General features: G+C 51.6%; 1 protein-coding gene across 1 annotated transcript; it reads right to left on the bottom strand.

Annotated features, from left to right (window-relative positions):
* Positions 1-9,963: 9,963 nt before the first annotated feature.
* LHX2 (LIM homeobox 2) lies at positions 9,964-28,890 on the bottom strand. Its single transcript, XM_045563070.1, has 5 exons — positions 28,049-28,890; positions 26,360-26,562; positions 25,031-25,434; positions 19,526-19,731; positions 9,964-10,849 (listed from the first exon to the last, which is right to left on the bottom strand). The coding sequence occupies exons 1-5, from the start codon at positions 28,166-28,168 to the stop codon at positions 10,562-10,564; spliced, it is 1,221 nt and encodes a 406-aa protein (XP_045419026.1). The 5' UTR covers positions 28,169-28,890; the 3' UTR covers positions 9,964-10,561.
* Positions 28,891-71,404: the final 42,514 nt, after the last annotated feature.

The raw sequence follows: 71,404 nt of genomic DNA on the forward strand, positions 1-71,404 counted from the left end.
CGTTTCCTGGCCTGCTCCGAGGGAGCCGCGGGGCCCCAGACGCTGGCTCACCCTGGAGAGGCTCCGTCCTGACAGCTCCCCAGGGGGCTCGGGCTGAACTCTGGGGGTCCCATGTGCCACCCAGAGGTCCCCCACCCCCAAGCCCAGGCCACCCTGCAGGCGGGCCCTGCACGCAGGAGGCAGATGGTGAATGCTTGCCCTTAACCCTTCTCCTGCCGGCCTCAGCATCAGTCCGGGGCCCCTGGCCCCACCCCCGCCCCGGGCCCAGAGCCCAGGAGGGCCCATCCAGGCATCCCTCAGCACCACTGCAGGAGAGGCTGCTGCGTGCCCGGCCCTGCTCAGGGGCGGCGGGGGCGATGGAGGTGTGGGAACAGGACAGATCCACGGACTCGGCATGTGCTAAAAGGAAATTGGGTCGCGTGGGGGGGCAGGGGGGACTCATCTATGCATGGGGCTTGCTCTCCTGATTTTAAAACGGAGGGGGAGTTAAGGCACACCTTCGCAGAGTTGCTGGAAGAATGAAATGAGACAACTGAGGGTGCGTCTTACCCCCTACTCCGTACCCATCTTTGCCTGGAGGGAGGCTGATGGCCCAGGTTCAAACCCCAGTTCTGCCAGCTGCATAACCTCATCGCCTTGTGCCCAAATCTCTTTATCTGTGAAAGGGGCCTGACACTTATGCCAACCTCAAGTTTTGAGAATTAAGTGAGACATTTTGAGGATTAAAACAGATAAAAATAAAGCCCTTAAATAATACCTAACGTAATGTCTCACACAACACAGCACACAGGAACATGTCACTGTGGATGTAAATACATTATTCCCACCTGCCCTTTCCATCACAGCACAGACATGCGCCTATCAGGGTGGCCTTGCTGACCCTCCCATCCTGTGCAACTGTGCAGCCACTGTGTGTTCCCCAGCACACTGTGCACCCACTGTGTGCCAGACCTGGTGCTGGTCCTGGGCGCCCAGAGGCAAATCCCATCTGGTCCTCCTCTAGGAGGTCCAAGTCTGGAGATACATGTGTACACAGAGCAAGGAGCAATGAAGAAACCCAGTGGAATCTGGAATCACTATGAGAATGTTAGAGGAATTACAGGAGATCGTGGAGGCCTGGATTAGCAAGCAGCCTGACACACAGTAGGTATACCCCCAAACCATAATTACATAAAATACTAATATGTAATAGTGGAGAGACCTGAAATCTAAAAGTGACTCTGCCACTTACTTGCTATGCAACCTTAGGCAAGGCATGGTCTCTTTCTGGGCCTTAACTTCCCCATTTATCCAAGGGAGATGCTAATATTAAACACCCATCTTAAGGCTCTGGTGAGATTCAAACAAGTCAGGGCACGTGGAAGCACTTTCTGAACTGTCAGAGGATTAATCCCATCAGCTATGAAATATCCTGTCAACGTCAGTAGCGGGGACACAGCCTGGGACAGGATTTGGTATTAGGTCTAGGGTCAGAACCCAGCCTGAACCTCTTCTCTTTGTGACCTATGGCAAATGGCTCTGCCTCAGTTTCCTCATCTGTAAAGTGGGGCTAACAATGCCCACCACCTAGGTCACCATGAAGAGCCAAGGAGACCACAGAAATAAGAGCTAATACTTGCTACACACTTATTCAATGTCAGGAAGGGTTTTTAAGTAATTTTAAATATTACTATCATTTTACAGTGGGGAAATTGAGGCAGAGGGAGTTTAAGCAACATGCCCAAGGTCATACAGCTGGGAAGCATCTCTGGGCAATAATCTGGGCAATCTGGCTGGCACTGCAGCCCAAGGTCCTCACCACGAACCTGGTGAGGAGCCCAGCAATCGCACACAGTCAGGCCTCAGCAAACAGTAGGGATTATTATGACTCTATTAACGTGTTGCGTGGATATCATCACGATCTTAATTACTCATCAATCCTGGCTCAGAGCAGGGCAAGCCGAAGCGCTTTGGGCCCAGGTGGCTGCCAGCTGATAGCTGGCGCCAGGATCCCAAAATGCGGGCAGAGCTTTGTTTCCTCATCACACCCAACAAGAGTCAGCCCAGGGGGTGGTGGGGGCACGTGGGTCCAGCGCTGGGGTTTGGCCCCAGGTGAGCATGAGTGTCACATGCCACTCTTTGCCCAGTCTGGCACTGGGCACCCACCCGGCTCCCGGAGCAGGGCAGGGCCGGGAGCGGGAGGCGGGACAGACACTGGGCCTTTTGTGTCCTGCTCCCCACGCGGCCCAGCCCAAACACCCGTCCCCGCCCCCGCCAGGCTGGGCAAAGGGTGTGCACTGCCCTCCTGGGAGAGGAAAGAATTCAGCCTGGAGTCGGGAGTCCAGCCAGGGCCCTGGCTCCGCTGCTTTCTGGCCGAGTGTCCTTGGGCCAGTCCCCGTGGATTAGGCCTGGCTTTCTTGTCTCTAAAATGAGGCGTAGAGTGTTGGTCTGAGGTATGAGCAGGCATCAGAGAGGGAGAAGAAAGGAAAATATTGACCCTGAGGGGGGTCAGGAAGGGAACAGGACAGGGGGCCCGGCAACAGCTCTGTTGGGCGGAAATGTGACCAGGGCTTTCACCTCTTCTTCAGGCTCAGATCACCCGGAAGTCCCGACACACTCACCCCACCTGCCTCACACGAGCAGATGCCACCTTGAACACCTGTGCACACCTGGATACTCATCCTCGTGTGGACATAGCCCTACACAAACCCCTGAACACAGACACCCAGCCCTGAACACAAACACTCAAACGCACATACCAACACACACAGACACTCCCACCGACATGACCACACTCACGGATTCGGACGCCAGATCGCACCCACAGACCTCGCCCGCCCACTCACACACTCCACGGCAGCCTCCACGCCCCGGCGGCTGCGGGGGCGGAGTGAGGCCCCGGGGCGCCCGGCGCGGGTGCCTGGAACCGCACGATCCTCCCGTACTTGGGGAGCCCAACACCGCTGCCCAGGGGCCTGAGGACTGAGCCTAAAGGAAAGGAGGGCCCTTGGGGGTCCCACTGTGTACCAGGCCTTGTGCCGTGAGCTCCCATCCTCTCACCGCCGGCCACTCCACGCCGCCTAATGCGGTACCGGGCACACGTTAGGGACTCAGAAATCATCACTCCCAATTTTGAAGCCGAGATCTCCGGCCCCGCGGTGAGTCCATCCGCACAGACCTAGGCGGCGAGCAGGGCGGGCCAGAAGGCCCGGGCGATGCCGCGGTGCACCACCAGGGGGCGCCCTCCGCCCCGCACCCGGCGTCCCCCGCTCCCCCCTCCAAGGCGCGGTGTCCGGGCGGCTCCCCCGGGAGCCTGCCCAGGTCCCGGTGGCGAGCGCCCCCGCAGGATGTCGTCGCTCCCCGCCCCGCCGGATCCGACCTCGGCTCCGGCTTCCGCCCCCTCGCCAGTCCCCAGGGGCCACCCCCTGTGCCCGGAACCGCCCAGAAGCACACCCCCGTCCCAGGCCCAGAGTGGGGCCCCCTGCCTCTGCCTCTTCCTGGAGCGGAGACCGAGAGGCGCGGAGGTGCCTGGGTTGAAAGACTGACCTGAGTCAATAGCAACGGCTCCCACGAACACGGCACTCCCGTGGGCCGGGCGTTCTGGTATCCGCACCGCTGGGCGACTTGGACCAGTCCGCGTTCGAAAAGCCCCATGAAGTGGGGGTGTCGCTACCCCCCGTTTGACAGATTACAAATCCTGGAAGCGCAGTGAGGCTAAGTCCTTTGGCCAGGATCCCACAGCAGTAAGTGGCAGGGCAGAGTCTAGCACCAAAGCTCTAAAGACTGGACTCGTCCATAGTGAACGTGGACGTTCAGTGGAGTTACTAGGACGTGGAGTTACTAGGAACTCTGTGCCCAGCGCTGTGCTGGCCACACTGAGCCAAGTGGGCACAGGCCAGCTTCCTGGCCCAGCTGGAGGGGGGGCGGCGAGGGTGGGGACAATTCAGCCCTGTGTGGGGAGAAGGGTGGAAGCTACAGCAGGGTCGGGAGGGGAGAAGGCTAAGCAGGGAAGGCTCCAGAGAGGAGGGGGCATTTGAGCAGGAGTTTTTGAGGAGGAGAAGAGGGGCAGGACTTCCGGGCAGAGAGCCCACCCAGCATGCAAAGCATTGATGAGTTTGGTGCACTTGGCTGGCTTTAGGCCCAGAGATGGGCAGGTCCCAAGTCCTGCAATGGAGAGGTAGGCAGGGGCCAAGTTGTGACAGAGCCTCAAATGCCAGCTTAAGAACGCACTTGCTCAGGACAGAAGCATTGGATAAGTGTCCCAGGTCCCTTTTGTGCCTCCCCTATGTGACTGGGAGCCCCTTGAGGGGAAGGACTGGGCCAGCATTTGGGTGTGTTACACCCCTCAAAAAACCCTCAACAAATCTAAACTCCAAACCCGGATCATCGGAAGATGATCTCTTCCCATGACTTTTCCCATCACAGTGAAGGAACCGCCGTCCTCCTGGTTATGGCCCAACTCCTCCTGGCCCTCCCTCCCTCCATGGCTCTGCCTCCACCGAGTCAGATGTCCCATTACCTGGCTGACTTTAAAAGGCCTTCACATCCACTCCTGTCCCCTCCTGGCCTGACTCATCCTTTCCAGCTTCTTGGAATTAAGACCCAGGCATGCTGCCTGGAGAACCATGTCTCCAGCCCCACCTCCCACCATCCTGGCGCTGGCTCTGACAGCTCCAACCACAATAGCCACCTTTTAGTGCCTTGGACCTTCTGCCTCAGGGCCTTTGCACATGCTGTTACTCCTTTCTCCCTCCTCCCTCCGCCTTGCAAGTTAATTCCCACTCATTTATCTGATCTCAGTGCTACCTTTCCCTGGGAAGCTGTTCTTTCCCTTGCCTGTGCATATACTCCAGTGGTCTCACAGAGGCCTCATAACAGATATCAAGTAGTTACTTTTGAGGCTCTTTGACATTTGTCTCCCCTACTAGACTCTGAGCTCCATGAGGGCAGGGACTGTCTTATTCACTTGTATCCTCAGTACCCAGCACAGGACCTGGCACTAAGTGTCCTTCAGCCACATGACCCCAACACGGCTGCTTCCTGGTGTGGTGCCCCTCCATCTCTTAGAGCTTACCCTCCTCATCCCTAAAATGAAGGGGCCAACTGGGCAGTTCCCAACTCAGGCCTCCTATCAGAAGCCCTGAGGGGCTTTTTAAAAATGCACAGGTAGTCCTCATCATCATCACCATCGGGTGGGGGGCGGGAGCGGGTGGAGGTGTAGATGTTAGGAGAGTGAGTGATTGTTAACATCTGCGGAAGCCAGGCAATGAGTACATGGGGACTCCTCGTACTCCTCTGTTTACTTCGTATATGTTTGAAATTTCCATAATCAAAAGTTTCTTATAAAACACATCGGCCTGGGCGCCTCCTAGGCAGCGGCGGCGAGCCAGCAAGGGCGGTGTGGAAACGCCGCCGGCTCTGATGGGCAGCTCTGGCTGGAGGCTTCCTGAGGCTGCTTCCAGCTCCAGAGAATTGGCAGCGAGTCTCTCGTGTCCACATGGGTGCTGTTCGCTGGTGGAAAACACCACACCCTGAGCACGTGCCTCTGCCCTCTCCTGCAGTCCCTGCCACCGCCTCAAACACGTCTGGGTCAATCGCCTGATCTTCTAACTCCAAAAGTTCCCCAAGTCCCAGTCTGTGTCCGCAGCCTCTTCTGGCCCCCCCGGCTTCCCGAACACCCGGCTGCACTCGCACCTGGTCTGCTTCTGCAAGACCCCAGCCCGGATCCGAACCGCCTAGGTGCCCCCAGACATGGTGCCTGGCGCCATGGTAGGGTTGATTCATGCTGGCTGACTTGAGCTGAATTTTCATGAAAATATCTTTGCGGCCCCCAAACTGTGTGATCTTGGGCAAGTGGCTCCTCCTCAGCGTCCTTCTCTGTGACAGCGAATGAAAATTCCTGCTTCACAGGGCAGCGGGAGGATTCGATGAGATAATGAATATAAAAAGGCATTGCAAGTTGCAGAGTGCTAGGTAGGACTTTCACCGCGTGCAGAGCCAGGCTCTCCGTCCTTGGGGCTCCTGTACCCCCCAGGCTCCCCTCCCGCTGGACAGCGCTGGCTATTGATACATCTGTCCCCCAGAAGACCTGGGAGCCAGAGAGAAGGGCCAGTAGCTGAATTATCTCCATGTCCCCAGTGCCCAGCACTGGGCCAAGGAGAGAGGGAGGGACAGAGAGGAAAGGGTAAAAAGGAAGGTATAAAGAGCCTCCTGGCCCTCCCAGAGCCCCCAGGGACTACAGAGCCCTGGGGCCTCAGCTGGCAGATGAAGACTGGAGGTGTCCATCCTTGCTAGCAGGTCCACAGTCCACAGCAGCAAACGCTTCTCTCCAGCATGAGTATGGGGGGACGGGGGGGAGGGACCTGCTGGACGGCACCCTGGGCCTGCAGCCCAGGGAAGGGCCAGAAGTCATGGTGGACCACTGTGTCCCTGGCCTTATCACCTCCCCTGGATGACTGCGCCAGCTGCTAAGTGGTCTCCCTGTCTCACTCTCTCCCCTGCCCACCTGTCAGAGGAAGCTCCCCATGGTCGCTAGGAAAAAGTTCCACTTGGCGTTCATGGCTCTCCATGAGCTGAACTTCACCCACTCCCCAGGGGCACCCACAGCCATCCGACTCCTCTCCACCATCCAGTCACCTCTTGTTCCTTCAAGAGCCCAACCAAACTATCATGTCCTCCTTCGAGCCTCTCCCAGCTTCTTGAGACACCTCCTCACACCTCCACTGTGGCTCCCTGAGGATTTAGACCACGAATAAAGCAGGTTCTCTCATCAAATCCTAATAATAACGCTGCGAGTGGAGTCCACTGGCTCCATTTTACAGATTAAGATGCTGAGGTTCAGAGTGGCTAAGTGCCTTGCCCAAACCCTTTCAGGGCAGAGATGACTGTGGAAGTTCTCCTCCATCTGCACCAGACCCCCCCCCAGGGAGGAGTAGAGCCGTGGAGACCCTACCCCACTTCACCCAGCACCTGAAGACTGCCTGATGCCAGGCCTGGGTGCGGGGCCCAAGAACAAGGAGACTCCCCATATACACAGAGGGTCGGATGGCACCTCGATCTCCACCGTAGTCAGCACGCAGGGAGGTTCGGATAGGTCCTCAGAGCTGCAGGTGACAGTAGTGACAGCACCTTCTCCTTCCCTCCCGTCACAGTGGACAGAGCTGCCCCGCCAAGCACCTGCCTTCCTTTGCCTGCCTCTCACCCATTCCGAGTCACTGCTGAGCCGTCTCCGGCTGCCATTTCGCCTCCTCCCTCTCCCAGTGTCTCTCTTTCCCAGCCTCAAGAAATCATCTCTGCTTCTCCTCCTGTCTCTCCATGCTGGTCCCTCTCAGCCTGAGTCTCCCCCAGGGTATCCCTTTCTCTCTAAGTCTTCCCTTCTCAATCTCCGTCTCATTGTCTCTGACACTGTCTCTTCATCTCTGTCTCCATCTCTGTGTCTCTGTGTCTCTCTGCCTCTTCCTTATGTCTCTGTCGCTGTTTTTCTCTCTTTCCATCCGACTCTCTGCCTACTGTCCTTCTCTCTCTCTGCCCTGTGTCTCTGTCTCTCTCTGTCCTTGCCTCTGTGTATCTTTGTAACTGTCCTTTTCTGTGTCTGTGTCCCTGTCCCTGTCTCTGTTCGTCTCTGTCTAAGCGTGTGTGTGTATATGTGTGTGTGTGTGTGTGTCTGTCTGTCTGTCTGTCTGTCTGTCTCAGTCTCCACACGGGTCTCCTCCACGGTGTCCCCACCCCTGGCCCAACAGCAGCCCTGGCTTCCAAACATGCTCCCATGTAGGGGGCGGGGGACCCCCGGGCGTCATTCCAGGGCCCTCTGCATCTGGATGGCAGTGCTGACAGACAAGATAGGGATCAGACTCGGCTCTGTCCGGGCCTGAGCAAGGGGCACAGCCGGGCTACGCGGGGGCGTCTAGGTGCCTGCAAACGTTTGCCTGTGTGCACATCTGGGTTTGTGTGCGGGTCTCCCTGTGTGGGGTGGTCTGGGTGTCTGTCTAGGTAGATTTGTGTGTGTCTGGGCCTGTTTACATCTGTCTGCAGACAAGCATCTGTGTGTGTGTGTGTCTTTGTGTGGTGCTGTCTGGGTGAGAGGACCTGAGCCCGTGGGTCTACCCACCCATGAGAGCCTCAAGAATGTGCATGCACACGTGAGTCGCTGGGGGGAACTGGTGTCATGGTGTGTCTGGGGGGCTGAAGGCAGGCCAGGCCCTCTGCTTGCATTCTCTCGTGTAGTCATCAATGAGATACACATCCCATTACCCCATTTGACAGGTAGAAAAGTTGAGGCTCTTGCCCCCTTTGCTTGAATGTGGGACTATAGATGTCTGTGTCTGCTTGAAGCTGAGCACCAGGGGTCTGGTGGCAGACAGACCTGGTTCAAATCCTGGCTTCGCCAACACTAGCTGCATAATGCCAGGCAAGCTGGCTATCTTGCTAAGTCTGAAATCATTCAGCAAGAATGTATTGATCAAAACAGATAAAAAAAAAATAGGAGCTATCTTAGCAGGGGTTGACAGGAAGGGGGGCCAAGGGAGATTTCTGGGTGCTGAGAATGTCCTATACCTTGATTTGGGTGGGAGTCACATGGGTGTGCTCATTTGAAAACATTAATGAAGCTGTTCGTTTCAGATATGTGCACGTTATATGCCAATATAAAAGTTTACACAAAATTTATTGGGCTCCTACTATTTGCCAGACATTAAATAGCATCAACAACAATAGTGTTGTGTGTATGTGCACGCTTTGGTTTTTTTTTAACATTTCAGAAAGTGAGTCAGTCCAGGCTTGAAGCACTCAGCCCATTCCTGCCCACTCCCTCCTTCCACCCTGTCCCCAACAATGGCCCAGGGAGGAGGGGGGAGAGACTTCAGTCCCGGGCTGGACTGGTCCCATGCTCAATCTTGCCTGGCTGTTTTCTCTTCAAGATGGCTGTGATTGTCCCTTATGGATTTTCAAATTGGTGGGCCCCTGGTGGGGCGGCATTTGGGTGGGTAACTGCTAGCATCCAATGAGGCTGGTAACAAGAGTGCTCTGCAGAACTCAGAGCAAGAAATGAGGGCGTCAGATGTTGAGTGCCCAGACACCACGCCTGCTTGGTGCATTCAGCGATGCCAGGGAATGCCTGGACACACACATTCCTGCTCTCTGCCTGCACAGTCTCACGTGTTACCTGGCATTCAATAAAATGCACGGAGCCCCTACTATATTCCAGGCCTTCTGCTGGACCCTTTAACACATCTTACTTTGCCCCCCACAACTGCCATATAAGGGTCATTATCTTCATTTTACAGCCGAGGAAACTGAAGCCCACAGAGGTGAAATGATGTCCCTCAGCCCACATTGCTCAACAGTAGGAATTCCAAGCTCATACAGCTTGGCTGTAAACCTGCAGCCTCTCTGGGTGTGTTTTTTCTCTGAGTTTCTGAGGTTCCCTGAAGCTTTAGTAAAGGAACTGAATGTATTTGCTTTTGCCCTCTTGGGAGATTTTTAAATTTTGTGTCATTAGGAAAACTGGAGCTTAAGCTGCCCTTTGGTGACAGCATTCATTCCTCATAGGGAAAGGCTACAGGTTTCTCAGGAGGGACTTCCTCAATGCCTGACACAGCTTCCAGCCCAGCCAGGAGCAGAAAAGACAGGTGTGAGGGCCTTTGACCTCTGTATTGCAAGCATCTAGCCGGCATTCTCATTAAATATTTGAAAGAACAAATGAATGAATGAATGAATGATCAGTACTTTGTGTACATATCTTCCACTTGACCACATATCATGCCATGTTAAGCGTATCTCTTGTCTGCCTCTGTGACCACTCTGAATTCCTTGAGAGCAGGGACAGTCTGTCTCTAGATAGCAACAACCAGTCCAAAGCCGGGCACAAAAAAGGGGCCCCACAAATATTTGATAACTAAGTGGAGACCCCAGAGTTTACCTCAGGGCTTCGATAAAACTCTTAAGTCCTGTGAATTTCACACCCAACCAAATGGCAGCAGCACCAAGTAGTTTCGATAAGTGGTTTTATTACTGGTTAGATTTTACAAATTCTGATATTCGAACAGACTTCCACCTTAAAATTCTAAAACAACAAAGCGACCGTTGGAGGGGGTTTGATTTTTCCTTTTTTTTTTTTCTTTTTTTCTTTTTAGGACTATTCAAAGTAACAAACTTTTTTTTGTTGTTTTTTGTTTTTTACATGTTTGCTCTGGTCATAAATATACAGAGAGAAAAAGAGGGAGAGAAAAAGGAACAAGTCGTCCAAAGTATGGAGATAGAACAGTATTCCTAAGGCACGTGGCAGTCTTTGAAAATACAGAAGCTCTAGCCAACTTAAATTATTTGTTGCTTTTCCTCGCTCAGTCCACAAAACTGTACAGTGACACAAATGTTGTGTTGCAGATAGATCTTCCAAGTAATTCCTCAGTCCACACCGCTGCATGAGCCTGACACGCAAGTATTTTTTTTTCCTCTGTTTCCAGGCGAGATCCTAAAATGTGGTTAGTTAGTTGCTCAAAGCCTCTATTTTAAAATACACTTGGAATTCAACTAAAGATAATTTCTTTTTTAAAGAAATCGTGGGGTGGGAGGGGGGCTCGAGTCATTAGAAAAGGTTGGTAAGAGTCGTTTGTGAGGGGCTGTGAGGCTCGTGGCCCTCCAGGTTGCCAGGCACAGAAGTTAAGACGGACGTCACAGTTGGCAGGGTGGGGCTGGTCAAGTCTGTGAGGGTGGTGGGCGTGCTGGAGGGGCTGAGCGAGGCGTTGGAGAGCTCCGAGGCCGGGCCCGACGGCGTCCCGGTCTGCAGCGCCGCGTCCGCCGACTTGTCCACGCCGGTGTTTTCCTGCCGTAAGAGGTTGCGCCTGAACTTGGCTCGGGCGTTCTGAAACCAGACCTGCAGCGGGACGACAGGGAGGGGCTGGTTAGGGCAGAGCGGGTAGAGCATTCCCGCGACGGCTTAGCTGGAGCTCTGCGGTTTCTGGGAGATGCTAAGCCGCGTTTTGCCAAGAGGGGTCCAAAACGTCAGGCTGGCAATATTTCGCTCTTAATAAAATAAAAAATTTACTTTTCCTAATAGGGGTTTCTCTTTCTGTTGGGGGGTTCCGGAGCTGAGCTGATCTCTCCAGTAGCACAGTCACCAGCCACGTGTGGCTACTGAGCACTTGAAATGGCACCAGCCCAAAATGCTGCTGCTGGTCTGCAGGTGAAAATGCACAACAGATTTGAAGGCTTAGTATGAAAAAAAGTCTCAATAATAATTTTTATATTGATTACATGTCGAAATGATGATAGTTTGGCTATATTGGGTTAAACAAAATATATTATTAAAATTAATTTTACCAGTTTCTTTTTACTTCTTCAATGTGGCTATTAGAAAATTTAAAATTTAAAATTACATGTGTGGCTCACGTTGCGTTTCCATTGAACACACTGAACACACACACCAGACAAATCTTGATGATTTTTCATCATGGTTGTTTGAGACATTCTCTCTCTCTCTCTTTTTTTTGGCAGTCACCTTTCAGCAGACAATAGATCCCACAAGTTCTTGCTGGTACAATTTTTAAAGTGTTTCATAGTCAGTAAATCTGGGAGATACAAGAATGGTATGAAGAACACATGGGAATTGGGCAGTTAGAACGAGTTACTAGGAGAAAGAAAAAGACACTGATCCTATTCCCCGCCATCAGCTGGAGAGGCCACCGGGCATCCCAGCCCACTGGGTCTCAGGGCAGAGGTGGGCAGAGTGGAAACAGCTGCCAGAGTAAAGCCAGGCCAGGGAGGTTTCACTGAGCGGATTCCCTTTCCCAGCCTGCCACATCCCCGCATCCGGTGGGGCCGGGCACAGAGTTGGAACTGAGTGTGGTGTGAAAAGAATGCCAAAGAGAGAATATGGGCTTACTTTCATTTTTTCCTTGGGCACAGACATGTACACACATCCACACCCATACCTTTGCACACATGCCTGTACACATTCAGGAGGACACACACAGAAACTCATCTAGATAGCTGCCCCCAAGTACCCCCACTTGTCTAACTGCACAAACACAGAGACCCCACTGTACCCAGAGGTCCATGAAGCACTCTGGGAGCAGCCTAGCAACCCAGGCCACGGTGGGGGGGGGCTGCACCTCCCAAAGAAAAAGGCTTGGAAGGCAGGGCCCCGTCACTTCCCTTTGCGTGCAGAAAACACCCGCCAGAAGCCTCCCCATAAAACAAAAGGCCTTGGGGAATTCTACAGATTCTGGGGTGTCCAGTTGCAGATTTCCAGATGTGCCTACATCTGCCTGTCTTCCCAGTGTCTCAGGCAGGGGTGGGAAGGGCCAACTCCTGGCCTCGCCCTCCCCTCAGGACCACCCGGCTGCAGGGGCCTGTGGCCTCAAACCCCCCTTTTTGGTGGCCTGACAATTTGGGCTCAATTAAGAGCATATCCGCAGGAGTCTTGGAATAAGGGGGGAGATACAGACTCTGTGAAGTGGGGAAACCGAGCTTCCTCCCCAGCATGCTGGATCTCCCCAGGAAGGAAGAACATTCTCCCTGGCTTTCTGCCCGAAGGAAGCCCATCACCCTTCTGAGGGTTTGCAAGTAAGTACAGTGCTTCTAAGACCACCCTCAACATGCTCTTCTTGGGGTAGGGAAGTCCTTCCCTACCCAGCCTGCAGAAATTTGCCGGGGGCAGACTGTGTCCCTGTGGCCTAGGGAATGGCTAACGGAGAAAATGGATGGAAAAGCCCCCAGAGGTCCTTAGAGAGAGGAAGTGACTTCCTCAAAGTCACATGCAGGACAGGGACAAGAAGACCCGAGCCCTGGTGCCACCCCCTTGCCACTGTTCTGGCCTATGTGCGTGTGACCCGTGAGCCCGCCTGTGTGTCTGACTCCAAGCAGTAGCCGGAGCAGGGAGTCCCGGGGGTGGTGCTTTGCTCACTGCTCATTTGCTCATCCGTCCGGGGCTCCAAGACCTCAGCAAGGGCTGGAACTGGTTAGCTGCTGGCTGTTTGCTATTTCTCAGGCGTTGCCCCTAACAGTGGGTTTGTAAACAATGACGCCATCTTCCATAATCGCCTTCTCTGCTCCACCAGATCTAAGGCACTGGGAATCTGGTGGATGAAAAATTCAACAACTTAACTAAAAGCCAGGCTGCTCTGGGGTTGCATGTTGGGCTTGTTTTTCAGTTTAAGGCAGGGCTTCACCAGAATTCTCTCCCAGGTATTTAAAAAAGTCCTCTCCTGAGAAGTTGTAGGGGGCAGGGACCCTGTCTACACTATCTTCATGGGGACATGACAGAGAATGGCAAAGATTAAGAATCAGTAATACATGTTAATAGTGACAGATAACATGTACATATCTCTTACTATATTCCAGGTACCACGCCACCCTTTAATGTGCACCATTCACAGGTTATTCCCATGATAAGCCAAGGTGACTAGGCTGGTGCTGTTATTACCCCTATTTATAGATTTAAAAACCAGAGAGGCTCAGAGAAGTGAAGTCACTTGCCAAAGGTCAAACAGAAGACAAGCTGAGATTGGAGTCCAGGACCGTTTGTCATAAAAGGTCCATACTCAGTCTGGGTGTGGCTCAAGCCACTCATCCCAGCACTTTGGGAGGCCAAGGCAGGAGGATCACTTGAGGCCAGGAGTTTGAGAGCAGCCTGGGCAACATAGCGAGACCTCATCTCTACAAAAAATTAAAAAAATTAGCCAGGCGTGGTGGCTCACTCCTATAGTCCTAGCCACTTGGAAGGCTGAGGCAGGAGGATCGCTTGAGTCCAGGAGTTCCAGGTTACAGTGAGCTATGATTGTACCACTGCACTCTAGCCTGGGCGACAGAGCAAGACCCTGTCTCTTTAACAATGACAACAAAAAGTCCATGATCTTCCTACCACGTGATCCTGAGGCAGCAGGTAAATGAATGAATAAATGAATAAATAAATGAACAATTGAGTTAATAAACAGAGAAGCACCATGGGGCAGTGGAAAGAGCCCTGGATGTAGCTTCCAGCCCTAGTTCTGCCACTGACTAGCCAAGTAACCCTGGGCTAGTCCCTTATGTCTGGGCCTGCCTTGGTTTCCCCACTTGTACAAGAGGGTTTAACTGTACCATGTGATCTCTATGGCCTCTTGGGGTTCTGACAGGCTGGGATTCTAGGGCAGCCACAAGAAACAAGGTGATAATCTGTCCCACCCATCCATCTTCTTCAACTGACAGCCCTCCCTCTCTCTTTTCCTGCCCCAAGCTCTCTGGAGTTGTTTGTCTGGGACAACCAGTCCAAGTTCAGGCATAGACTCATCAGGATACATTTAATGCCAGGCCAGGAGTGCCTCAGCCTGGCGCACAGTGGATCCCCAGTGAGTCCTGGGCAGATGAAGAAGCACGCGGTTTCTTGCTCCCTGCTCGGGCACTAACGGATCCTGCAAGCTGTGTTTGGCCCCACAAACCTCCTTCCCCACAATTCTTTCATCGAGAAGACCAGAAGGGCCAATGGGAAACCCACTTTGCCCCAGAAAATCCTCTCCTGGGACACTAAGGACACTGGACAGAAGGTGAAAGCTTCATGCCCACAGATGTCCATCATGGCATTTTTTATAACATGAAATTAATGGCTTCATCCAAAGTGTTCAACAAAATGGGGCAAGTGGAAGTCATGACCCACAGTCATGACTCCACGAAGCCACAGGGGAAACATCTTATGATGACTTATATGAAAAAAGGACCAAAAAACTATGTCCTCTGGTATTACAACTTCATAAAGAAAGTAATAGTGACAATTGTCACTCACTAGGTGCCAAGCATTTTCTAAGCAAAGTTGTAAACATTTTATGCGTTAACTCCTTTAGTCCTTATAAGAACCCTATGAAGTAGACACTAATATTATTGCCGGTGGAGACTGAGGCACAGCCAATAAGAGGCGGATTTGACAGGTGCTGTGATCTCCAAGAGAAAGACATAGTTACTCTTTAGCATTTCCTAAACTTATTTGGTCCTGGAATCATTTAAAAAATATTTTTATTATGAAGTATTTCAAACATACAGAAAAACAAAGAGATGAATCTTATCGCCATTTCAAGTATTTATACCACGACTTGTTGCACATGCCCTCTAGTTGGCATGTTCCAGCGGGGTCTTGTTCACTGTCCTGTTCCCCACCGAATCCTCAGGGCCTCAGCCCTGCCTGGCACATGGCAGGTCAGTATATTTGTCCCAGAGGTGAGTGGCCAGAAGAAAGCTAGAGTTCTCCTGCTCCTGAATTCGCATGTAGGCTAATGACAACTAACTAGTCACCTAAAGAATGTTTATAAAACTGTTGGTGGTTAAAATGTATTTTCTTACAAAGTCACACCAGGAACCCCTAAGGGGAACTTCATCCACCCAAATCAGCCAGCTCATCACCCCCTTCCCCACGTCCAGAATCTTACTATTCTGCCTTCCTGGCCCTTCCACAGGAAGGAAGAGGGAACTCTGAGAGGCATCTATGTGCTGAGCAATGATCTCCACACCTTTGCAAGGCTTAAAGTCTTAATAGACCTCTGTCCGAGGGGCCACTGTCTCCCAGTCACCTTGCCCACCGATGGAGAGTGAGTATTGTGGTTACCATGCTGCTGACAATGATGAATTTGAGCACCTTTTAGGCAATGAGAGCTGTCCCACAGGCTTTGCTTTCCTATCAAGACATGGCATCCCTGCTACATCTTCCCTCCTCGCCCACTGCACTGCTGCATTCTGCCACTGGATCCAAGCAGGAGAAATCACAATCCCTACGTTGTGTGACAGTGGAAAGAACTTTGGAATCAGACCAATCTGGGCTTGACTCCTGGCTTTATCACTTACTAGCTGTGAGACTCAGGGCAAGGGTCCTAGACTCTCGGAACCTCAGTTTCCTCATCTGCAAAATGAAGATAGTCACATTTGTAACATGTGTGCAAAAGAGGTTGGTAGACTGAACTGTGCTCTGAAAATACATGCGTGAGATTACCATGCATTGAGTCCCTAATATATACTTTGTACGTTATACTTTGTGCCATCTCATTTAACCCTTGAAACTACCCAGTAAAGGTATCATCATTCTCATTTTATAGCTGAGGCTACTAAGGCTCACACAGATTAAGTCACTTACTCCAGGATCGCTCAGTGAGTAAAGGGGAGAGCTGAGTTTGGACTTCGCATTAGCTGACTTCAAATTCCAGTAGAGACGCTGCATGCCAGGCCTCCCATGTTAGTGGTGCTCATGCATTACAGATTCAGCAATAGCCTAGAACACCCCCCATACACATGCATGCACACATACCCCCTACATCACCCACCTCTGGGAACACAGCTCAACCTCAACCCTGCCCTGCCATGTAGCCTCTCTGAAGGGTTGAGGCGGGCCACAAATTTGCGGGGAGAACAGGGGGCACCCAAGGCCTAGCCCCATTAAGCTGGTGTAGACAAGTGATGAGGGACTGTTTAATGGACACCTGCTGTGTACCAGCAGGCACCATGGCTATTATTATCCCCATTTCACAGATAAAAAAAAAATCAGAGTCAGAGAGGAGAAATTAAAGCATCCAAATCACCCTGTTAGTAAGTCAGAGAGGATTAGAACCAGTCTGTTACCTTCCAAAGCCATACCACCAGCTACCTTGCCCAACATGCTCCCATCCCACGTACCACAGAATGTCCCATCAGCAGTCAGGGCACCTGGAAGGAAGCCCTACCCTACCAATGCCTGGTTTCCACAACTGAAGCAAATCACTTCATCTTACTAGGTCTTAAGCTTCTCATCTGTAAAATGGGCAGGAGAATATTATGGTAATGAAGATGAGTGGCTGGAAAGATAGTGCTTTGTAAACTGCTACATAATCCTGTGTAGTTGTGCTGTTGGGGAACATCAAGGATTTGTGTAGGAGATCTGGAGGTCTGGGAATAAGGGAGAACAGTGTTAAGGAATGCCCCACCCCCAACATACAGACCCTAAATGACACTCACACTCAGAAACAGTCAATGCTGGGTTGGCTCAGAGAAGAAAGATCAGACAGGCCTGGATTTAGATCCAGCTCTGCAACTTCCTAACAACGTGTGACTTTGGGCAAGTGGCAATCATGTGGGCCTCTCTGCTCTCATCTGGGTAGTGGTGGGGTGGGGGGAGAAGAGAGATTGCGATGCCTAGCACACAGGGTGGATGGTCCCTCCTTTGGGCTCCCTCAGTTCCTCCCCTGACTGATCACACTCTGGGGAATCTGCCTGTGTGTAGATCTGCCTCCATGCCTAATAGGTGAATTTCTTCCGGGCCAGGACTGTGGTTCGTTCAGCTCTAGGCCCCCAGGGCCTGGTGCCAATAGATATTTAGTCAGATGAAAGAATAAAGGATAACTATCCTAGAAATCCTATTTGCTCCTAAGTTAGGGAACCAAGCCTCTTGCCTAACCAAAGCCAGCAGAGGCTGGCACCTCACTCAAGAGTCACACTCAACTCTGGATACTTACTCTATTTCATCAAATCTGAATACCTGCGGGAGGCATGCTCCCTAATGGTGCCCTTTCTACAGATGAGAAATCTACAGCTCAGAGATGGTAACCAATTTGCCCAAGATGCACAGCCAGGGAAGCCCAGGTCTTCCTGAACCCAGCTCTACCCAGCTTCATGCCCTTGCCAGCTCCCTGGCATCGATTCACAGAACACCCTCACCACCCGGATTCCATAGGTCATCTGGGGACGGGGAGGGAGGAAGTATCCCACTAACCAGAGAAAAGGCAGGGACCCCGAGTCCTCAGTCCGAACTCACCCAGGGCTGAAGGGAGGGGCGCCAAGGAGGATGCCCAACCTAACGCCAAGAAGGTAAAGTCTGAAGGAAACAGACGTGGGGGACCCGAGACCCAGACACGCAGACGGACGCAGCACGTCCCCCAACCCCGAGGGAGCCCAGGCCCCACGGACCGGGAGCTGGCGCCCGAGCGGAGGGCGGGCCCAGAGAGGCGCATCGGCGTCCCATTGGCCGGCCCTCCCCTCGTCGGCTACGTCACCCGCCTCGGAGGGAGCTGCCAGTTCCGCCAGCCACGGGTCTGCTGCCTGCGGCACCAAGACTGCTGGGGGCTCGGACTCCCAGCTCCCCGGGTATCTGCGGATGCGCCCCCATCGCAGTCCTAACCCGCCCCACAACAGGCCTTTAACAAAAATGTTCCTGACAGACTCACAGGAACTTTCTTAGGGCGGCTACGCAGCTCTCTGTCACGGTCACCCCCTCGATGTCACCTCCCAGCTTTCAATTCCTGAGACCTGGGGCTGCAGGGTGGGTCGGGCTGGCCTAGACTCAAATCCCAGCGCCTCCCCTTCTGCGGTGAGACCGTGTCAGGTCCCTTCATCCCTTGGTTTTCATACCTAAAAATGTGCACTGCTATCACTATGAACACCCGTCCTGAAGAACAAATTGGTTAAACTTGCTATAAAGGGAGGTATTCTCCTGCCTTGTCTTTGTCTGGATGGGGAAACTGAGGTCCAGTAAATAGAATAATCATTCATACTAGTTAATGCCAGCTAATTAAGCTAGTTTAATGTTATCATTAGCTACCATCCACTGAGCTGCTACGTGTCCAACACTGCCCTAGACACTTACACCATCTCAGTGGCTCCTCCAGTAGCCCTGTGGCATAGGTAATTTCTTGTGTCCATTTCGTGTATGAGGAAACTAAGGCTCCAAAGAGTTAATTGACTTGCACAGGACCATGAAATGTGAAAGAGGAGGAGCTGAAGGTTTGAGAATTTTTGGCCCAAGGCTCTGCCACAAGTTTGGGTCATGCAACAGCCTGGGACATCCCCCAGACTAGGGTTCTTAACATCATTGGGGTCATGGAAATCTGGTAAAAGTTCTGGATCCTATCAAGAAAGTGCCCTTACACACAAGTGCAATTCCACTCGGTTTCACAGGCATCCAGCCACTTCCCCCCGCGGCCCCGGGGCACACCCATCAAGCAGCCAAGTAATCTGCCCACATACCCCACCACCACCAAACCTTGCTTCTGGGAGACCAGATAAATCTAGAGAGATGGCGAGACAGAAAGGGAGAGAGAGAGAGAGAGAGAGAGAGAGAGAGAGAGAGAGAGAGAGAGAGAGAGAGAGAGGAGTGAGACACAGGCAGATGGAAAGAAGAGAGACTAGAATGAGGGAGTGAGGCAGGAGCTAACACCGGGCACCTGGGATGCAGGTCCTGAGAGGAGAGGTGAAGGGGGAGGGGCCTCTAGATTTATCTGAAATGTTTGAACTTTTACAACATCAACATATTTGAGGGTCTCTTTTGTAATAAAAGTAACTAAGAATCGTTTACAAGAAAGAAAAGAAATTGAGTATGGAGACAAAGAGGACAGAGGGACCACAGAAAAACTGAGAGGCAAAAATTGAAAGAGAAGTCGTAAAGTTAGGGAAAAAAGATTGAAGTGCAGATGGAGACAGACTGAAGAGAGGGGGAAGAATGATAAGCAAAGAGAAAGGCAGACACAGGGGGAAGGTCCTTGCAAGGTCCACCGCCAGCCGTGTAAAGTTCTGCCCCAGCCCCTGGCGGAGGCAGCTGCTACCCCCCGCCCCGCCCCCGGCTGACCTGGAGGACCCTCTTGGTGAGGCCCGTCTTTTGCGCGAGCTGCTTCAAGTCCTTGGCGTCGGGGTTGTGGTTAATGGCAAAGTAAGACTTCATGGTCCGAAGCTGGTGGTGCTTGAAGGAGGTGCGCATGCGCTTCGTCTTCTGGCTGCTCGGGTATGGCTGGTCACGGTCCAGGTGCTCTGCGTCGTTCTCGTTGCAGCTCAGCGCTGGGGAGGAGACGCAGAGGTGGCAGGTGAACTTCCCGCCCCGCCCCCCCATGCCAAGTCCACACCTACCCCAGCGGCCGCTGCCAAACGTTTCTGTCCTTAACCACAACCACGCTGCATGCAGGCACCACGCGGAAATGCGAGCATTATCCCCTTGTTATAGATGGAGAAACTGAGGCTGGGAGAGAGTGACCTGCCCAGGATCACTCAGCTAGGGATTGCAGGATTCAAACCCAGCTCTGGGAGAATCCGAAAACCATTCTGAGCCATCATGTTACAATTGAGATGTTGAAACTGAGGCTCAGGAAGGGGAGTTGACTGCCACACAGCAGCACAGGTCTCTGGGCCAGCGCTCTCCCTGTTTCCCAAGGCACTCTAAGGAGCAGTGTCTGGGACTGGCACCTAGAAGTTGCTGACTGACAGACTCACTTTCATTTCATCCTCATCAGTTCCCACACCCAAAAGTACTCCACGACCCTTGTGCCTCTGGCACTGGGTGGAAGATCCAAAATTGCATTTGTAGCTTAATCAATCCCCACCACTGCCCTGTGAGGTGGTTGTTTCCCAATTTTACAAACGGAGTAAATGAGGCTCAGGCAAGTTAAGTAGTTTGCTGCAGTCTCACAGAGAGTGGCAGAGTTCTAACTGCAAAGGGAAGGAAGTTGGAGGAAGAAATTAACATGTAGTAGACACCTATGGCATGTCTTTGGCTTTACATATGTCACTGTACATTACCATGACAGGTGGCTACTATTGTTCCTATTTTAGAGGTGCAGAACACTAAGGGAAATGAAACCACTTGCATACTGCCACACCTCAGGTAACCGGCTGAGCCCACTTTCAACACTGAAGCCCACCCTGTTTCCTTCCACTATACCACAAAGGGAGAAGGGAGCCTGTCCCCATCCAGAAGGGTCCTCGCTGAGGCCTAGCTGCCAATACCTGGATGGCATCAGGGTTGGAAGATACCGGTGAAAACCTCAGGCCTCAAAAAGTTGCTCAGCAACCTTGCAGCTGAGGAGGATGGAGCCATCCCACACTTAAGGTCTTGCCTTCGGGAAAGCCTCTTAGGAGATGCAAATTCAGTCCCCATAAAACAGGGACTTGGGAAAATATCTTACATCCTATCACATACTCATAATAGAGTTGCCAGATTTAGCAAATAAAAATACAGGTTGCCAGTTAAACATGAATTTCAGATAAACAAACAAATTTTTAGTATTTGGACACACCTATACTAAAAATTTATTTGTTGTTTATCTAAAATTCAAATACTACATAGGATACATCTATACTAAAAATTGTTGTTTATCTAAAATTCAAATATTACATGAAATACATTTACACTAAAAAATATTCATTGTCTATCTAAAATTTAAATATTGCATGGGCTACACTTATACTAACAATTTCTTCATTATTTACCTGAAATTCAAATTTAACTGGGTGTCTGCATTTTATCTGGCAACCCAACCTCCGAAGTACTCTTGTTCTCAGGGTAACTCACCCTCCCTGCACCCAGGCAGAGAATAGCCCCTTGCAGAAAGAATTTGCAAGATACAAGTCTTGCCCTTAACCTTGGAACTATTAGCTAGGGGCTACACCTCCTAAAGGCCCCTTTCCCCAACATCCACCCCACCGCCACATTCCCACAGAGAGCACCTACAGTGAAGAACAGGGGTCCAGCAATTTAAAGGGGATCAGAGGATGACTCTGAGCCCAATCCACGGGAATTGGCACTGAACCCGCCGGAGGTGAGCAACCCTCTTCTTTCGCCCAGTCCCCAGCTCCACTGGGGGTGGAGCAGGCCTCCCCACGGGGGATCTCTGGGCCCATCCCTCCACCTAGCCCCGGTCTGGGCCTGGCTGCTGTTAATGAGCTCCGTGGGGACCCCAGCGCCCCTGTGGGCCCAAGGGACCTGACCTGAGTGCCGCCTAGGTGGGGGGAGGCGGTGCAGGGGAGAGAGACAGAAAGGGCAGAGAAAGGAGAAAAAAAGGTAGAAAGACCAGAGAATGGAGGGAGAGAAAAGGAAGGGGGTAGAGAGGGAAGATGGACAGAGCCAGGAGAAAAGAGACGAGAGACTGAGGAAAAGAAAGCGAAGGAGACTGGGAGGAGGGGAGAGACAGCTACAAAGACAGAAAGAAATAAGGAGAGACAGTGAGAGCCAAGGGGAAAGCCCGGAAATAGGGGGAAAATGTGGGGTAGAGGGTCCGGGTGACAGAACTGAACCCCGGGGCTCGGGGAGCCCGGGTCCCTGCTGGGGAGGCCTTTCCCGGGGAGTAGAGAAAGGCGGACAGGAGAGAAGAGGCTGGAGGGAAGGGAAGGAGCCTGCCCAAGGTAGCGGGGCCGAGGCCGGCCTGAGGCGGGGGCAGGAGGCCCCAGGGCTGGGGGGTGGGGAGCGAGGGCGGCGGGGGAGGAGGCCGCTGGGCCGGGGTTTGGCCAGTGCCCCGGACCCCCTCGCTCCCGCCCCCAGTGCCCGGCCCGGGCCGGGTCGAGATTCCCCAGGATCGGATCCGGGGAGGAGCGAGGGGCCGAGGGGAGGGGGAGGACCCGGGCTTTCTCTCTCCTTTTTTTTTTTTTTTCCTCTCAATTAGGCCGATTCAATGGAGCTAAAGAGCTCGTAAAATCATGAATAATTTACTCGTGATCTGTTATTAACCCATCGGGTTTCGAGCTCTTGTCGCTGGGACTGAACCTGTAATCAAATCTGACTTCGCCTCATTTTACTAAAGACGAGATTGTAGGTTCAATTGTCTAAATAATGGATTGGAATCAAATCAGTAATTACGCCGCCAGGCACACACACACAAAAAGCAGGGGCTGGGGGAGGCCCGGGCGTCCGGCCGGTCCGCGCGGGACTCCAGCGGCCGCGGCGCGCAAACCCCGGCGCAAAGTGCGCGGCCCGGGCCCCTCGCGGCCTCCCGCCGCCGTCGCGGAGCCCCCAGCCCGCCGGCAGCGCCGCTCGGGGTGGGGGGAGGCTTCAGTTCCGCCTCCGGGCCGGAGCCGGGGCCGCGCGCTCAGACCAGAGGGGCTGCGAGAGCAGGGCCGCTGCGCCCCCGCCCCGGAAGGACTTTCCGACCCTGCGGCCCGCGGCCCCGCTGCGCTTCTCCAAGCCAGGGGCTGGGCGCACCGACGGCGCCGCCTCCCCACTCTGCCCCCAGCTCACCGCCCATTAATAAGGTGCCGCCGCTCCTCGGCCGGACAGTCCCCAGGGCTAGGGGCTTTGCAAGGGGTCGGGTTGGCTGGGCCCCTGGATGTGGGACACTTCCACAAACAAGCTCGTGTCCTCACAGTCGGAAACAGGCATGCACACGCACACAGACACTCGCCCGCACACACCGCCCACGGTCGCACCCTCCACGCTCCCGCTTTCCAGTCCCAGCTGTCCCACACTGCGGCCATCTCTCTCGCCAGTGCTGGTGGGGAGGGAGGGACGGAGGCCTCAAGTGTGAAGCCTCGGCTGGGCCGGGAGAGAGGCCGGGGAGGCTCCCTCTTTTCCTAGTCCCAGGAGCACCGAGAGAGCGAGCCGCACAGCCACCGCCGGCGCAACGAACGCCGGTTCTTCCCGGACTGGGAGCCCCGGCCAAGGCCGGAGACGCGCGCACCGGAACGGAGAAACAGGGAGGCAGATACGAGACAGTGAGAAAGGGGATCCGAGAGAACAGAAAGGAGAAAAAGAAAAGAGAGGGACCAAAGAGAAAATGAGATGGCTGAGTGGGGGGTGTCTTGTAGAAGTGCCAGCTCCCGTGAAACTCAGCTCCAGCCGCATCTGGCTGCGGAAGGCAGCAGCTGAGCAGTAAAAAGCAAACAAATCTCCGCACCTTCTACCCTCTTTTTGCACAATTCCAAGCCTGGCCCAGAACGTGGGTGCTCAGGAAAACATAATACCGCTCCCCAACCACCAGGTGCCCTGGAGCCGAGTCTTGTAGGCTGCTTCTAGTAGGAAGCGACCCTATTTGATAAATAGACGCGGTTTGGTTTGAGGGGACACGGCCTGGGCTCGGTTTAGTCTTTATTTCCCGGTGGTGGGAGATCAGCAATGGAAGTTCCAGAGAGCGGCATCTGTGGTAGTGCCTTCAACAAATTTTAAATCCGCTGCCACAGACCGGCCTATGGCCACTTCGCCGTTTATCAAACTGGGAGCTGCATTTTCCTCCCAGCTCTGCACACACAGACACACGCCCCACGATCCCCTACCAAGCAATTTCGTTGGAGCGAACAGGGGGCCCATCCATCCTCCCCCCTCATTGTCCTCCCTAGCCAGCTCCCACTCTTTAAGATCAAAACAATTGTGACTTCTTTCCCACAGCCACACTCTCTGCACAGTCTTGGGTTTGTTTTAGTTTTGTTTTTTTCCCCCACTTGTGCATTAGACTAAGGGGAAAAGGAGGAAGAAAACAAAATCTCCGAATCCGATTCTGTTGCAAACGAAAGAAAAAAAATAATTTCAAATAAACTCTAGTTCAGAAGCTCAGAGAGTCATAAACCTTTCCGGGCCATGCAGACTTTGGGCAGATGTTGATGGTTCAATTTGCCTCAGAACCTCTGCAGCTGTCCTGAGCGGGAAGGGACGCGGGAGGGGGCAGAGCTCCTCCCGGAACGGCTAGGGGTTCAAAGATGCCGGAAGTGCGAAACGAGCCCCCACCCCACCCCGGCGAGACGCCAGGCCTGCTCCGGACTCATCCCCTGGCATCGGCTTCCGAAGGTCGTCGCCCTCACCCCGGGAATTCCGAGGAAGGAGCCCTGGAAAACCAAGACCCGGCCTTGAAGGACGATCGGGCCGCGCACGAGGACCCGCATCCTTTGCTCAGAAAAGGCTCCGGAGCCCAAGTTTCCCAAGCCTGCCGCCCTTGGCGCCCCAGCCCTTTCTCTGGGGACCCTCGCCGCCCTGCCTTGCTCCTCCGCCGTTCCAGCTACCCGCCCTCAGCCATGCCACCCCAAAGACTGTTTGGTGTTGGCGCCGCCTTCATTTCTCTATTCCTGCACTTTCTGCCCAGCAAAGCAGAGGAAAAGGCCCAAACCAAAAAGCCGCCTCCGAAAAACAATTTCTCAGCGACAAGGCCCAGCCCCAGGGCAGCAAGGGGACTAATGTAGCTTCTCGCCCCGCTGCAGCCGAGGGCGGGCGCCCAGGGAGCTAATGCCCCTTCTTCCAGGCTGTCTGCTGCTTAGGGCCGGGGAAGCTGAGGCCCAGAGTACCTCCTATATGCCCAGTTCACGGGGATTCACTCCAGCTCCCGGCGGTCGATGCCCCGCGCTTTCCCCCAACCCGACGGGGGCGCTCGGTGCGCCTTGCACTCACCAGCGTTGTAGGCCGCCAGATCCGCCCCGGGGCCCGGGCTCTTGCGCTTCCTAGGCCGCCCCTTCTGCACAGTGCCCACGCCATTGTAGTAGGGAAGACCCAGCGGGTTAGCCCCCGCTGCGCCCAGCCCCGCGCTCTTGGCCGCCGCGGCTGCCGCCGCCGCCGCCGCCACATCGGCGTGGTTGAAGTGCGCGGGGTACTCCCCCTGCAGCAGCGCCTCGAAGTGCAAGCGGCAGTAGACCAGGCTGTCCTTCATGCCGAAGTGGTCGCCGGTGGTCAGCATCTTGTTACATGTGGTGCACGTGAAGCAGTTGAGGTGATAAACCAAGTCCCGAGCGCGCATCACCATCTCCGAGGCCGAGATGCCCAGGTGGCAGCGGGCGCAGCGCTGCACAGAGAACCGCCTGTGGAGACCATGGAGGGAGGGGCTGTGGGGACACACAGTTGGGTACCCCCCAAATTCCTCCTCCAGGTGCCGCTGCTGCCGCTGGGGGCAATCCCCTCCTCAAGGACAACCTGGCCTTCATTTGGAGGATGAGGAGAGTGGGATCTAGATTTTGACACAGGCCTGGTCCTACCCTGAAATACAGCTTCCCTTAACCATTTTCATGCCTACAAAGGCTTCTACTTAACCCAGAGCCTGAGCAAACCGTAGGAAAGCCTTTGGAGGAGGAGAAAGAGAAACTTACCACTTAGTCCTTCCTCCACCTTTACCCCTGCCCTCCAAACCAGGCCTGGGAATCCCACACTCTTTTGTAATTTGGAAGAAACAGAGAGACAGGGAAAGAGAGCAAAAGACATAGAGAGAGAGAGAATATAAACAAATCCTAAAATCTAACCCTAAACCTGGAGAGAAGGAGAAACAGGGAACTTGGAGCCTGCTAGTGATTCCGGTTCTTTAATCCTGGCCAGCTTTCACTCCCATCTCCCCAAAGACCCGGAAATGCACCCACTCCCCCAGCTCTCCCTCCTGCTTTGCTCCACACCAGCCTAGGCTGCCTGAGTTTGGGGGTGCCTATTTCTATCCCCTCTGATTGACCCAAGAAACTTCAGAGCGAGGGGTGCAAGGATTCCAACCCAAGCTTATGGTCTAAGCTTAGAGGGGCAGGCAGCTTCTAATTTTCTGGGTCCCCACTTTCGCAGACCTTTCCAAGAGCTGCCCAAATTGCTGCTTCAAAAGGTTGTCACCCAATTCACACTGGCTTGGAGAATGGGGGTCCTAAGTAGTGAAACTTCTCCTGGGACTACAAGGGAGGAGAGGGGCAAGATTGTGCCTGAGAATCCCCGGGAGGGTCCTGAGGGGCAGTGGGTCCCTGAGTGGGGGGCTACCTGTAGTAGTCTTCCTTGCAGTAGATGCTGCCGTCCTTGCTGAAACAGGTGAGCTCCGACTCCAGGTTGAGCTTGCACTCGCAGCACTTGAGGCAGCGCATGTGCCACTGCTTGTCCACCGCCAGCAGGTAGTAGCGGTCCGAGATCTTGCCCCCGCAGCCGGCGCACAGCGCGGCACGGTCACTGCTGATGGACGGCATGGTCTGGGAAGGGAGGGAGGCGGAAGACGGCAGCAACTGCGTCAGCCTGAGGCCCCGCCACCGCTGAGAAACCGGCAACTGACGCTCCCTCCGTGGACCCCGCTGGCCCCGAAGGCGGAGGGGGCTGCCAGGGCATGCGACAAGCTTCCCCCACCCCAAAGGCCCACTTCCATTTCCGGAAGTGGGAGACTCAGAACCCAGGCCTCCCTGCCCTAGCCGCGGAGCCCAGGCTGGGCTCCTGGCCTGGATGGCTCTCCCGCCTTACTTCTTCCCCTTCCTGTCTCCCCTGCCCTTTCCCCCAAAATGCTCGGGCTATGTTTAGGGGCTGGGACAGCAATTCTAGTCAAGCCCTCTAAGAGCTTTCCCCAAACTGTTTCTTAAAGGAGCCACCCGGCTGGGCCTCGGAAGGGGGCAAGGTGACCATCGAAAGTCACCCTGCACACAGACTCCTCTTCCGAGAGGCAGCAGAGTTCCTGGCCCCCAGCTCCAGCGATCTCTGGATCCTTAGGCCAAAGGTTTAGGCCAGGACAGGTCGCGCAACTTCTGGCTCATCTGCCACACTGGCTGGGGCCCTCTCGGGTCCTGGGAGATTGTGAATGGGGTACAGGGGCACCCTCAATGTCTCTGGGTGCAGGACAGGTCCAACCCAAATCCTCCCCTAACCAAACCGACGAGTTGAGAAGGTTTAAGCGAGGAAAAAGGGCTTGGAGGCCGGGAGGCCACTGGGGCTGCCGCTCTTGCTCTCGGAGCAGAGAAGCTTAGCCCGCACTTCCCACCGCCTGGGCCTCCAAAGGTCACTTCTGCGCCCGCTGTTTGGGCAGCGTCTGCTCGTCCGGCCCCGGGGGAGGTCTGAGGCCAGAAGCTGCCTATTTGGGGCTGGGCCGGCGGAGCCAGGTGTTGAGAGCCGAATGCAGTCTCCTTCCGCGAGAGCCAGGCCGGAGGCTGAACTCTGAGCCCTGGCCTGGCCAAGTCGGGCCGGCCGAGAGACTGGGGGCAATCAACGAAAAGTGCTGGCCCGGAAGACTTCGGCTCCTAAAACAGCGCTAGGGAGGGATCTCCGCTGGCCGGGAGGCTGGGAGCGGCCCAAGGCCGCTGGAGCCCCAGCGCTCCCGCCTGGTTCACCCTTCTCGGGCGCTGCGGGCGGCGCCGGCTGTAGCCAAAGCCGAGCGCTGGAGCAGAGCGCGGGGCTGTCGACCCAAGCGCCGGGCGAGGTAAAAAGAGAGCCGCCCCGGGCCCCGGGTGGGACTTCACTTCCACTTCGAGAGACACGCTCTCCTCTACCCTTGGAGTTCAACCTTGTTTCCCTTCTCCGCCCCAGCAGCCGGGTTTCCCCGAGCCGGGAGCTACGGGCCTTGCATCCTATCCGAGGATCCCTAGCGCCCAGTCCCGTGCGGCACGAAGGACGCTCCCCAAACTTCGGGGAGAGGAGGCGCTGACTGGCCCGGCCCGGCCCCAGCTCTCAGCTCCCACCACACAGCCGCGCGCCTACCGTCTCCGTGTCGCCGCGGTCGATGGCTGAGCTGATGGCGGGAGCCTCGCTCTTGGCCCTGCGGTCCATCTCGTCGATGACCCCGTGCACCTCGGGGCCCGACAGACTGTGGAACAGCATCGCGGCGGGACCGGCGGGGCCGGGGGCGCGGCTCCTCCGAGGGAGGGCTTGCCCCCCGCCTCAGCTGCCTGGCGCTCACGGCGCTAACGGGCCCGGTGCATCGCCACCGCGGCCCCGGCCCCGCCCGAGCTCGGCTGCGCCCCCAGGCCCGGGCGCCCGCGGGCCAGGACGCCTCCCGCCGAGGCGCGGGGGCAGCTACATCGCGGGACGCCTGGACGACGGCGCCAAAGCCAGGGTCACAAGGGCACGGGGCAGGGGGGCAGCGGGAGACGAGGGCAGAGGTCGGCGCCCGCCGCGGGCGCTTTCACGCCGCGGGCATCGCCTTCCCGGCTTCGGCGCCCGGGGCGCAAAGCAGGGGTGCAAACTCTGCCCGAGGCGGCTACGGCTGCAGTCGGGGTTCGCTCAGGAGCAGCTAGGTGCCCGCGGCGGCCCAGCTGCCTAGACTCCTCCCCTCCCTGAGGTGCGCCCCCAGCCCAAGGCGACCCTCTTGGGCGCTGAGTCGGCGACTGGAGTAGGGGTATCTCCGAAGCCAGCGAGCCGAGCCGAGCCACCAGGAGAATTGAAGAGGAGGAGGAGGAGGAAGAGCAGGAGGAGGCGGAGGAGGACGTGGAGGAGGAGAAAAAGGAGGAGGAGCAGAGTGGGAGGAGGAGCCGCCGACCGCGGGCCCAGCCGCGCGCAATGCTCTCCAAGCGCGCGCCGAGCCCAGCCCCGGCTCTGCAGTCCGCGCCAGCGCAAGCCTCCGCGCCTTTTCTACAGCCGCGCCTGACATCACGTCCTGCCGCCGCGCCATTGGCCGCCCGGCGCCCCGGGCCCTGGCAGCGCGTGCTCCGGGAAGGCGGGAGACCCGAGAGGGAGGGGAGGCAAGAGGAGGAGAGCAGAGACAAGACGGTGGGAGCTGGTGGGCGAGGCTGGAGGGAGGAGGCAAGCGGGAGGGAGGAGGGAGAGCGCGGGGTTTGGAGTTTTTAAGCTACGAACAGTTTCCTTAGATTTCTTCGGAAAATTAAACCCTCTCTCCCGCCATCTCCATCCTAAGAAGGCGCAGCCAGAGGATGCACGAGGAGGTCTCACCGCGGTCTCCCCTTGGCCTGAAGCCGCGGCCTCTGGCACCCGCTGGGGAGGCCCGGGAAGGCAGGCCTGGGGCAGAGTTGCAAGAGCTTTGGGCCACTTCCCGTTGAGCTCCGCCTTCACCCGGGCTCTGCACCGCGGGCTGTGGGCGGCCGTGCAGGCCTCCTGGGGACCCGGCTGAGGCCGAAAGGCGAGACTGGCCAGAGCTGTGACTGCCGGGGAGGAGGCCAGCCAGCATATCCTGACTCCATGCGAGCTAGGGCCCAATCTATGGCCCAGCGTGTAGCTCCCTCTTGCTCTTCCCAGTCTGCCTCCAGCCTGGAAGAGTAGGGGCGAGCGTGGCTTTAGGAACTCAGAAAGGAGAGGGTTCAAATCCTGGCTCTGCCATGTACATGCCCTGTAGTCTTAGGCAACCGACTTAACTTCTCTTAGCCTGTTTCTGATCTTTTCAGTGGGAGACAAGAAGGTCCCCTCCACGTGGATGTGATGAACGAAAGAGATCGCTGATGTAATCCTGGAACATAGTAAACACTTAGCAAATTCTTTAATCACTCCCCTTCCCCCCTCTTCCATTAAAAACTTTCTCACTCCAAGATACATTCCGCATTGGCGAGGTTCTTGAAGACCACAGGCCCATTCTCTACCCACTGGGCGCCCCATGCCACAGACCCTGCTGATGTCACAGGTCCACCCTGCCCGCCTGGCTGCACCACTTCTCCAAACACCAACATCCTAGCCTGCTAGGTAAATCCCAACTGCCACCCTCAACCTCCAGACTTCATGCTCAACCTACAGTCTCTTGAGGACCCAGGGGCAATACCCAGGTGTCTGGTGGAGAGGGAATTAGGAAATAAAAGTGATTGTAAAGAAAAACTGAATGAGCAAGTCAGTTAGAGTCCCATCTCCTGGGTCTGCTTTGGAGGCAGGTTTGAATCCATCTGAAAGAGGCAAGGAAGTATCAGTCTTCAGTGACCTGTTTGCCAGGACTCGGTGAAGGAGATAGCCAGGATCTCTATGATTTATCTTACAGGGCACAGAGTTGAGGCACCATAAAATCATGTTTTCCACATGTGTACGTAACTTTCACATAAATATATGTATGCTTGTAATGCCCAAGCACATGTACTCGCGTTCCCGTGTGCAAATGCACATGTTCATCTCTGTTGGCCAAAACACAGGCAGCACCAATATAGAAGCAGGGTCTACACCTGCGCATGAGGTGTAAGTGTTCAGTGCCGGGAAGGCAGATTCATCTGTAAAGGAGGAGGATGCGTCTGCAAAGCGGTAAATTGCACGTTTTACGTGCACTTTGAGTGTTCAAGCAGTTTTACTGAGTGAGCTTCTACGAGGCCGTGATTTGCATATTTGAAAAAACTCTTGGAGTTACAAGTATGTGTGTACACGCTGCACGTGTACAGATGCCCCAATGCGCGGGAAGTACCATAAACCCAAAGACGCGCGTGCGCGCGTGCGCGTGTGTTCACACAGAAGTGTGCTTCGGTGCCTGCACACGGCCGGCGCCCAGGCACAGGGACGCCTACGCGAATACACAGGCATGTTTTACTGACGCATCTGGGGCACTTTCTTTCAAAGAAAGTAGGGAATAAAAATCTAATCTGAGAGTCACTAGGGTTCATCTGGAGGTCGCCCAAGGGGTAGAAAAAAATTTGTAACAACGCTGGAGTGTTTGTCCTTGGCGCAGCTCCGCTCCAGGGCTGGCTGGATACAATACGTTTCGAAAGCTCGAGGGGCTGCCGTAGAGCTAGGCGCGCGCGGGGGTTGTGGGTACTCAGTAACTCTTGCCGCGGGCTTCTCAAGAAATGTGGAAACACATCCTGCGGCTCTTCACTCCGCCCATACATATATGCACGCTATTCCTCCTCTCTGACCAGCAGCCCACATCCATCGCTGGTCCGACCCCAAATTCCCTGGTAGTCAGGATTCCCGCCCGACGCGCTCGTCCATTTATCCCCCTGGGTCGGGCTGGGACGCGCTTGGGTCTGTAAGAGGCTCAAACGCAACTCCAGCCTCTGGGCGGGATCTGGGAGCCTCGGGCCCCGGGGTTCAGAGGCCGGTAACTTTGCTAATCTCCCCTAGCGGCAGGGGACGTCGCGCAATCGCTGAGCCCTGTCCGCGGAGACTAAACAAGGAGAGGAACAGGCTGTAAACACACATCCTGACACGTGAGTGACATTTACACGGTGCGAGAAGCCGCAGCGCAGGGAAAGGCAGGGGGTGGGGGGTGCAGGCACCGACAGGTAAATGGAACATTCTCAGGCACCGGAAACTGCGGCCCCGCGACCTGGCTTTTGTGGGAGGTGACAGGTGAACGGAATTCAGGTCTGGCCACTCTCGCCATTGCCTACCTCCCCACCATCTGCTTCCTCGCAGACAAGCAGACCCGGCGCATAATGAGGTAGCAGCCTCCAGCCGGCCACCGTGACTAACTCAGAACAAAAGCTCTCCCTCCACGCCTCCTCCAACAAAGGGGCCACCAGCCCTGGCGCTCCCCGAAGGCTGCGGGGCTCCCGGCTGCCGGCTGTGGAGCTGCCGCGCGCAAACTTCCCGGGGCTCCCGGGGCTGCAGGCGCCACCGAGCCGGGGCCGCGGAGGGAGGAAGCGCCCGCCGCCCGGAGAAAGTGAGGCCAGGCCGGGAGGAGGGAGAAGGGGAGGGAGCAGGGGAGCCGCGGAAGGAGGGTGATTGATCAGCGCGCTGTTCCCGGCGCTCTGTCCCGTTATTAGAGGCGGCCAAAGCAGGGCCACGCAATAACCTTAGAATCGCCAACTAATTGACGCTGCAGGCAACTACTTCATTGTGCGCGCTGGTTTTATGTCTTCATAGCCGGTGATTGACAAGGTGTAATTAGTCATCTCACTCGGTGATAAACATGGGCACCCTCCTCCCGCGGCATCAGGCCGTGTGTACCAGCAGAGGAAGCGATAGTTGACGCTGATATACCATTAAATCAAAATGAAGACGTTCAGAAGTGTGTGTTTGCTGTGACGCTGTGATGGTTTATTTCTCAAATACGGCACCAACAGATTTACTTGATTTGCAAGTTAACTACAACATTAACTGGTTTTATTTATTTTGCCTCTTCCTTCCTCTTCCTAGGCAGGGATGTTGCTCTTGGAGAATGTGAAGACAGTTTGCTTCTTGACAAGCGAGCGAGCGGGCGCCCAGATTTTTGCAGCCTTTCCGAGTCTCCCCCGAGGGAAAAGCAGGCAGAGAAAACGCCGGATTTGGGAGCCACCGGGGAAGGATTCCGCGCAGGGGAACCGCCTTCCTTGGCCCTGGACCCGCCTGCCTAGGGCCCCCTTTTGGGCACTGCCAGTGGATGACCTGAAACTCTGAGGATGGTGCTGGGGACTGGGGTGGGGGAAGCCTCTTGAATAATAATTGCAAAGAAGATAGAGGCAAAAACAACGTTTCTTCCCCACCCTGAAGCAGGAAGGACTGTATTCTTAAAGCTGCTGGCTACAGTCACAGGGCCAGTTGCCCGCCTCTGTTCCCTGAGAAGAGTGTAACATCTTCTGTACTCCTAGCTTGCTTGCACCATTCAGCAAATTATACTCCTTGCTCACCAAAGTGGATCTTTCTCAGGGAAATATGTGCGTGTGTGTGTGTGTGTGTGTGTGTGTGTGTGTTTCCCCCTCTATATTGAGGCTGCTGTTAGAGAAGCTGGTTACTCCTTCCAGAAACCTGGAGGTTTAAATTTTTAAAAGACAGGGGCACCCCTGCTCTGTCTCAACCCTAATTCTGGTTAGAGAGTGGCAGGGACTGAACAAAGCCACCAACATTTGAAAGTCCATTTCCGAGATATCATGCATGTCCCCAAGAAACCCCCAGTTAGGTTTGCTTCCTGCACTTTCTCCTGCTCTCTAACCTCTGGCTCCAGTTTGTATGGGAGAGGAATGGTGATTCCTTGCCACAGCACAGGAATGTGGGGGTCTGGTTATCTCCAAGAAAGGGTGGGGTGAGGCTGAGTCACAGGGACAGCAGAAAAGCCCCACATCTTCAATGAAGACCCCCCTCTTCCCAAGCTTGTGGGCCTCATGGGGGGGTATTTTATATTGATGTGAGAGACTGTCAGTCAGTAGCAAATCAGTTCAGGCACAGCTATCTCTTTCTTTATGAAATCAGCTCATTACCTTGGTCACACCATACAGAAAATCTGCTGATCACCACTATCGGCAATAAAAATTAGTGGGGCCTTAGTTGTTTCGAAGAGGAACCCCATGTCTGTGGCACTAGAATAGATAAGTGGCTTGGCCCATTGCAGGCAGTGAGGAGCCCAATTCCTCCCTTTCTCCCTGCAGCGATCTGAACAATTCCAAAACCGCCTCCCTGGGCGTCAGCTGAGCAGGTTGGGGAACTAACCAGGGCTCTCTCTCTAGGGCCCTGTTAAATGCACTGAACTTAAAATGAAACACGAAGTGTGAATTTCAGGTTTGAACATGATGCATCAGGAAACGTGGAGGTTGGCAGCCCTTTTCCTCCCTCCTGCCTTTCGGTAGCAGGTATTAATATTGTATTAAATGTTATGAGAAAGTAAGGGCTGCGGAGAGGAATGTGCTCAGATGCAATTTTGTCAAGGTTTTTATCTGTGATTATGATTCCAGATGTAGAAACTCCCGGAGGAGGAAATGAGGGGCCTGCTGGCGTGTGACATGTGTTTTAAGGTGTTTGGCAGTGTTTCTCAAAGTGGTGACAAAATGTTCAATTTTATTACAGGGAATTGGTAAAAAGAAATATGAATACTAGGTCAGAGATTGTTCACCTCAGCAAAAGGATTTACCATTATTGATTAGGGTGGGGAAAGTTTGTATCTGGGCCCTGCTTAAATCACATTGTCAACAATATTAATCTGTCAGATCAGATTATTCTTAAAGAATAATTGTAACAACATACACAATAGCTAATTGTATCCCCCACAGCTAATTTCCACGCAAAGATGTAAATTGCCCTGGGAGAAAAAAAAGTAAATATTGCAAAAAGATGCCATTTTTTTCCCAACTGGTATAACTAGAGCCATTTCTTGAGGGTAATTTCTTTTTAATCTCACCCAGAATAATACCCAGTCCTGGAAGGGCCATTTTGCTAACCTGGCTGCTCTGCAAGCCTTCGGGTTAAGGCACAAAAAAGCAGCAATAAACTTCCTCACACAGGAAACCACAGTTTGCTTAAAGGAGAATCAGAAAGAATTTGTATTGAAAAAGTGGGGATGGGGTGGAGGAGGAAGTGGATGAACTCTTGACTAGCTGACAACTCTTATATCTCTGTGCACTTGAGACTGGAAATTTTCCTATCACAGTCTTTCTTCATTCAAAGGCATCTCTGCCATCTCTCTCTGACAGCAGGACACCCCTAAACTTCATTTCTAAGCACAGGTTTCCTCATAAACCTTTTATGAGCTTCACATACACTAATAGTAATCGACTCGAGTGCCCAGCCAGCACTGACTAGACTGGAGGTGAGTTTGGTAAACATTTCCATAGAACAAAAAGGGGTTTTTGGCTAAAGATGTTGAACTTGGCTCCTCCCTGGGTCCCCAACCAGAGGACAAGGGTCTCTACCCACTCGCTGGAGCCATTGCTTTGCAGATCACCCCAAGTCTAGCACAGGCAGACTTTCCTTAATCCAGGCTAAAGAATGTTGATTTTGGCTTTCCAGCCGCTGGCACTATTTTACCAACACAAAGCATACTAGGATCCCAGTACAAACTGCACCTTCATTGGAAATAAGATGGTTCCTCTCCTAGGTGATGTAGGACAAGAACAGTGAGGTTGCAGAGGAGGGAAAATGCCCAGCGTGGTCACCATCTTTCACCCTGCGCTTTTAGCAGGACCTTCCCCTACCCTAGCCCAACTTTCCACTGTTCTGATTAGCAACTCTTTACTGCTATTTGGGAAGTTGGCATTGTCTCTTTAGGTGAGGAATGAGTCATTTCCCACACATGCTTCAGCTGAAGCCCAGTCCCTTGGCACCCCTCCCCAACATTTTTATTCTTCCATTAATTAAAACAACTAATGTTCCATCGATTATCTTTGCATGAATGAAAATCATTACAAGCCCTTGCAGGTATATGGGAAATTCTGTTTGCTTAAGTATTCACACTTTGATTTCCTATAGACTCATTTTCTCAGGCATAAAGAAATTCAAACAAAACAAAACAAAAAACAAAACAAAAATCTCCTGACATTTTGCAATAAAACATGAAGACTCGTTGCAATAAGCTTGTGCCGATCTCTTGCAGGAAGAAATGTTCAGACGGCCCTGTTTTAGAGCTGAATTTTACTATCTGTTAAAGGATTCTACACAGTTAAGGCAAACAGTGATAGGTCATCAGATTCAGGTTTTGAATTTGTGCTTGTGTTGAGTCAGATGAGCTCATCCAAATTTACTTTTAAGATACCGTGTCAGCTCTCAAAAGTAAAAAAGGCAGGGGGCAATCAACACTATTTGAAATTTCCCAGCTAGTTGGCCATTTCAGCCTGTGTCTCCATTTCTGAGGGCTGCCATAATTAGAGCGATCTATTTTGCATTTACTTCTCTTTGCAAGCACTACATTATTCACTCTTTCCTGTGCTTATTAAACAGTGCCACCTGCACCAAATTCAACAAAGCTCCTCCATCAGTCGGGCCCAGCTAAGGATCCCAGACCATATATTATCATTAATTGAAGCTCAATTGAATCGTTGACGATCGAGGCATGAGTAAAAGCAACATATTTTCTAGGACTTGTTTATAAAAATGTTTTAAGCAAAAAATATATATATATCCCCCAAATTGTCATCTTTTACAGACTCATCTCATTCTTTCTGTACAGTAATTCAAGCAGCAATTAGCAAGTCTTTTAATTACTGAACTATTTCCTGTATGTCATCAAGGTGCCTCCAGCACAAATATCCTCCTTCATAGGTACTGGCAGATGCAGTCAATATTTTGTCACCCAAAGCCTTCGAAGCTGACCATCTCGATAACCCTAATGCTATAAGAAGGATCTGAAGAGCCAAAGACAAGGCGGAAAGCAGAGGACAATTTTCAGGAAACTAGGCATGGACAGTCTGAACCCAGAGAGAGGGGGAGGCAGAAAGAAAGGGAATCAGAAGCAGAGAGAGGAAAGGCAGAAAATGAATGTATATAGACACCAGTGGTTAAAGAAAGGCACAGAAAGTTTCTAGCAAAGATGGGACCATCTATGAACTTCAGCTATGTTATAACGAACCCTACATCCTAATGCTGATGATTTATACATTTTTAAGAGCCTCAAACCTCACTGTGGCTTGTTCTTTTAAAAGCTTCCTGCTTTGTTCAAAATACTGCTTATCTTTGGCATTGTCAACAGCTCTGCTCTGGGAGAGATTAATTAAGTGATAGGTCAGACACAATGAGGTGAAAGGGCATGTCCACCCAATCAGGACTGATTCATCCATTTCTAGGTGGATCAACTTTTTTGAGGAATGTCAATTTTGGGTCCATTTCCAGGGGGATTTATCAATAGAAATGCCTGAGCTCCTCTGGTGAGGGGCACTTAGCTGGAAAAGATTGTTCTGCAGATAGAGAAATAGAAAATCTACATTCTCTTTCTTTTTAAGATGTGAAAACGAGACATAACCACCAATTGTCTGTATGCTTAAGTTTTACCAATCTGGAAGAAAGCTGATTTTCTTGAACACAATCCTTTTACAAAATAGCTAAACTGGATGGTTACAAATAGGATTGCCATACCACACAATAAAAAACATAAAAGTTTGCTTTCTCTCCTCCCCATTCCCACTGTTTCTCATTGCCCCTTCCTTTCAAGACCACTTTTAATTTCCACAGGTAAAATGAGAGAAGGGAAAGGGAGTAGGGGAGAGGACAGAGAGAGAATGAAAGAGAAAAAAAGAGGTTTTCAAGGTGTCATCAACTGAATTTTTCCAGACCAATTAGAGGTTATCTTTAAATCTCCATCCTTCACCCTCTCCACACCTCTCTAAGTAGATCTGAAGATTAGTGAGAAATTAGTTAATTGGGAAAGGCCATGTAGTCAGTTCACCCTGTTCCTAACCAGAAGGGTTTTAGGGACCTTAGACCCCACTTCCAGAAATGGCACGCTCTCCATCTCTTCAGCAGCATGTTGGTCTGGGTCAAAATCGTGGTTGCAAAATTATGGTGTGTGTGTGTGTGTGTGTGTGTGTGTGCACGTGTGTAAGAGAGAGACGTAAACTCCTAGCCTGTGAACCAGGCTAGGCTCAGGTAAAGTGACTGTTATTGGCAGACCCCAAACAAAACGTTTGGAATATTTTTACTCTATTCTTGAATACTCCTGCAAGTGAACTTCACATTTCCTAAGGTATTTTGGGGAAGAAGGAGGAATTGTGGGGCTAAACAATGGGTTGGGTTTTTTGTAACTGACCAGCCATTTCCCCTTCTCCAAAGAAATGTAGAATGCTAGTTTCTTAACTATCCAATTCTTTAAATCATCTGGGATCTATCTATATTTATAAAACTGAGCAGAAATACTTAACAGCCTGATCAATAGCCATTGACCGTCAGTGCACCTCACACTCTAACATGCACAGCTTGATCATGTATATTTGATCATTGAAAAATTCAAAGCATCTTGCAGCAGTGTATCAAGCTTCCCATAAAATAGTCTGTCTCTTTCTGTGGTCTTTAAAAGAGTGTGAGTTTCTCTCTCCCCTGCGTTCATCTATCTATCCATCTATTTATCTATACACACACACACACACACACACACACACACACAGACACACACCCCTCCCTTCCTGGAGAATTTATTGCTCATATATTTGATGAAGAACAAGGTAATTAACTTCGAGGCTGTGCATCTGGGTGGCACTTCATATCCATTGCAATAATAAAACACTTTTTTCACATTTTAGCAGAAGAAAAGCTAGTCCTGCCCACAGATTCAGAGGACCCCAGAGTCTCTCTCTGCAAAGCCTCCTTGTTATAAATCGTGCCTCCCTCTTAAGTGATGGCATGCACAATTGCACCAAGGGGCACGAAGTTTATCTGTGCAAAAGCAGCATTGAAAAGCTTGTCCCTTCTCATAGCTTCAGCATCAGCTTGTGGGGTTTGAAATAGACACAGCTGGCTCCTCCATCCCCAGTCTGCTTGGCAGCAAACAGGAGCAAGGTTCCAAAGGACTTGTCCTGTGAAGGACCACAGGTAGAACGGGTATATTTTGGGATCCCAGAGGTTGGTGTCCGAGCATGTGCCACTAAGATCTAGTACTCCAAAAAGGACCCAGTCCTGCAGATTTTTCTGATATTCTGGGGTCAAAAAGCTGATTCCAAGTTTCTCCATAAGATATCCCAGATCTATCCAAATGGCTCCAGATTCTGGTCAGAGGAACACAAGCCGGCAAGCCTGCTCCAAGACCCCAGCAGTCCTTATAACCCCAACCCCAGAGACCGTCCCCACCCCCCAGCCAGCAAAACAAATTACCTGCAGAACCTCCCATCTCGGGAGTCCCCTGCTCTGTATTCCGAACCGTGCCCAGCACAAATTATTCGGGGACCCTTCCTTCTAAAAGCAGCAGCATCTGGGCTGAGGCTCGCTCCTTTAAAGGGGGGGAGACTTCATATGATAATACATGTAATATGATATGGAATGACAGAATGCATGACAGTTGCCCATAATACAGAGAAGTCAGTCAAAGGACAGAGGGGACATTTGGATAATTACCATCCATTGGCTAGTCAATCACGCGAACAGAGAGAAACTGCACAAAACCCACAATGGAGTTGGGAAACAAAAGAGACCCGAGCCAGACTCAGGATTAACCGGTCTAAAGCGATCTAAATGCTTTTGTATCTGAAGAACTGAGGCTCCTGTGTTGGCCCCCCCCCAATCCCAGGGAACTAATTGCGGGGATCAGAGTTAAAGCTCTCTCCCTCCTTTCCCATTTCTCTTTGTAGACTGCTCACCACGTAGGGGAAAAAAAATGATTTCTCTCTGTGTTCATTAAACTATTTTAAAGTTAAAGGAGTGGGGGAGGGGGGTTAGAGGTAGCCCCTCAGTCCAGGAGCTGGGATTCTTCAGCCTTCAAAGAGGCTGGGACAGTCTCAGCCTCAATTCTTTGTTTCAGGGTAAAGTCTTCCCTCCTTGCCCCGTAGAAACAAATGCCCCATCCACCTGGGTGGAGTCTGGGCAGCTGCCCTTTTCCTCCAGGCTGACATGGATTGCTGGTACCCTGCTTGGGTGAGGAGTCCCCATAGCTCGCCCCTGCACCAGAAAAACACAAGGTACAACCCACAGTTAAAGACTCCGATTGAATCTGAACACCCAGAATAGAGTGGGGTAAAAGGGCAACAGAGAAGCGGTCTAGCCTTCAAAATGGGACAGCGAGCTAGAAGAAGATGGTTGTAAATTTTGGGGAGAGAGAATTTCCTTCTAAACCGGGGAGTGAGGAAGAGAAAAAAATCTGTCTAAATTGGGGGAGGGAGAGAACATGCTTAATTGGGGAGAAGAATGAGAAAAGACCCCTGCTTGAGGAAGAGAGGCAAAGGGGTGATTCCTCAAAAGAGACGTAGGAAAATGATACCTATAAATTTTTAGAGACTCAGAGAGGATGGTGAGAGAGGAAGAGAATTCCTTAAAAGATAAAAGATGTGGACGGAAGATCTCTGTGCCTGAGATCGAGACCCCCTACTCCCAGGACAGAGGGACCAGTAACTAACACCTAATTCCCACCGGGTCCTCCCCGTGCAATTCCAACTCGCCCAAAGCACTCCCGGCTCCGGCGGGGCCCTCGCGTGCTCCCGCCTCGGTGGCAGCCGCAGTTCCGGGTCCCGGTCCGCGGGCGCCCGCTGTGGCCCTGTCCGCGCCCCCAACGCAGCCCTCCAGGCCCCCGGGGCGCTCTGAGGCGCCTTCTTACCTTCCCGAGTCCTCCGCAGCGGGTGTGGCCGGCTCTGCGGGCGGCCCCGGGCCGGGGCCGGGGGGCGGGGGGCGGGGGTGCCGGGCTGGGGGGGAGCGGCAGGGTGAGGGCTGGCGGGGCTGGCACGGTGCCCAGGGGGGGCGAGGGGGCAGTTGGCAGCCCCAGGGCCTGCGGGCGGGCCAGGCCGAGCCGGAGGAGGTGCGAGGAGTGGGGGCCCGGGGAGGGGCGCCGGGGCCCGGGCCGGGGCGCGGGGGGCTCCCTCCTGGGGCCAGCGGGGCTCTCCAGCCTGCGGAGCCGGCCCGGGAGCCGGGGAGCGCGCGGGAGGGAGGCCCGGCGCCCGGGAAGCGAGGACGGGGCGCGCGGCTCAGAGGGGCTGTTTTCTCGCCTTGGCTGACAAATCAATCAGGGCCGGCCGAGCCGGGGGAGCTGCCACCCGGGCTGCCGCGCGCGGCTCCCCGCTCGCCCCGCGCTGCCAGCTGCCGGCCGCCTGGAGTGGGCGCGGGCCGCGCGTCGCAGGCTGGGCTGCGGTCATTAGGCTGCGGGCGCGTGCGGCCGGGGGCGGGGGCGCGGGCGGCGGCGGAGCGCCGGGAGGAGGCGGCAGCGCGGGCGGCGTCCCTCGGCCTCCCCGCCCCGCCCGCCGCCGTCCCGCGCCCGCTCGGCGCCCCCGCCCCCGCTGTCACTGGCACCCGCTCCCGCGGCCGGTCGCTCCGTCCGTCGCGGCCCGCCTCCCTCTGTCTCTCTCCATCTCCTGGGCTCTGTCGCGTTTCTCTGCCTCCCCTCCTCTCCGCGTCTCGCCGTGCGTCCCCAGCTCTCTTCCTCACTGCGCCTCTCCTTTTCTGTCGGTGGTGCCGACTCTCTCACCCCTGTCCTCGGTTGCTCTCACCATTTTCTCCCTCTCTCTCTTCTTTCTTTCTACCTCCCCTCGCTCTCCACCCCTTTCTCCCTCGCTAGGAGGACTTGCTATCTCTCCCTCTGCCTCTCCTTGGAACAGTGGCCCCCGGAATCCAGCTTAAGCCATTTCCCTGCTCTGAGACTTGGACAAGTTACTTTCTCCCCCCCTCAGCTGCAGTTTCCCTGTCTCTGAATAGGAGTTAATAAGCAGCTCTTAGTGGGGCTGTTGGGGGCGGGAACCCTCCCCCCTCCACAAACGCACCAGGAGGTGCCCACTGACTATAGTTCACCTGGTGAAGTTCACGCATACGCAGATGCAGCAGCCACTATGGCAGCTGCCTGGTGGCCAGGGCCCCGTGGGTGCCATGTGTGCCCCATAAAACACCTGTCCTCGGCCGTGAGGACAAGTACCAGAGGCCAGTTGAGCAAGAAAAGTCAAGGGTGGTTTCCTCTGGAGCCCCTAAAGCCCTTTCTGAGACGTGACCATGGTTCCCCCTCTCCCCCTTCCCCCAGGTTTTGGTTGGGCACAACCCAGAGCTCTATCTGACATCTCAGGCCCTGTCACCAGTTCCTCCCTCCAGACAGCAAGAAGAGGGCCAATGCTCTCTCCTGTTCTTGGACCCAAGTAAGAGAAATCCTACTCTTCCTCCCCCCAACCCCCCTTCCCCGCCCCAACACCATGATTGGCTTTTAAGCTTCAAAGATGCTTCCTGGATGGGCAAGTCACACCACTCTAAGCTTCAGTTTCCTCCTCTGTGAAATGGTTAGACATAAATTGCCAGCCTATGGAAGGTTATTCATTCGGTCCACTCTTATTCAGGCTTTTTGCTTGACACTGAGGAGACAGCAATTCACAAGTCAGGCATGGTCTCTGTTTTGCACAACTTGCATTCTAGTTAGGGAGACAGACCATCATCATACACATACACGATGACTTAATGACTTATGTACAAGTGCCATGGAGGAGTAGAGAGTGCAATGAGACTAAGCATCCAGAGGAACTGACCTGGGCTGGGGCCTCAGGAAGGGCTTTCTCCAGGTGTGGTGACATGGAAGCTGAGACCTGAAGTCAGGTGTGGGGCCAGGGTTGTGGCTGGCAGGAAGTGGGAAGGGGCTGCTGAAAGGGGTGGTGGAAGGAGAGTGTTCCTGGCAGAGGCAGGAGGGAGCACCGCCAGTAGGAAGGCCATCCTGGCTGGGGGCTGGAGAGTTGGGGAGATGAGGATGCAGAGGTAGGCGGGACCAGATGGGTGTGTGTGAGGGGAGGGTCTTGTAGACTGTGCAGATGTGCAGAGGAGTCTGGGCCTTAGTACACAGGAACCACTCTTATTAACCCTCAGCCACGTGTGTCCTGATTTCCCCTTTTCTGAACTAGCAGGAAGAAGCCAGGCCCAGCTCCCAGACATGTCCTTTGCCTTCCGTCCTTCTTGAGGGCTGCCATCTCTTGTCCCCTCCTCTGCTCTGTCCCAGCATTGTCCACCCAGAAATGTCATTGCCTACCTTGGCATCTGTGCCCCCACCTGAGTGTGGCCTCCCTGAGAGCACATACCCAGGCTTGGTTCTTCTCTGTCCCCTTAAAGTCAGGCCCACAAGAGGTGTCCTCCGCTGGCCTTTGTTGTTCAACGGAACAATCAGTAGCCATTGAGCACCTGCTGTGTCCCAGGCTGTGCTGGGCATTGCCCTTGCCCACACAAAGCAATCATTTTTCAGGGAAGACACCTTTGAACACACAGGCCAACGCTGCCCAGTGTGACGGAGTCCCACAGGGGGCTCGAGGCATGGAAACTCTTTGAGGGCAGGCCTATTCTGAGTGTGCTCACCTCTCACCTCGTGCGGTCCTCAGGGTGCAGCACAGTGCCTGGCACAAGGTGGGCACTCAGAAACACATATTGAGAGGATGAAAAAGAAAGTGAAGTTTAAATGCAGAAGGATGAAGTCTAAGTAGGAGTGCAGTGAGTGGAGGGAGAGGATGAGGACACTTGCCTCTGAAGATCCAGGTGGGAGGAGGCAGGGGGACCAGCGAGGGGGAGGAGCTAATGCTTATGGAGCTCCTCCCCCAGCCAGGCAAGTCCTAGGTACTTTTGTGCAGTTACCTCAGCCAACCTGCACAGTGCCCTGGCCTCATGGGCCCCATGGCCCTCCCTTTTCTGATAAAGCAATAGGGTCCAGAAGGGTTAAGTCATTGGCCTGAGGTCACACAGCCAGTCAGAGCCTGCATCCGAATTTGAACCCAGGTCTGCCTGCTCCTCTTCACTAAAAGGAATCAACAAAAGAGGAGGAGACGGCAGAGGAAGGCGAGGACTGAGAACAAAAGAAGAGCAGTGGCAAAGAAGTGAGCTCCATGAGTAATTTTTCAACTTAAAAACAATTCCCATTTCCCAGCCCTGCGGAGGCAGGCGCGGTGGATCTGAGGCGAGGCCGGCCCTCTGACTCGCAGGAGCCTGCCGAGGGGCCCCAGTGAGCCGCTTCAAAGCCGGCCTCTTCAGCACAGGCGCTTTTAAACTTCATAGGGAAACTTTCCAGGGCTGACTTTCTGCACTTTGTTTCCAAATCAAGAGATGGGGAAGTCCCGCTCAGCCCAGCGGGGAGGAGATCTCACTGAGAGACTTGCCCTAGGGTTCTGGGCTTGGCACCAGCCTCCCCAACAGGGCAACTAGCTTGTCCCCTGATGCAGGGGTGGGGGGAGTTGTCCCCTGCCCACAGAGGGTTTCTAGGGAAAATTCAGGGTGTGGGCTTGGCAGCCATTCCCTCCCGGAGGATGAGGCCTTTCTTCCTGTGTCCCCCCAAGTCTTCCAAGTCTTATCCTACCTGGGTTCCCTGTGGCATTTGTTGACAAGGTGCAACCATCTCACAAGGATCATAGCGTGCTCCTTCCCTCCTCGGTGCAGCAGTCTCGAAACCAAGGCACTCGTCTGTCATCCTCTGATCACCATTTTGAGAGGCAGCGAGGGTCTTCCTAACACTCACCTCCCTCTGATTTTTGGAATTGAGATTTGGATTTTGGATGTACATCAAGAGGCTGGCTCCATGCATTTTAATTAAGCTGTCTTTTTTCATTTATTACTAATACACTCCTCTTAACTATGATTTATTTGTTAAACAAAGCACCACAAGCCGTCACTTATTCATCTTAATTTCAACAAAATTAAAGTAGTCGCTGTTAGATTGCACCTAATTGCACTTGCAATGAAAAGAATGGAGATGTTAATCAAAATAAATTGAAGATAAACAATAAAATCATTACATCTTTGTGGCTGTAAGTGTAACTAATCAGTTTTGACTCAAAGCGACCGAACAGGAATAATGAATGTGTCACTGAAGGAGCGCTCATTAAGGGAAGCTGCCAGGACCTGGTCCTTGGGGCAGCAGGCAGTCACCCTGCCCATGTGGCCCTGAGGGTTCCTGCCCCTTGGGCTGGGCAGAGGGACCCTGAGGAGCAAGGGGCGCCAGAAAGAGACTCGCAGAATGGGAGAGAGTCAAGGGTGGGGTCCTTGAGGCTGCTCTGCACGGAGGGGTTCTCTCACTCTGATGAGAAAGCAAGAGGTCCTGGGCTCATTTCTGGACATCTCAGGTAACTGAGGATGGAGTGAAAGGGGCTGGAAGATGGACAGACAGCCAAGGGACACAAACAGGCAGACATACCCCAGGGGACACAGCAGAAAAGAGTCAAGCAGCAAGAGACAGAAAGAGGCAGGCAGACAGAAAGAGACCAAGAGGAGAGGCCAGGCCAGGCCAGAGGTGGGCACTCAGGCAGGGACAGAGTGAAGAGCCCTGAGGATGGGAAAGTGAGGCAGCTCCAACAGTGTGATGGAGGAGGGGCGGGGGACAAGCGAGTGGGGAGAGGAGGCAGAAGAGAGAGAACCAGCAGGATCCACAGAAGTGGGGGGCTGCTGGTCTTAATTAAATATCGTCTCCTGTGAGGATAAGACATGCACATTTTAATTTCGAGCCCGCCAAAGCTCAGGAGGATTCAGATTAGGATTCTGGGGACAAGGTGGTTCTCTGGAGTCTGTGTAGGTAATTGACTGTCAGGATGGATTCCTGGCCTGGGCCCTGGGAACACAGGGGGTGATAAGGAGTGCTGAGCTGGGGGAGGCAGAGGGCCCCCCGGGAGTCTCTCAGGCTCATCCTCCAACTGCAAGGATTCCATAGGCCCAAAGGGTCCAGATCGGGGCCCCTTCCTCATGTCCCAGGCCTCTGGCCAGCTCTGGACTCCAGATGCTCAGTCAGAGTTGCTGTGGCTGGGGCTGCCTCAGTAGCGCCCCCTTTCCTGGGAGGATCCAGGTTGTGAGCGAGATTGGGAACAGAGACCAGGAGAGACAATCTGAAAGACACGGATGATTACAACACCTGCCATGTGCTTAGCCCCGGACTGGGCTTGGGAAATGCATGGATGAATCAGATATGATCTCTCTGAACCTCGGTTTCCCCATCTTTAAAGTAGGATTAATAACAGAACCTGCTTCATGTGTTTATCATGAGGACTAAATGAGTTAATATTTGTAAAGAGCTTACAATGGTGGTTGGCCCTTGGAAGGGGCTTTATGTGTTTCCTTAAAAATAAATATAAAATAAATCTCTGCCCTCATGGAGTGCAGAGTTCAGTAGAGGAGGCAGACTCATTAGCAGTCAAGTTCAGTGGAAGTGGGTAAGGGCTATGACAGATGCACTTCAGGATGCTTTGTGGAGCAGGTGGAGACAAAGCCTCCACCGAGCAAAGTCTTGAAGAACGACTAGAAATTAGTCAGATAAGGGTGAGGGGAAGGGGAAAAGAAAAGAGTGTTCCAGGCAGAGGGGACCACGTGAGCAAAGGTGCATAGGCAAGAAGTGGCTGGGGCTGTCAAGCGACTTGGAGGTGAGGTTGGAGACCAGGGGCTCAGATCTTGATGAACCTTTCCAGGGACCACTGAAGAGCGTCTGGTGGGGTTTGCTGATATTTTTTTTTCCTGCTCCACGTGCATTTGCTATATTTGGGGTGGGACTTTTCTTTTGAAATTGTGTCGTACTCCTTTCCTCTCCTTCTTCCCTCCCAGTCCGCGTAGTTCTGGTAGGAGCAATTCCCCCAGCACACCAGTGGAAGGACCATGTGACCCAGACTTCAGCCAATCAGTGCATTCCACTCCTGTGGCGGCAGTGATTGGCTGAGGGTCGGGCAATCTGGCCCAAAGGGAGCCAATCCAGGGCTTTGGCTTGAGGACCTGGGAGAGGTCTTTGATCCCGTCTGCTGGTCTCTAATCCGACAGGATGTAGGGGCTGGGGCTGCTGTCACCATCGCACTACCATGGGGATTCTGAGACCAAAGCCAACACAGCAGAAGGCAGCACGATGGAGCAAAATGAGTCCAGTGACATCGTTTGAGCCCCAAATCCAGCCGAGATGAAGCCAGCGCTAGTCCCTGGCCTTTTTGGTTTTATGAGCCAATAAATTCCTTTTTGTTTAAGCCAGTTTGGATTGGGTTTTCTCTTACTTGGAACAGAAAGCGTTCTAGCTGATTCTGACTTCAAACAGGCATGGGACACCGTCGTGTGTTTCAGTAACATCACTCTGGCAGCCATGGTGTGGCAGGGGGACTGGAGGGAGTGAGCTTGAGCTTGGAGGCAGTGAGGCCAGCGGGGAGGCTCATGTGGTTATCCCAAAGAAGTCTCGCGACGAGGGGCAGGCAGAGCTAGGGACTTTGGTCTCCACCAGTGTATTCCTTTCCCAGGGCTGCCAGAACAAATCACCACAAATTGGGTGGCTTAAAAACAACAGAAATTTATTTTCTCACAGTTCTGGAGGCCAGGAGTGCATTCCCCCTGAAGGCTCTAAGGAGAGAGTTCTTAAGGAAGAATTCCTCATCCAGCTTCTGATGGCTCCAGGTGTTCCCTGGGTTGTAGCCGCAGAACTCCGATTTCTGCTTCCAACTTCCACTGCTTTCACCTCCTCTGTGTCTGTCTTCTCCTCTTCTGTCTCTGTAACAATCCTTGTTATTGGATTTAGGGCCCACCTGCGTGCTCTAGGAGGATTTCGTCTCAAGATCCCTAACTTAATTACTTCTGTAAAGATTCTTTTTTGAAATGAGGTCACATTCATTCACAGGTCCCAGGACATGGACATATCTTTTTAGGGGTCATCATTCAACCCACCACAAGTAGCAATGGTCATCAGACTGAAAAGACCACAGTGAATGGGAAGAGGGCACCTGGAGACACAGAGTTTATACCTTCTGGCTGGGAGGAATTCCTTTTAGCAGTGGTCCCCAACATTTTTGGCACCAGGGACCGGTTTCATGGAAGACAATTTCTCCATGGACTGGGGATAGGGGTGGGGTGTGGTGTGGTGGGGGTGTGGTGTGTGGTACAGAGCTCAGGCGCTGATGTGAGGCCCATTTCCTAATAGGCCACAGACTGGTAATAGGCCGCGGCCTGGGGTTCAGGGACTACAGCCTTTTAGGGCACCGAGAGAACGTGCACACAGGACTCCCTAGGAAATCTCAGAAAACCAGAGAAGAGCCAAGAGACTACTAAGGAATGGACAAGGGTATTTTGCATGTTTGAAATCTGGAAGCCAAGAGATCCTGCAAATGCATGGCGTGGAAAGCTTAGTGTCACTTTGGGCAAGATTCCAGAAAACCTGGTATCTGGGAGAGCACCTAAGAGGGAAAGGAGTACTTCCCAGGACCCCACACTGATTCCCTTAGAGCAAGTTACTCCAGATCAGCCTCATCTCTTTCTTTGCCAGGGTCACTGGATAGGTAGATTTAGGATGGGTGTGATGAGTGATCAGAGTGAGCCCAGCCTCTCATGGTCTTCTTGTAGACAGGACACAGAAAATATGGATGAACTCAAAGATGATTAGGAAGTTGATTGTCCATAATAGAAGGGAATGACTGATAGATCTCTGCCTCCTGGGACAAGACCTCTAATGAGGTACCCTAGATCCTTTACTAGATCGTTCTGCCCATCCAAGTTACATGAGATGATGATGAACAGTGCGAGGCCTGCTTGTCCAATTAGCAGATGGTTTGAAGGAGGAAGAATCAGAGATTATGTTGGATAATAGAGGTTTTTTTTTTTTTTTCAGTGCCTCCTCTGCCAGGCATCGAGCTAGGGCTTGGCAGAACAATGGTGAATGAGACACAGAGAGGGGTACCTGCCTTCATGGAGCTTGCCATCCCACAGAGGTATTGGGCAAGTACATTCAGTGTAATAAGCACCCCAAATGATCTGGACAGGATGGGTGCATGAGATGAGAGGAGACAGGGAAAAATATAAATGCCTGCTCCTGGTTCCAAAAACCCAATGGCATCCACTCAGGAGAAGGAGACCTGGGTCAGCAGCTGCTGGGGTGAAGTGGAGGGGGCAGCGATGTGGGAGGGGGCATATGGCCCTACCCAGCTCAGATTTCACGTGTAGCCTTTCAGCTGTACATGGCAGCAAAGGGGAGGGTTTGGGAGTGGGGGTGGGACATGGAGAAGATGCTACAGACAATTAGAGGCAAGAATAGAAAGAGTTTTGAATGGAACCATCCTGTTTTACCTGGTGGGAACTGGAAAACCAAGAAAGAGTTGGAGTGGGACGGCTCTGAGGGAGGCCGTGCAGTGCCCCTACCCCACTCCAGGTTCCCTAAGTCACAGCTGACTGTGACTTAGGAGCCCTGGGAACCACGCTGGAGCAGTGTGTCGGGTAGAGAGGATCGCAGATGCAGAGCAGCTGCCACTGCTGGGAACCTCGTCTACTCCCAGGCCAAGGACAGAAGAAATCATACAAACAAGGGAGGGAGGAAGAGGGTGCACCCACATTAGCACCATCTCCCAGACCCTGTCCCTAGCTTGGTGCCTGGCACATGACAGGCTTTTGGGGAGGAGTGTGTAAGACAGGAAGAGCTCTTTCCAACTTCAGTTCTCTATGGTGCCCTTTCACTTCTCAGAGCCTCAGTTTCTCCATCTGTAAAGTGGGTCAAGATGATCGATGCACCATGTGAAAAAATTGTGTGAACACTAAAGCCCTGTTTAGATACAGAGTTTTAAGAGAGATGTGGAAGCAACCTCCATACTGCTGCTTCCTGTGCATGCTCTTTAGTAATATTTTAGTGGCAAAAAAACAGGATCAATTTTCTCATAAACATTATTTTATTCAATTACAAGAGGATAAACTAAGGTGTAATGATTGACTCTTTTTCCATGAGACACAATAAGGCACACCGATGATATTTCATAAATGTGTTCTTCCTTTCCCACCTTCAACTCATATACTTAAGGAAAGGAAATTTAAATGAAGGTAGACCCGTGAGAGGGGAACAGTTTGGCTTGGATCTCCTCCCAAGTATCCTCAGCTAGGCCCCTGAAGACCCTGCTCAGAAGTACCTCACCACCTCAAATCCCCTCCATCCTCCGCTCTGGAAGCTCTGCCTTCTTCAGTCTTGTTTCCAACCCTGTGACAACCATGGTCACGACAGCTCCATCTTCTGACCACTTGCTTTGTGCCAGGCAGAAGGCTCAGGGATTCCCATGCATTAGCTCAATTTTCCTATTCACAGAGTCTGATATTACCCCCTTTCATAGATGAGAAAACTAAGGCTCAGAGGGGAGAAGTGGCTTTCTCAAACTCACACAGCTAGCAACTGCCAGAGCCGGGGCTGAAGTCCGGATCTGTTTGATCCCAAAGTCTGTGTAACTAGGATGTTAACCCGCCTGGGTGCAGACTCTGGAGGGCCAGTGGGCTGGGGAGATAATGATGCCTGGAGCGGGGGTCCCCCGGGCCAGCAGCAGGCAGAGGTAATCCTCCCAGACAGTGCTGCTCCAAGGTGGCAGCGCTCCCAGGAGGGGGTGCTTCATCTGGGGAGCTCCATGAAATGGGAGGTGGCTCCAAATTCCTCTTTGAAGTAGGAGCCAGGCAGGAGCTGCACCATGAGGAATGGCTGGGTGCTGTGTGTCAGTGGAGGGCCAGGAACACAACAACTACACTCACAATCATGGAAGCTAGCAGAGCTCAGAGGAGCCTTGGGTTGAGCGCCAAAGCCTTGAGGTGACTCTACCACTCTGGGAGAGGCAGGAGGGGTGGAGGAGAAGCCCCCATCTGCTCATTGCACCCCTGTTTAAGCTGCAGAAATGGAGGCTTTAAAACTTGTTACATAAAAATTAAATACAGAATTACTATATGATCCAGCAATTCCACTCTTAGGCATATATCCAAAAGAATTGAAAGCAGAGACTCAAACAGATATTTGCACACTCATGTACATAGCAGCATTATTCACAATAGCCAAGAGGTGGAAGCAACCCAAGTGTCCACTGATGGATGAGTGGATAAACACTATGTGGTGTATACGTACAATGGAGTATTATTCAGCCTTGAAAAGGAAGGGAGTTCTGACACATAGTACAACATGGATGAAACTTGAGGACATTATGCAAAGTGAAATAAGCCAGTCACAAAAAGAAGGCAAGTACTGTGAGATTCCACTTACATGAGATTCATAGAATAGTCAAGAGTTGAAGGTAGGAAAGGAAGAACACATTTATGAAATATCATCGGAAAGTAGAATGGTGGTTGACAGAGACTGAGGGGGGGAGGAATGGGAAGTTATTGTTTATGGTATACAGATTTTCAGTTTGGGAAGATGAAAAAGTTCTAGAGATGGGTGGTGGTGATGGTTGTACAACATGTGAATGTACTTAATGCCACTGAATTATACACTTAAAATGGTTAAGCTGGTAAATTTTATGTTATGTATATTTTGCCATAATAAAAAACCTGACATTTCCCCCCATTTATAATAAAAATTCTTCCTAGACCAAAAACAAAAACAAAACAAAAAATGCACATAATCCTTATTGTGTGCTCACGGTGTGCCAGGCAACTTGCTGAGCACATTCCATGCATCGTCCGTTCAATCCTTTCAACTATCACAGTGGTAATTATTTCTCCCACTTTCCAGGTGAGTAAACCGAGTCTCACAGAGACTCCCCCAGGCGTTATAGCTAGGAAGTAGCTTGAACCCATACCCTTAACTGCTATGCTCAGATGGGGAAGTGACTTGCTCAGAAACACGTGGCTGGAGAGTGCCAGGTGGCACTAGGCTTGTCAGACTGTCCTTGGCACAGAGGCAGAGCGAAAAAGTAGGAAAAACCGAAGCCCTTGGTGTGCTTGACCTCTCTGCAGAGTGGAGAGGCAGCCCGCAGGCTGGCAAACGGGCCGGGCCGTAGGAGACAGAAGGGAGCTTTCCTTACAGAGGACACCCTTTCATCTTAGCAAGTCCCTGGGACAGCTTCTCCGCCCTGCATTTAACTGCCTGCTGGGAGTTGCAAGGAATCTGAGCATATCCAATAAATGTTTTATTTCACCCTGAACTGGCCCTCTTGGGCAAAATAAGCTCCTTTCTCCAGGAGGAAATGAAGGGGCAAGTGTTTCTAGTACTCTTACATAGGGATTTGTCTCTTCGTTTCACACAGAGTAACCTTTGGCTCATAGAGGCCAAGCCGCTTGCCCAGGCCCACACTGCAGTTTGGCGCCCGAGGTCCAAGCCCAGGGTGCCTGGCTTCTGACTCAGGACCCAGCAGATACTCCACTCCGGAGCTTTCTGAAAGCTGGGGTTACCTCCCTCCCAGTCTCAGAGGGCCCCCTTCTCTGGCGTTCTAATGGAGGAACACCCAGCAGGGCTACCTACAAGCACAGGAAATGCCCATGGCGTCAAATCGGCAGAAATCCTCTCCCCGCCCTGGGGGGCCTTGGCTCACTGGGTCATTAGGAATCTGTGTGGGTGATCACCATCCTCCGGCCCCTCCTCCGGCTCCTCTGAGCCCTGGTGCCCCCTCTCCCTCCTCGAGGCTCCCCACCCCGACCTCTGCCTTGGCCAGCCTGACCCCTGCACACAGGTTCCTCAGTTCCTCAGGCCTCGGCTTCAGGTTCTCCTGGGAAGCTTTCCTGATCCTCAGCGTGGCCACCTTCCACCACGCTCACACCCACTCACACTCACACTCACACTCGCCTTACCTGCTGTTCCTGGCTGCGTCCCCAGCGCCTGGCACAGAGCAGACCCTAAGTCAATTTTGGTTGATTGAAGAAATCCGTAAAAATACATTCAGATTCAGATAACAGCAGCTGGAAAGGGCTTGGGCAAGATACTTAAGCTCCCTAGGACTCAGTTTCTCATGGGCAAGATGGGTATAATAAAGGAACCTTCCTCAAGAGGTGTGTGGAGTTAATGAGAGATTCTACGTCAAGTGCTTGGCACCGCACCTGGGTCGTGGCGGGGCCTTAGTGAACGTCAGGTGCTGTTACTACCTGAAAGGGTGGCCCTGGCCGTACCCCTCCAACCTCCCCATCGAGGAGGAAAAGAACATATGCAGAGATTCGTATCTGCTTAAGAAATCTGTGTCTCCTGACCCAGAAGTTTGATGCATACAGGTACCTTGACCATCAAGGACTTCATTGTCCAACGGGGGAGAAAGGCACCAAACAGACAATGTAAGAGAGTGGCCAGAGCCTCCCAGACAGGTGACGCCTGAGCTTTGCCAAGAGGGAAAAGTAAGTGTTTCCCAGGCAGAGATCTGGGCTAGGGCAGGGCAGGGCAGGGGGCCCTGCAGGCAGAGGGAAAACAGTGCAAAGGCCTGGAGTTATTACTGGGGAATGGTGACTGGATCAGAAGGAGTCTGGTGGGCTGGAGGAGGCTGGGGGGAGAGTGGGGACCAGCAGTGAAGGATGAGGGGAGCCCCCATCCTAAGGAAGCTTTGTCCTTTAGACCAGAGTAGGGGGGCATGGCCCAATTCCAAGCAGATTGAGGGTGAGGATTAGAGGGTGACATCATTAGACACACTCTCTGGAAAGAGAGTGTGGATAGGGCTTAGCCTGGCAGAAGAGATCCCTCAGGAGGGATTTGAAACATTTCCCCATTAGAAATGTTATTTTTAAGTAATAAGAGTCACTGGATTTCAGAGTCAGGTGGGCCTTGCTTCCTACCTGGCTTCTCTCCTTACAGCTGTGTGACAAGTGGCTGGCTCTTCTGAACCTCCAGCGCTCCTCTGTAAGTCAGGGACAGTAAGACTGACTTGCAAGGGCACTGAGAGGATTTGGTGAGGTTCTGGATGTGCCAATGCCCAGGACATAGTAGGCACACAACCAAGACTAGCATCTTTCCTCTTTGGGCCTAAGGGACAATTTAACCCCAATTATCTGAGGGATTGGATGTCACCAATGCTCCAAGGCTGTTCCGTGCCCACAGTAAGTAGGCTCATTCCAGAAGTGACCTTTGGGACTTTGCAGAGCGCAACCTGGCATCTCCAACACCCCTTACCAAAGACATCCTCTGAAATGGGTGGTGGGTCATCACCTGTGCAGACCTGACCTCTCAGGCAGGGGCGGCTGGACCTTTGTAGCTTCACATCAAAGCTGCCCATCCCTGGCCCCAGGGTTTATAGACAGAACAACACAGACCCAAGACCTTGTGCTCAGGGAGACTCCCTGCTGCAAACCTTCCATTCACTCTGCTAGTCCACCCTCCAGGATACAGGCAGATGAGGGCCTTCGAGAAGATTTAAGGCATACTGGGTGCAAGCTGTAAGGGTCCAAAGAGTTTACAATGTAGCTGGGAAAATGCAACATTCTCTTGCTGAACACACATTAAACAACACTCTCGTCCTCTGCGATGTCACACTTTGTCAATAATAATCTCATCTACCATTCCCTGAGCCTTACTATGTGCCAGGCACCTTGCTAAGTGCTTTCCTTGGAATATTTCTTTTTGTAACATTATGAGGTATATACAATTATCAGTCCCATTTTACAGATGAAGAAACTGAGGTACACAGAAGTTACATCACTTGCCAAAGCATGCAGCTGGAAACTGGTGACTGGTACTTCCCACAACCAAAACTCAGCTCTCACCAGGTCCCTCCTCCACCCAAACACCTTTGCTGGCTCCCTATTGGCATTAGAACAAAGTCCAAATCCCTCAGCCTGGCATTCTAGGCCCTTCCCAAGTTCTCCATGCCTAACCCACCCTGCCACTCAGCCCACCTGAGAGCGTCACTTCTCTTTCATAATCCTACCGGGATGCACACCTTGATCCTGCTGCCTGGAATATCCTTCCTGTCGTTTCCATTTGATGAACTCTGGCCCATTCTTCAGCACAGTGCTTCTCTAGCTCAAGCATTAGAGGAGCCAGCTCAGTTCCACTTGGGACATCCTCCCCTTCCCCTTCACATGTGCACACCTTTCTGTGTTGCAGTGCATTTGGTTACATGTCTGCATTGTTCTCCAGGCTCTGAGCTTCCTGAGACCAGGACACCAGGTCTCCCCAGCACAGAGTAGCTCACAAGAAATGTTTGGGAAAAAACAAAGGACCGGTGGAATGAACAAAGGCTACAGATGAGAGAGCGGGAGGCTCAAATGCTGTCCCTGGGAAAAAAGGAGCAAGAGCCAGTGGGAGAGGTCAGTGTGCAAGAGGGACATTCCTGCTTCCTTTGGCTGAATGAAGAGCATGGCCCCAAGATTCTTTCCTATAGAAATATTTTTAATGAGCTTCAGGATGACTCATTTCTTGACAGCCTCATCATGTCTGTGACTTCCAAGGGGGCCTCATCCCCTGCCTGGACTCGGAAATCTTCCCTGGGATCCATTCGCTCACTCATTCTACAAGTCAGGACAGGACAGGTTCTGCTGCAGTAGTGACCACCCCAGAATCTCAGCAGCCCCTACTATGTGCCCATGACAGGTTGGCAGGGGACCTCTATAGTGTCCTCCCTCAGGGGCCCAAACTCAGGGAGTCTCCTCTGTGCTTTCGTGATTGCTGAGGTAGAGAAAGAAGACACAGTAAATCGTTCACTAGCTCTTAAAATTTCTGTTCAGGGTTGACCCACGTCACTTCTGCTCATATGTCACAGCCAAGGCAAGTCACATGACCACACCTAACTTTACAGGCAGCGGAGAAGTGCTATCCTAACGTGCCCAGAAAGCAGAGACCAAAATATTTAACAAATAGCACTAAATGCCACTACACCCATCATTTACCGTGCACCTACTATGTGCCTCGCATAATAGGAGTTCCAGAACAGGAGGTGGGACATGTTCTGCTCACAGGTTACCTCTGGGAAGCCTCCTGTGACTGCCGGCAGGCTCAGTTACCCCTTCTCCACACTGTCTCATGTCGCCAAAACTCTGCGCATACTGTTCCTTCTGCTTCAAATGCCCTTTCTCTCTTCAGTGCTTGGCAAATTCCCGTCCTTCCTTCTTCCTTCTCTTCCTCCCTTCCCTGTTTTGTTTAACAAATATATACTAAGCACCTCGATGTGCCAGCCCTGTGCTCAGCGTTTCGAGATCCAGCTCAAATATCCTGTATTCTTGGAGGCCTTCCCTGGTCCTCTCACTTAGAAACAAACACTCCCTGCTCTACTTTCCAGCACCTTGAGTGTCCCTCTGCTTATCATTTTGGATTTTTCTGTTTTGCTTTTCTGAGACACAGTCTCACTCTATTGCCCAGGGTAGAGTACAGTGGCATGATCATAGCTCACTGCAGCCTCAAACTCCTGGGCTTAAGCGATCCTCCTGCCTCGGCCTTTTGAGTAGCTGGGGCTACGGGTGCATGCCACCATACCTGGCTAATTTTTAAAATTTTTTTAGTAGAGATGAGGTCTTGTTATGTTGCCCAGACTAGTCTTGAACTCTTGGGCTCAAGCAATCCTCCCACCTCGGCCTCCCCAAGTGTTGGGATTACAGGTGTGAGCTACCACACCTGGCCTGTTTGGGGTTTTACGTGTCTTCATCCACACCCACTTTGCCCACTAGGCAATAAGCCTTGATAGGGTGGGGACTGTGTCTCATTCATCTGAATGTCCCCAGTCTCTGCGCTTGTGCTCAGAAAAGGATTGTTAACTGACTGGCCAACTGACTGAATGACTGAATGAATGAGCGAATGAATGGATGTTCAGTCATGACTTGAACACGAGATAGGAAATCATCTCCTGCTGCACTTTATAGACCAAACTTGTCCCTGCCTGGTCTGGCCCCTACTTACCATGTTCCAGTTCTGGTCATCATTCAAATCATCAGATGCACCAAGTTCATTCTTACATCAGGGTCTTTGCACCTGTCATGCCCTCCTCCTGGAACATTCTGTTTCCAGTTCATCACTGGGCTGGCCCCCTCTCCTCATTCTAACCCCAGCTCAAATGCTACCTCTTTGGGGAGGCCTTCCCTGACCATCCAGTCAAAAGTCACTCCCCACTGCCCTCCTCACTGCACTGTCTGTTTTATTCTATTTAAAGCACTTTCCATCTGACGTCATTTAATTCACTTATTTGCTTATGTGCCGACAGTCTGCCTTGTTCTTCTAAAATGTAAAGTTTGGCCGGGCGCGGTGGCTCACGCCTGTAATCCTAGCTCTGGGAGGCCGAGGCGAGTGGATCGCTCGAGGTCAGGAGTTCGAGACCAGCCTGAGCAAGAGTGAGACCTCGTCTCTACTAAAAATAGAAAGAAATTATCTGGCCAACTAAAAATATATATACAAAAAAATTAGCCGGGCATGGTGGCTCATGCCTGTAGTCCCAGCTACTCGGGAGGCTGAGGCAGTAGGATCGCTTAAGCCCAGGAGTTTGAGGTTGCTGTGAGCTAGGCTGATGCCACGGCACTCACTCTAGCCCGGGTAACAAAGTGAGACTCTGTCTCAAAAAAAAAATAAATAAATAAAATAAAATAAAATGTAAAGTTTGTGAGAGCTTTATATGCAGACCTTGCCCGGGCTGCTCACGGTGCTGTCAGTGGAACCCGGAATAGTGCCCAGCACATAGCAGGTGCTCAGTTCATAGTCACTGAATGAATGAGTGAAGGGTAAAATGTCACCCATTACCCAAGGTGGGTACACCCTTAGTGAGAGGAGAGGGGATTCAGTTGTTTCCTGCCCACCAACTGAGCCACAGACCTCGAGCCCCTTGGCCTTCCCATTGCTTCCTTAAAGGTTGAGGATGGATGTCTGCAGAGTAGGCTACAAGATGCCGGTGCATGTAGGACCCTCCTGTTCTCAATACACACATACAACCCAAGGAGCCATCCTTCAGGGCAGAAGATAGCACTTGGTATGGGAGCAGACAGGGCCTGCGGGGCCAGCTCCTTGCTCAAGACTCCTGGCTCCAGGCACCTAACTCCTGCCCACTGCCTGAGGACCCAGCCTGTGCAGCTGTGGCATAATCACCGGTTTTAAAAGCTGGCCTGGGTGTTGTTCCTGTTCTGCCTTTGAGGAGAGGGCATGGGGCGGCCATTCCAACGCTGGCAGAGCAGACACTGACTTCAAAGGCTTCATCTTTAACTGCGGGTTGCCAGGCAGCTGGGAGGCCAGGGGCTGGAGGCAAGGTGGGGCCCAGCGGGAGTAGGCAGCACCCCATGCGCTGGGCTTGGGGAGAGGCTGTCTTCCCTGCTGGGACAAAGCAAGTTCAACTGTCCTTTTTCTCTCTGCATCAGGTGAGGGCTCCTCAAGGGCAGGGTGGGGAAGATTCATCACTGGGCCCCCAGCACCCTGTGTGAGACTAAATAGAATATGACTCTATACTTTCATGTCCCCCAAAAGAGCCTTCCGTGCCGTGTGAGGAAATAAGCCCTCTCACCCCCTCATGTTGGTTCACTCTTTTCGAGGCCAACTTTGCAGGCTGGAAAAAGCACTTCCGATATGCATACTGTTCTACCCAGTGCTCTCCGTTTAGGCACATGCCCAGATGAGAACATGAGTATATGTGGATCCATTCAGTAATTTGTTCCCTCGGTTGTTCATGCAAAATGATCTTCTGAGACCTACTGAGCGCCAGGCACGGAACTAGGCCCTGAGATTTTCTCATGAACACATAGACATGATCCCCCAAGTTCCCTTAGAAATCACAGAACTTAGTAGGCGAAAGAGATGTTGAACAGCCGTTCTTGGAAATCCTTAGTGGAGATTATGCTAAGTGCTCCAAGTGAGGAGCACATAATGGTGGGACAAGGATCAAGAATCCTTCTAGCAATGTTTTTGCAAGTGAAAAAGGGCAGCAGCAAGAATACCCATGGTGGGTGGAGCAAGGAGAGTTGTGGTGCACCCACACTCTCGGTTACCATGCACCTATTACAAAGAATGAGGCAGGTTATACGAATCAACACTGAAAGAGGCCCTCAATACAGTGTTAAATTTTTTAAAAAAGGTGTATAGCATGCTTGATTTCTGTAATGCTAGCAATGATTATGATATTTGTGTGTGTTATTAATATTAATATGGGAAAAGACTGGAAGAATATGTCCCATATTGTTAGCAGCTGTTATTTTGTGGGGAGGAGAGTACCTGTGACTTTCATTTTTTAAATGTTTCAATAATGTTTGAATTGTTAAAAATAGACATATATTACCTTGGTAAAAAATAAAAATACAGATTTGGGGGAAAATTGATGCTGATCATTTTTGAGACTATTCAGCCATCTGGAATCAAGGCTGTTCAGAGAGCGGGATCTTCCTTCTTGAAGATAAACATTCTTCCACCAGAAGCTGGACTCTCAAAAGGGAAAGAATCACAGCAATTAGGGAGCTGAGGGGTCCTTAGAGGTCAACACGGTGCAGTGAATGGAATGTGAACTTCAACATTGCTGAAGTCTAATCCCAGCTCTGCCATTCCCCAGCTGGTGGTCTGAGTGGGTCACTGGGCCCCAGGTTCCTTGTCTGTAGGAACGTTCCATACTCTCTCCCTGATAGGGTTGTCTGCACATTAAATGAAATGCTACATTAGAATTCTCTTGGAAAGCTATTACTCAGTGGTTCTAAACAGAGGGAATGCTTTTGCCAGACCTGGAAGCATCATATGGAATTGTTGGAAGAGGAGAAATAATTTCGCTCTTGGCTCTTCTTGCAGGGAAGTGAAGTTTGCTTACATTATCCACCTAAGAAAATCCAGTAACATGTCTGCTCGTCGATAAGTAGTGATTTCAGTGTGCTTCCCTCGGCATCCCTTTCTGGCATGGAGAAGGTACCAGAACATGAATGGCCTACTCCAACCTAGAAGTGACTTGTGGCTGTCACCAGGTATGAAGCTCAGCTGAACAGTTCACTGAACACAATCCACATCTCAGTCCCCAGATAGTCTTGGTAGAATTGACTGTGAAATCCTCATCTCGTGCCTTGTGGTCAGGGAAAAGGCAGTAGGCCTGGCTCAAGCTACAGACCAGCTAACACGGGTTGAGCTGGTGTCCAGAGTTCCAGCATGAAGAATAGGGCAGGACATGAAAGCTGGAGAAAGACCTGGCCTCGAGGTGCAGAAAGGGGACCATTAAGGGGACACAGCCGGCCTCAACCCTTGGGTACTTTCCAAGAAATGCTGGGTGCTTGGGTTAAGGCACACCGGGATCTCAGGACCAGGACAGTGGGAAGACAAGAGGGCTGGAGACCCCTAAGGGGGTGTCCTGAGGCCCAGGGCCCAGCGCCCAAAGCTGTGTGCCAAACTCCTGCTTTATTCGAGCTGGTGTCAATTTTGGGGGCAGGAAGAGGCAGCATTAATCGAAGTTGACAGCCACAGAAGCAGGAAGTGAGATGGCCAGTTTAACCATAGCAGAGCCCCAGCTAATCTATAAAGCTCAGCATTTGGCACTTAGTAAGTCTTCAACCAATAATTGCTAGCACTTTTTATTATTAAAATTACTGTCTTATATGGAGGCTGAGGACTTCTTGGACCTAAGCTGGATCTCGGGGCACTATTGAAGGGGTTCTGGCTGCAGTGGTGGAGTCCACATCACAGAAAAAATAAAAGTCTTGTGAGAAACTCAAGTAAGAAGATACTATTGCATGTTTACTATATACCAGGCACTACTGCGAGCCCTTTAGCTGGATTAACTCACCATTTCCCGCAATACATGCCAGTATCATTTCCATTTTACAAGTGAAGAAACTGAGTCCCACTGAGGGTAACTTGCCCAAGGTCACTAGTAAGGATTCCAATGGGGGCCATCAGAGAATATGAGGATGACAATTACAGCCCCATTCACTTTGTGCCCACAAGTATCTGACTTTTTGCTTAAATTATCTCATGTGAACCTCCAAAATATCCAAAGTAAATGCTAGAATCTCATTTTGCAGGTAAGGAGAGTGGCCCAGAGGTGCAGTGGCTTGCCCAAGCACACACGGCCAGGTGACAGTCAGGACAGGAGCCAGGTGTCGAGGCTTTCCCACCAAGCTGTCAGCCAGCAGCTCAAACGCTGAGCATGGGGGGACCTGGGGCTTCAGAGCTTCCCCCAGACACACAGGCACCAGATGGATGACAAGACTCTCTCTGGGCCCCACCTGCCAGGTGAGCCTGCTGTTCACCTCCTGCACTGTCCCGCCCTGGTCAGGACAGGCTCAGAAACCTGACAGGTGGGGGCTGCAGTTAGGGGCCAGGAGAGCCCAGCGGGGGGCTGCCCCTCCTGGCCTAGCCCTGCGGTCTCTGTGGAGAAGGGAGTGCGGGCACTGGGTAATCAGCCGGCCCCTGCACACCAGGCCTGAGTGGAGGCAGAGGCTGATGGAGGGGGGTCCCCACGGGAGGGGGCAGGGGCATTAGAGAGGGGCAGGGGCTCCTTTCTGGCCTCCCTGCCACCCACCTCTCCCCTTCCCGTTCCTCTTCCACCCTGAAGTCATGGGGATCTTTCTAAACACAAATCGGACTCTGTCGCTCTCTGGTTAAGGGCCTTTTCATAGCTCATTGCCTTCAGGATGAAGTCCTGCCTCCTTAGGCCAGCGTTCGAGGTCCTGAGTGTGCCCTGGCCCTTGCCTTCCTCTCTAGCCTCATTTCCTACCATATCCTCCCCCCAACACATGCACACTCTCTCACACACACACACTCACACTCACACACACACTCACACTCACTCACACACACTCACTCTCACACTCACACTCACTCACTCTCACACACTCTCTCACACACTCACACTCACACACACACACTCACTCACTCACACTCTCACACACTCACTCACACACTCACACTCACTTTCACACACACACTCTCACACTCACTTTCACACACACTCACACCATACACTCACACTCACTCTCACACACTCACACTTGCTCTCACACACACTCTCACACACACACTCACACTCACTCTCACACACACTCACACTTGCTCTCACTCACACTCACACACACTCACTTTCACACACACACTCACACTCACACACTCACTCCCACACTCACTCTCACACTCTCACTCACACATACACACTCACTCCCACACTCACTCTCACACTCTCACTCACACACACACACTCACTCCCACACTCACTCTCACACTCTCACTCACACATACACACTCACTCCCACACTCACTCTCACACTCTCACTCACACATACACACTCACTCTCATACTCACACTCACTCTCACACACACACTCACACTTTCACACATGCTCACACTCACACACACTCACTCTCACACACACACTCACACTCACTCTTCCACACACTCACACTCGCTCTCACACTCACTCTCTCACACACTCACACTCACACACACACACTCACTCACTCACACACACACACTCACTCACACTCTCACACACTCTCTCACACTCTCACACTCACTTTCACACACACTCACACCCATACACTCACACTCACTCTCACACACTCACACTTGCTCTCACACACACTCTCACACACACACTCACACTCACTCTCACACACACTCACACTTGCTCTCACTCACACTCACACACACTCACTTTCACACACACACTCACACTCACACACACACACTCACTCCCACACTCACTCTCACACTCTCACACATACACACTCTCATACTCACACTCACTCTCACACACACACTCACACTTTCACACATGCTCACACTCACACACACTCACTCTCACACACACACACTCACTCTCACACACACACTCGCTCTCACACACACTCTCACACACACACTCACACTTTCACACACACACTCGCTCTCACACTCACATACACTCACTTTCACACACACACTCTCACTCTCACGCACACACTCACTCACACTCTCTCACACACACACTCACTCCCACACTCACTCTCACACTCTCACACATACACACTCACTCTTATACTCACACTCACTCTCTCACACACACACTCACACTTTCACACATGCTCACACTCACACACACTCACACTCGCTCTCACACACACTCACACTCGCTCTCACACACACTCTCACACACACACTCACACTCACTTTCACACACACACTCGCTCTCACACTCACATACTCACACTCACTTTCACACACACACTCACACTTACTCTCACACACACACTCACACTCTCTCACACACACACACTCACTCCCACACTCACTCTCACACTCTCACTCACACATACACACTCTCATACTCACACTCTCTCACACACACTCACACTCACTTTCACACATGCTCACACTTACACACTCACACTCACTCTCACACACTCACACACACACTCACTCTCACACAAACTCACACCCATACACTCACACTCACTCTCACACTCACACTCGCTCTCACACATTCTCACACACACTCACACTCACTTTCACACACACTCACACTCGCTCTCACACTCGCATACTCACACTCACTTTCACACACACACTCACACTCACTCTCACACACTGCCACAGCCATTTTGAACACAGTTTCCTGGATTCACCAGGGTGCCTCAGGCTCCTGTCTTTCCACCTGCTGTTTCCTTTGCCTAGAATGTTCTGTCCCCCTTCTTTGCCCAGCTAGCTCCTACTTGACCTTCATGTTTACCTTCACTACTCAGCTCTGGTGGAGCCTCACCTGCCCTGAGCTGGGTCAGGTGCCCTCCCGGGTGCTCTGGCTGCCCTGTCCCTCCCGCATGGCAGGGAGCTGGCTGGACGGGAGCTGTTCTGTGCGTCTCCCTCACTGGACTATGAGCTTCCTCTCAGGCTGACCAGGCTGCCTCACCCCTGCCTCCCCTGAGCCCAGCCAAGCCCGCAGAGGACAGGTTAGGGCCCAGTCAGCGGTTGCTGAGTGACTGGAACCCCGAAGGCTCTCCCATGATGCTCTTCTCCCTCTGTCTTTTCCTTCAAGACTGTGCAAATGGCAGCGAGAGGGTTAAAGCATGGAGATGCTCCAACATGTTATCAGTGTGAGGACCAGGTGAAAACAAATGGTCAGCAGGCGGCCACGCCACACTCGCCAGGCTCCTGCTTCTTCCTGGCACCACATATGGTCTGCACGTCTGGGAGAGGGGCTGAGCCGAGAGGGCTCGGGGGGCTGCAGGACTCAAAGGGTGCGTGTGAGTGTGTAAGAGAGAGAGTATGTGTGTGTGTGTGTGCTGGGGCTGAGCGGGAGCACAGAGGGATAAATGAGAGGGGAAGAAGGAAGGAGAAAGTGATGGAGAATGAACGAGAAGCAAGGAGGCGAATGTGAGATGGAGAGGGACGGGAGGGTTTGGGGGGGTCAGGTTGGAGAGGGGAGGACAGGATGTCCCATTCACGCAGAGGAGAAAATGGAAATGAGGCTGTGACTTCACCCAGCACCATTATGAGCTAGAAACCCAGTAGACCAAGAATACGGCTGGAGAGTGGGAGCTTCAGGCCACACAGAAGCCAAAGGAAGAGGAGCAGAGGGGGGAAGTGAGAAAGGAAACTGGAGTGTGAGGCTTGATCAGGGAAGGCCTCTCAGGGCACTCTGATCACATTCTGGTGTGACTGTACCCAGAACTGCACTTAGACCCTGCTCTTCGGTGGATCCCCATGCTTTGGGGTGCCTGGAAATTTCCTAAGCCCCCTCCAGTGGCTGGGACGGGCTAGGCTGCCGGTGCTGTCTGGGGGGGCACCCTGAGCTCCAGCTTGACCTGCACGGGCCTTAGGGTCCATTTTCCCCCTTAACCGAATGCCCTGAGGAGCTTCAGGGACTGTGTCTACATGGGCTGATGGACTTCCAGGAAGGCAGCCCGGCAAACAGACCATTCCTGCGGGCCAACGTGCTATTGCTTTTGCTAACTCTCATGAGTTTGGGCCACCAGAATGATACTGACTTGCTGATTTTGAGTGACTCAAATTGTAATATAAACAGGGAGACTGCAAAAAGTATGTGTCCAGGGCCCTGCACACCCTAGGAGGAGCCCTGACCACACCCTCAGATAAGTACAGGTTGGAGTGGGGAAGGAGTGTTTTTTAAAGGAAAACAGCCTTGGCCTTTCCCCCAAGAGGTTCCTAGCCTGCAATGGGCTGCAGGTGCAGCTGTCATGGCTGCCAGCCCAGCCAGCAGCTCCCTCCTCACTTTGTCCACCAGCCAGAGTTCTGAGAGGAAGAGGGACCTTCCCCTCATCAGGTGGACAGCATACGGAGGAGAGGCAATGGGACATCACAGTGCTTTGTGTCTGGGAAGAAAGAGGGGAGCTGGGCTCAGGGTGTCAGAAAATTCACAGGGGAAGGTAATTTACTCAGATCTAAATGTAAAAGATAAAACACTGAAGCTTCTAGAAGAAAACGTGACCACTGGGGTAAGCAAAGACTTCTTGAACACAAAAACTTTAACCACAAAGAAAAAGATTCATAAATGGCACTTCATTAAAATTAAGAACTTCTGTTCATCAAAATACACCACAAGGAGTAAAAAAGCAAGCCACAAACCAAGACTGTTTGCAATGCATTTGTCCAATAAAGGATTTGTAACCAGTATATATAAAGAACTCCACAAATCAATAAGAAAAAGACAGACAATCTAATAGAAAATTGGGCCAAAATCTTGACTGGGCACATGAAAAAAGCAGACATCCAAATGGCCAATAAATATGAAAAGATACTCAACATCATTAGAAACCACAGAGGTGGAAATTTTACTCACAGTGAGATTCCACCTCACACCCCCCTGAATGGCTCAGACTTAAAAATCCACCAATACCAAGTCTTGGTGAGGATGTGGAACTCTTATATTTTGCTGGTGGGAGAGTAAATTAGTGCAATCATTCTAGAAAACTGTTGCCATTCTATTCAAAAGCTGATTATATGCACACTTGACTTCGCCATCCCATTCCTAAGCATTCGCCCAATAGAAATGTGGGCACATATGAGCCAAAAGAATGTTCATAAGTTCACAGAGACAGAGATAGTGGTTACCAGGGGCTGGGGACAGATGAGAGTGGGGAGTTATTATTTAGTGAGTATAGAGTTTGAGTTTGAGATGGTGAAAAATTCTGGAGATGGATAGTGGTGATAGTAACACAACTGAAATGACTTAATGGTTAAAATTGTACTTTTTATCTCATGTATGTTTTACTACAATAAAAGAAAAAGAATGTTCATAGCAACGTTTTCATATTTGCCCAAGTGGAAATGATACAAACGTTCATTAAGAATAGAATGATAAATAAACTGTGATAAATTCATATAATGTACTATCATATAGTAATGAGAGAGAATAGATCATTGCAACAACATGATACATCTTACAAATATAATGCTGAGTGGAGGAAGGCAGACAACGCTCTTTGATTCCATTTGTATAAAGCTGAGGAACAAGCAAAATGAATCCACGGTGATAGAGGTCAGAAAAGTGGCTGCCTTGCAGGAGGAGGTGGGGAGCACTGAGGGGCATTTTGGCGTGCTGGTAATTTTAACACAGGTGATGGTTACACAAGTGTGTGCACTCCGAGAAAATTCAGTGGGCTTATGATTTTTAATTCATGCATTTTTCTGTAGGTATAATACACTTCAATAAAAAGGCATTTAGTTAGAAAAGAAAAAAAACAACCTGATTAAAAAATCAGCAAAGGATTTGAATAGACATTTCTCCAAAGAAGACGTACAAATGGCCAACAGGCACATGAAAAGATTCTCAACATCATTAATCATTAGGGAAACGCAAATCAAAACCACAATAAAATACCACTTCACACCCATTAGAATGGCTACTTTCAGAAAAACAGAAAATAGCAAGTGTTGGCAAGGATGTGGAGAAAGTGGAATCCTTGTGCCCTGCTCATAGGAATGGTGCAGCTGCTATGAAAAACAGTATGGCGGCTCCTCAAACAAAATTAATAATAGAATTACCACATGATCCAGCAATTCTCCTTTGGATATATTGTATATCCAAAAGAATAGAAAGCAGGGTCTCAAAGAGATATTTGTGCACTCATGTTCACGGCAGCATTATTCAAACGAGCCAAAAGGTAGAAGTAAGCCAAGTATCCATCAATATACAAATGGATAAACAAAATGTGGTATATACTTAGCAATGGAATGTTATTCAGCCTTAAAAAGGAAGAAAATTCTGACACAGGCTTCAACATGAACGAACCTTGAGGGCATTATGCTAAGTGATATAAGCTAGTCAGAAAAAGACAAATACCGTATTCCACCTATATGAGGTACCTGCAGCAGTCAAGCTCGTAGAGACACAAAATGGAATGGTGGTTACCAGGGTCAGGACGGAGGAGGCAATGGGAATTATTGTTTAATGGGTATGGAGTTTCAGTTTCGCAAGATGAAAAAAGTTCTGGAGATTGGTTACACAACAATATGAGTATACCTAAAGCCACTGAACTGTACACTTAGAAATGGTTAAAGTGGTAAATTTTATGTTATGTATATGTTATCACAATTTTTTAAAAAGGGGGATCTCAACTTTCTTGGCCCTTTCCAATTCCATAAAAACTTTAGAATCAACTTGCCAAGTTCAACAAAACTTAAACTATTACATTTTGATTGTGATAGAATTCAGTCAATAGATTAATTTGGGGAAGATTTATATGCTTATAATATTGAATCTTCCAATCTATAAACTCGTTATATTTCTCCAAAAGAGAAAAAAAAAACTAACCTCATCGCGATGGGGTCATAATAATCCTTATGCCCACTGAGGGTCTATTTTGTGCCTGACATCAGCTCAATAGTCCTCCCGACTGACCCGAGGGAAGAATTTGGGCCTCAAGGTGCCCTACACACTTCTTCAGGATCTATTACCTCCTCTTCCCCCCCTTCTGCCATGAGAATAGCTTGAACTAGGAGAAGCCTGCAGAGGACCACTGAGTGGTCCGGCCAAGGCCATCCTAGACCAGCCAGCCCCAGCCCGTCCATGAGCCTGTCCACGAGCGGACCACAGATGCGAGCCCAGCAGAAGGCAGCCAAGCCTGGCCTGGCTCAGCAGAACTGCCCAGCTGATCCCTAGACTCATGAGTTGAAGAAATTGTTATTTTAAGCCACTTAAATTTGGAGATGATGTTCCACAACAAGAGCTATCGGATAGATCCATGAAGCCCTCTATGATCCTCCCTCAGGCTGTTAACCTTAACCTCACATTGCAGTGGCACGGAGAGGTACCCCATCTCTCCTCCATGACTGTGAACCCCTTGAGGGTAGGGAATCTGGCTTGATTTCTCTGCCTGACTCTAGGGTGCATGAACACGTGGTGGTGTCAGTCCACTCATTAACATGTGATACAGCCAGCTGTGACAATACTACCAAGTATATACAACATTTCACCATCCTGGGCATGTGAATTTCATTCATTCATTCACAGGTAGAGAAGGATCAGCTCCTGTACCCACAGTTGAGGAGCTCGAAGCCAAGTTGGGGAGACAAACTCATAAAGAATGAATTGCAGCCAAAGAAGTTCAGTGCCATGCCGTATAAAGTGCTGTGAGGGACTGCAGTGTAGGGTTGTGGCTACAAATGAGGACTTTGTTATCAGAAAAGCTATGAGTTCCAGTCCCAGCCCCTCCAGTTACGTGGGCAAGTTACTAAACTGCTTCACACTTCGTGATGGCATAAGAGTGAGATCATTTATGTCAATTGCTTTGCATGGTGCTTAGGGGAAGGTAAGTGCTTGTATTAGTCTTAAGGATTGTGACTATTATGGAGGTAGAACAAAGGATGGAATTGAGAATAATAACAGAGGTCCACGATTCCAAAATCCTAAATGCCCTAAAAAACAATACCAACATTTTCTTTCAAAAGTTCAGTGGCAAAACTTTACCTGACCTGACATGAAACTATTTATAGTCTTCACTTGGCTTGTGACTATTCATGTATTTCCTGCAGAAACATTAATGAGCTTTATTATAGACCTGCTCCACATTCTGCTCAAGCTCTTTTATAAAATATGGTACATGAACTTTATATCTTTTATGAAACCTGAAAAATTCTGAATTTCAAGGCACATCTAGCCCTGAGTTATTCTAAGTGCTTTGCACATATTGATAGTAACTCATTCAGTCCGTGTGTCAGTTCTTCCTGGTTGGGTGGGGCAGGAGAAAGGGAACAGTCTGGGGAGTTTTGTGAGGAGCTGACAATTCACCCGAGTCTTGAAGGTAAATAAAGATTCACTGTGGGATGGAGGCAGGGAAGAGCATTCTGGTTAGCAGCCTAGGCAGAACTTGGAGGAATAAAAATGAGGACTGTACTGTGGATCTGCAGTGGCATAGCTGGCAGGGAGAGGCTGAGGGGGCACCAGGATAGGGGGCTGGGAAGTTTGGCAGAGACCGGGTAGCTGAGGGCCTTCTATACACAGCTGAGGAACAAGTCAGATTTGCATTTCAGGGAGACCCAGGAGGGCAAGGTACTCCCCCAAGTGCCTTGCTGAAATCCAGAATTGCTCTGCTTACAGCTCCCCCAATCCACCCAGACCACACATGGAAATGAGGCTGCTTTGGCATGGTTTGCCTGGCACAACTCAACTTCTAGAAAAATGTATCTGTAAGAATCGATCATGTCGTGGCAGGAAACCAACAAGGAAGCAGGCAAATGTGGCTTTGAGAAGTCGGTAAACAAGGTTCTGTGGGCAGCCTCTGCCCACAGCTTCCACTGCCGTCCCACGGCTTGTATGGCATCGTGGCTGACCTGGCCCATGAGACAGGCCAGGCCACAGAAGGGCTCACAGCTAAGCTGCTCCTGTTCCCTGCTCCACGATGGCTGTCACACACACTCGACAGCACCCATGTGCAGCCCAAACAGACACTGTTCACTTCTCAAGTTGGGTGTTTCAAATTTTGCTCTTTTTGTTCCTGTTTTTCAATTAGATTTTTTGGCTGGTTCAAGTTCGACAGGCAATTTTGACACTGAGATTGAAGGGAGAGAATATAGCCTGTAAAAGAGCAAAGGATGTATGTGTTTCGTGTTGCTATTAGTTTCAGAGGAGCCCTGGGAGGGAACATATATGAACTGAGTCTGTTAACCAGGTCCTTAGTTTGTGGCACCCACTGTCTTCATATAGCATGACCACTATGCCCAGTTTATTGGTCCCTTGCCTTTAATCCATAACCCTGTCCCTACCCCCATGGCACCCACTTTTTTTTTTTAGAGATAGGGTCTCACTATGTTGCCCAGGCTGAAGTGCAGTGGCTATTCACACACCAGTCATAGCACACTGCAGCCTTGAACTCCTGTCCTCAAGTGATCTTCCCACCCCAGCCTCCTGAGGAGCTGGGGTTATGGGCTTACACCACCACACCTGGCAAGGCATCCACTTTTATGTATCTAATGTGTGGCCTTTAACTCTATCTTTTATATCTTTATTTACATATATGTTCTGTGCATTTTAAAATATATGAAAGTGATATCATGTTATACATCTAATTCTACTTTTTACTTTTGACATTATCTGTAAGTAGATGTAAGTCATACCCTTTGACTGGTGTAACATTTTATCTCATGTATTTCCACATTTTATTTATCCATTTCCCTACCCATGGTTATATAAATTGCTTCCAATTCTTTGTCATTTTAAACAATGCTGCAGTGAACATCTTTGTACTTGGCTAGAACACAAGCCCTACAATCATCTGAATCTGGGATTCAGTTCAGCTTCTACCACCTGATCTTAAGCCTCCATTCCATCATCTGTTAAAATATAGGGGGGACAGGGAATAATAATGACCCTATGTTATACGTAGAGGCTTCTTACCCTAGATTGCATGCGATGAGAGCAGGCCCTTACCTGCCTTCTTCAGTGCTCCACCCCAGCCCTCACCTAGCCCTGCACAAAGTAGGTGCTCAGTAAATATATATTGAGCCAAATGACTGTTGCAAAGGATCACCTGAGATACTGCATATAAAAGAGCCATGGAAATGCTAAATATGCTTATATAAATATGAATAGTTGTTATTAATAGTTATTTAAACTAAAAACAACAATTTGTAATTCCAGTAAAATCAAACATATTCAAATGACAATCACACCAGGGTTACATTCTGCATGTGTCCCAAGTTCTTCTGCCCCTTCCCCTTCCTACCTGCCTTCCTGTACATCAGGAAACATTTGCTGAAGATGAATCGAGTGAGCCTGGCTTGGGATTGGGAAATGTGGGACCGGCCTGTCAGGCCGAGGTGGGGTGGCCTAATCGTCCCTCTTGAGGCTGGTGTCCTGGAGTCACTCACTGTCCAAAGGCTTCCCCTGGGCCACCTTGGCCTATAAAACCCAGGTAATGCCGTGCACCCAGCTCACTAAGGTGTTATGAAGATTAATTATGGCTTGTAAAGGGCTTTGAAGATGAAACATGCTTGTTATGGAAATAAATGGCTTGAGACACAAAGCCTCCTTCAAGTCTTCTATGCCTTCGTGCTGTTCTTGTCTTCCAAGGGCCCCGATGAGTTCAGAGGGGAGGGTAACCTCACCACGACTCTTGTGGGAAGCAGAGGCTTAGGGCAGATTTCCTCGAACAACATAGAGATGTGACTCCTCGCTGCCAGTTTTACATTTTAAACTCCCGCTCCATTTCCTGACTAGCTGGGCTAAGCTGGTTCAAATATGTTAAATAGATTCAGCAATGGGGTGGTGAAATGCATTTCCGGTACTGAGCTTTTTGCTGCCAAGTTTAATTGTTTAAATTGATTTTTAAAAAATGAGTCTCTCACCATCCCTGACACGGAGTGTCAGATTTAGAGTTATTTGAAGTGGAGGAAATACAAGTTAAATGTCCTTAGTGGTGGACTAGAGAAAAACATGAGCGTTAGTGTCAGACAGCCCTGAGTTCAGCTCAGTCCCTTTCTGGCTATGGGCAAATTAGGTAACTGCTTTGAGCCTCACTTTCCCAATCTGTCAACTGGGGATAATATAATAAAAAACCCTGTCAGGGTCATTGGCAAGATTAGTTAGTTGAGTGGATGCAGGAAATGCACATAAGAAGCACTCAATAAATGCTAGCCATTAATAACACAACCAAACCCAGTGAGAAAGGCAGTACCCTCTTCACTCGACAAATAAGGAATCCAAGCTCACAGGGGTGATATGTGTTGCCACGATCTTTCGGAGGGAAAGTGCTGTGCCAGGATTCAAACCTGGATCAGCCTGCCCCTAAAGCCCTGGTCACCCAGGTGGCTTTATCTCTGGGTGGAAGCCTGTTTCTAAAAGCAGAACTTGCAGTAAAGCACAACCCAGGCAGAGAGAGAAAGAGGGAGCCCAGCAGTGTGGGAGCTGGAAGGTGGAGCTCCTGTGCCA

Source organism: Lemur catta, chromosome 10, assembly GCF_020740605.2.
Source record: "Lemur catta isolate mLemCat1 chromosome 10, mLemCat1.pri, whole genome shotgun sequence".
Lineage (NCBI taxonomy): Eukaryota > Metazoa > Chordata > Mammalia > Primates > Lemuridae > Lemur > Lemur catta.

Coding starts and splice junctions, on each gene's coding strand:
- LHX2 (XM_045563070.1), bottom strand. CDS start 28,168: ATGCTGTTCCACAGTCTGTCGGGCCCCGAGGTGCACGGGGTCATCGAC. Junction 26,563..28,048: donor ACCGCGGCGACACGGAGACG/GTAGGCGCGCGG, acceptor CTCCCTTCCCAG/ACCATGCCGTCCATCAGCAG. Junction 10,850..19,525: donor TCACCAAGAGGGTCCTCCAG/GTCAGCCGGGGG, acceptor GTCCCGCTGCAG/GTCTGGTTTCAGAACGCCCG.